Source organism: Saccostrea cucullata, unplaced genomic scaffold (genome assembly GCF_032062105.1).
Source record: "Saccostrea cucullata isolate Sc308-1 unplaced genomic scaffold, CSIRO_AGI_Scuc_v1 ctg7993, whole genome shotgun sequence".
NCBI lineage: Eukaryota > Metazoa > Mollusca > Bivalvia > Ostreida > Ostreidae > Saccostrea > Saccostrea cuccullata.
In genome coordinates this window covers 1-51,619 of record NW_026932163.1, presented here as the reverse complement: position 1 = coordinate 51,619, position 51,619 = coordinate 1, and the positions used below count along the sequence as shown (strand labels likewise).

At 31.4% G+C, this 51,619-nt stretch overlaps 2 protein-coding genes across 2 annotated transcripts; one reads left to right on the top strand and one right to left on the bottom strand.

Moving 5' to 3' along the window:
- Positions 1-5,308: 5,308 nt before the first annotated feature.
- Positions 5,309-9,638, top strand: LOC134234553 (uncharacterized; the record flags this gene model as incomplete). Its single annotated transcript, XM_062716641.1, has 6 exons — positions 5,309-5,387; positions 6,669-6,896; positions 7,243-7,277; positions 8,497-8,551; positions 9,011-9,075; positions 9,447-9,638. Coding segments are annotated over exons 1-6 (630 nt in total), but the record flags the coding sequence as incomplete, so codon positions are not given.
- Positions 9,639-15,321: 5,683 nt separating this feature from the next.
- LOC134234552 (ficolin-1-like) lies at positions 15,322-18,772 on the bottom strand. The gene is made up of 5 exons (XM_062716640.1): positions 18,474-18,772; positions 17,137-17,282; positions 16,880-16,976; positions 16,359-16,496; positions 15,322-15,365 (listed from the first exon to the last, which is right to left on the bottom strand). Exons 1-5 carry the CDS (start codon positions 18,760-18,762, stop codon positions 15,322-15,324), a joined length of 714 nt encoding a protein of 237 aa, XP_062572624.1. The 5' UTR covers positions 18,763-18,772.
- Between the last annotated feature and the right edge of the window lie 32,847 nt (positions 18,773-51,619).

The window sequence follows — 51,619 nt, the reverse complement described above, 5'->3', positions numbered from 1 at the left end:
CGCGCCGTATATACCAAAAGCGAGGGAAAGTAGGTCACGTGACTTTTGTTTTCCTAAAATTTGGGTGGAATTTATCGTAAAATATGAAAATTAATCAACTTTACTGTGACAAATTAATGTTTTGACTATAATTAATCCTTAAAAATGGGGTTATAATAAGTAAAAACTTGTATTTATTCGTTACAAATCAAGTTGTGAAACATCAACATTAGCAAACACGTGGTTCGTGAGATGCTCGGTGACTTCACAAAAAAAATATGTTGTTGCAAGTTGGTAACCAAGAAAAGCGTAATTTCGCAGATTCCACAGCTACCGGCGACGCCAATGTCGTAATGGTCGACGAATTACCTGACAAATCCCTCCAGATTACCCTATTTAGCTTCTCCCTCCACAGTGACGTTACATCGTTTTTCAAAGTGTAGGAGGTGAGTAAAAGGGGGGGGGGGGGCAGATAAAAAAAAAAACAACTTTCCTACCTGACAAATCCCAAAACGTAAACCTGTTTAATAAATACGAAATTCGTGGGAAGGGGCAATTTTTTTTTCATCTTTCAATACTAATTCTTTTTCATTCATTACATTTTCCCCTAATTGACTTTACTGCAACAAAAAGTTGGGTTGGGGCACCAATTATGTGTGGTGGAAGTTAGGGGGTGTCCCCCTCGTGGCTTCTCAAACTCACCGTGTCTCTTAATTCTTTTTTTTTCATTTTCTCTTCTATTCTTCCTTTACCAGTTTACCCACCCCCTTACTAGGAATATATAGGAAAAATCCCTTCCGTCTCTTTCCCCTTTCTTTACCCCTCTCTCTTACCCTCCCCCTTTCCCCTCTCCCCCCTTTTCCCCTCCCTTAATAACTCGCCCCTTTATTCCTCCTCTTTCTCGAACGAATGAAAATGGTAGTAGGATTATTGTTTTTTTTTTTTAGTTAATGCTTTTCCTTTCAATAATGAAATTGTTTTCTTAACGTGACCCAAACCTGCTGACTATTGTCATAATTAGCACCTTTTATCTCATACAACGCCCTCTGTTAATTGTCATCTTGTATGGCCGCTTCGCTTGTTTCATGTATACACGTGTTTTCAGGCACACGTAAAACACATGTAGCGATAAATATTTATTATTTGAACATATCCATTGCTTAATTTATTACAAAAGGATCAGAAACAAGCTCTTAAAACTTAAAAAGTTCTTCTGGTGCTACTAAAGGAACCTCTTGTGCTAAGCAATAAATTTTATCATTAAAAAGAAAAGCACGATCCTTCATTGACTAAAAAAAGCAATGATCTTACAACTCATCTTTTATTCATTCGTCGAATTTATTTATTTTGATTGTTGTATTAAAATGTAAGAGAGAGGAAGGGGAAGGCGAAGTGAGTTACCGTAGGATTGCTCCTACAGCTAATACATAAATATACAGTTAGTTAAATTGTCATAATAATAACATAATAGAGACACTCATATTAGCAAATGCCGCAAGTGCATTTAACTGGTGAGAGATGAGTAATGAAATAAAAGAACGAATATTTTCATTCCCTGATCTTTTAATCAATACTCAGCCGTACGTGTGGGGCAGTGGTTACAGCGTCTGCTCTACAATGGCGAGGTAAGGAGTCGATCCTTACGTCACCGGTTCGAATCCTACTGTGGCAGGGGCGTAGCAACAGCGGGGGGGGGGGCAGGGGGGCTGGGAGTTTTTTCCCAACCTTACTTATACTATAGAGAATCTGTCGTTACTGCACCTCAAGTCCAACTGAGGATGAATTGCATTTTTTGCTAGAATGTCCACTTTATAATGACTTTTTTAGATAAAATCTTTAAAACCTTTCCTAATTTGATACTGCTTAAATGTTACCTGTTTAAAGCCTGAGTTTGTTGTTTTATTATGCCAACTTTTAAATGCAAATTTTAATAAGTGAATGTATTGCAAAAATAGGCCACTATAATGTATTCTATACATCCTAAAAGAAGATAACTAACTCTCTGAAACAATGTTTGTTTTGTTCTGTTTTAATTTGTATATGTATAACTGTGATGATTTTGGACACTGTTCTGTATGCTCCACTGTGGGCCCAAATTGGTTGAATAAATATTCTAATTCTATTCTAAATTCTATAGGAAATGTTAATTGAAAGCCTGGTTGCCCCCCCCCCCCCCTTTGTGATGTACCAAAAATGTAGTATTAGAATTAGTACTGAAAGTAGTTGACACTGAGAAAAAGTTAACCTACACCCCCCCCCCTCACGAAATAGGATTTTCGACTTTGGGCAACATTTTCCTTTCTTTTTTTTTTCTTTTGCTTGTAAACTTCTTCAGGTAAAAAAAAATTTCTCTGGCTGGCGCCCCCCCCCACTTTTAAAAACGATGCTACGGGCCTGTGCGGGACATGGAGACCAGTACTTCGGATGAGACCGTATATATACAAAAGACACCTGCAAAGTTACTTTTTTTTCTCTCTTTTTTCTGATTTTTACATACATATTTGTGTAAAATTATGTAATAACACCTTGTAACACCTTTTAACCAATGTATATATATAAAGTAATGTTATATATGGCAATATATGTAATGTATAAGCCAATACAATACAGATAAACCGTTTTTCCTCAAGACAGTAGCATTAACCCAATCTTAGGGTCCCGTGTCGCAGTAGCTACTGGAAAGAAAAAGATCCCTCCCTGCTCAACCACCGTTAGTGCTGTAAGTGCTGAGCATAGCTAGAACAAAACTTTAAGCTCTCCACCGGCATGTGAAGGCTGAATCGACAATGACTTTTAATTCCTTTAGAATGCTTTTTTACTCGAAATAAAGTATTGAAAAATCCAAACATATTTATATATAGATCTAATCAAAATTGTAATTAAGAAAAAAAAATTACCTGTTTAAAATATATTCTAAACAAAAGATTTAAAGCTAAGTAATGCTAGTAGAATTTATCAAATAAATTGGTGTTTTTATCTTACCTAGGAAACAATGAGATGTACGTTAATGAGGAAAAACATTGTTTAAACAAAATAGAAAGAAGCACTCTTTTGTCATCGGAGATTGTTAAGGTGTTAAGAGGCCGAATTTCCGTGTAAATAAAAAGCGTCATCCTATTATTTTTCAATACGATTTTGTTATTTCGTTGATAATTGTTGTTCAAAATTGAAAGACACAAGAAAAATATCTAGACTTCCTTGTGCATCAATCAGTAATTGCCTTTGAAATGCTTGTAACGAGAAAGGCATATAAATGATCTTGCAAGATTGTTAAAAGGATGATGTAAATCAAACGCTAAACAATGGTCTGATTGTAAATGAAATTTCAAAAAAAACACTTCTTCCTTTTTTATGAATAACTGCAATCAATGACCTCAAATACAGAAATAAAACAAAACCATAGCTTTAGTCAGGCTTAAAGATAAAGCACTTTTTCCAGAATTATTATTCTAAAATACTAAATAGCACGATATGCATTTCATTAAAGGGAAATTTCATTTAAAGCAATATGAGCTGCAACTTTGATGATGGAATTTTTTGTTCCAAAATTATAAATAATTATTTGAATGGCAGAAAAAAGAATGTTTATAAACTTCTGATGTTCATATCTGTGGTATTTATAACCTTTGATTTAATCAAAATTGCATTATTGTCGTCCTGTACAATAATGATTTCTTATATAATACTGTATATTCTATTGTAAAGAAGTCTTTCTTCAGAAACAATTTAACGCTTTATTTTAGTTTAATTGATCAAAAAGGTTCAAATTACCTACACATTTATCATAATAATACATTTTAAAAGCAAAATAAAATTTTCAAAAATGCAGCTCATATTGCTTTTAGATAATTATTCTAGAGTAGCGTGATATACATGTCAATGATTCTATATTGTTCAACAAGCATTGCTTCTCGATAATTTTTAACTCATACGGAGATTACCGGTGGAGAGCTCCAAATTTTGTCTTATACTCAGCACTCAGAGACATTGCGAGTCTCTACATCAGACTCTCTAACCACTGCACCACGCGGACGACACTATAGCAGACGCTCTAACCACTGCACCACACGGACGACTCTATAGCAGACGCTCTAACCACTGCACCACGCGGACGACTCTATAGCAGACGCTCTAACCACTGCACCACGCGGACGACTCTATAGCAGACGCTCTAACCACTGCACCACGCGGACGACACTACAGCAGACGCTTTAACCACTGCACCACGCGGACGTTTAACCACTGACATCTACAGCAGACATTCTAACCACTGCACCACGCGGACACAGCTCTAACCACTGCAGCAGACGCTCTAACCACTGCACCACGCGGACGACATTACAGCAGACACTTTAACCACTGCACCACGCGGGTGACATCACAGCAGACACTTTAACCACTGCACCACGCGGGCGACTTTAACCACTGCACCACGCGGGTGACATCACAGCAGACGCTCTAACCACTGCACCACGCGGACGACTCTATAGCAGACGCTCTAACCACTGCACAACACGGACGACTCTTTAGCAGACGCTCTAACCACTGCACCATGCGGACGACTCTTTATCAGACGCTCTAACCACTGCACAACACGGACGACTCTTTAGCAGACGCTCTAACCACTGCACCATGCGGACGACTCTACAGCAGACACTCTAACCACTGCACCACACGGACGACTCTATAGCAGACGCTCTAACCACTGCACCACGAGGGCGTCTCTACAGCGGACCTTCTAACCACTGCACAACACGGACGACTCTCTTTAGCAGACGCTCTAACCACTGCACCATGCGGACGACTCTACAGCAGACGCTCTAACCACTGCACCACACGGGTGACATTACAGCAGACACTCTAACCACTGCACCACGAGGGCGTCTCTACAGCAGACGCTCTAACCACTGCACCACACGGGTGACATTACAGCAGACACTCTAACCACTGCACCACACGGGTGACATTACAGCAGACACTCTAACCACTGCACCACGAGGGCGTCTCTACAGCAGACACTCTAACCACTGCACCACGCGGGTGACATTACAGCAAACGCTCTAACCACTGCACCACACGGACGACTCTATAGCAGACGCTCTAACCACTGCACCACACGGACGACTCTACAGCAGAGGCTCTAACCACTGCTCTACACGGGAGACTCATTAAACAAAAGACTAGAATAGAATAAACATTAACCCTCCCTATATGACATATTATCAGGATGGTTACACAAAAATAACTCTGTTTTAATTTTTCTTCTTCCAAAGACAGTGAAAGAAATGATCTCCCCGGCATTTAATTATTTATTTACTTTTGTAGAAATACCCAATGCATTTATTTCAACGTAATGTCAAGAGGCCTTCCGATTGTAGCAGTATCCCTATTGAGCTGGATTGTTACAGGTAAATGACATAACGGTTCACCTTCCGAATGGTTAAAATGTAAAAGACGGAAAAGGGGAGCGGTCATTAACTCTTGAATTTGTAGTCTATGAAGATCTTAGAAATTAAAGGTACTTTCTCTTTTTTCTGAAGCAAATATGAAAACATATGATTGCTCCTGCCGGAAAAAGGAAGAAAAATCGTCGTTGAATATGCATCTCCAGAAAACCAAGCATAAATTATTTAATTTAACATGCCATTTGATTGGATAAAAGATCTTTTTGCATCCTATAGGTTGCCTATCTCACGATATGTTAGGTCGAAAACATATTGCTCCCCTTGATGTTACTTTTAAAGTTCAATTTGAAGTCATTGTTTTGGGAGGAAAAATGTTTTATTGTCTACACTGAAATAAAAAATAAAAGGATTGAAGCTTTTTTAAACCTATGTTATACGTATAACGTTAAACTGCCCCAATTTATGTTACAACATTGGTGTCGGAAGGAAATTGAAAGTGTGTTTGTGGGGGGGGGGGGGGGCTATTCGAAAGTGGGGGTATACCAACAAAAAAGGAATATCCCAATTTTCAATGCCTATATAATGTCTATTTTCAGTATTTTTGCAAAAAGAAAGTGGGAGGGGTAGGGCTACACCCCCCTGTCTGACGCCTATGTATAGTGTATACCATACATGTAGATTAAAATAAGCTATATTCCTTAAATATTTACATTTGCAAATGTTTTCCTTTATATAACACTTCTGAAAGCAAGCGTTTTTATAACTGTATAAATACAGGTACGGGGTCAAGAGGTCATAGATGTTCGTATGGATAAACGTTCGACGTAATTTCTCTGTGACGTCATAAAGGGTCGACGCGCGGTCAGTGGATTACATACATGCCGTTGGGTTTGAAAAACAATGCATTTCACACGTTAAAAGTCACAATCAGGCAAGTTTAAAGTATGAATAAATCACAAATGTAAATATAAGTAATAAGGTATCATTTTTTGAGTGTTATTGGGATGTAAAACGGGTTGGCACATGATCAAATCTTCCATAAAGCCCTTCGGGCTTTATGGGATTTGATCACGTGACAAACCCGTTTTACATCCCAATAACATTCAAAAAATGATACCTTATTTCTTAAATGTTATCATTGACATTTCAGATCTGAATTGTTGTACAAGAAAATTTATATAATTTTAAAACGTAAAAATTGTGAGGTTTGAAACACCTTAACGAATAATGTATTATCTGTTAGAAGACATATATACCCCTCATATAATTTATATCATTTGACAGTTTTGATCGCCCTTGATTCTGAATCTTTGAAATGTTCCCCTGGGATTTTCGGATCAGAGGTTTTGAGATGCTCCCCAGGATTTGTCAATGTGAGTGGCTGGTGTTTCTCTTTCCACAAAGAACCAACGTCCATGTTGAATTCCAGTGACTTCTGTCACCAGCAGGGGGCGCACATGGTCGTCCTAGACTCGGAGGAGAAAGAAAAAGTACTCACCAAATATATTGAAAGTAAGAGAACAGGGGTGAATGTAAGTTTAAAAAAATTCCGGAAAACGAAGATTTTTATTTGTTAATTTCTGACTGCCGGAGTCGAGACGTCGTTATACAATAAAGTAAATTAATTAAAAAACTATTTATCTTACAACCTGAACCGTATAATAGTCTCTACGTTTAAAATCTAATTTATGTAAAATTCCTTTTGAATTACTTACTGCTGAGACGATAACATGCATGAAATTGCGCTGTAGATCTAAGGTTACATAACCATTATATACATATGCAAGAGGAAAATTGCTTAGAAATTACTTATAGCCAAGTTTATAATGGAAATAAAATAATTTTTTTTTCGCTTCAGAGATGAATTTTTTCAACATATATCAAGAAAGAAATGTAAGTATGAGAGAGAGAGAGAGAGAGAGAGAGAGAGAGAGAGAGAGAGAGAGAGAGAGAGAGAGAGAGAGAGAGAGAGAGAGAGAGAGAGGGCTGACCTTGAATATATTTTAAGGATAAACGTGTTTTTCTTTAAATCTTCAGAAATGCTTTTGCTCTGAATTCACCAGCTGCAGAAATGTAGCCCTCTTATTAAGAAAATTTGAAAGTACACGAAATGCTGTACACTACAAGGATCTGTGGTTCTCTGGTTTTTCTGTTCAACTTTTGCTTTATCTCTGCCACAATCCTCTAACAGGCTAAACCTGCATCATTCTACCACATTAACAGAAATTTATTATATTAACAGGAACTTTATCATACTTTTTCATAAACAGGAACTCTATTACAATAAATGGAACTCTATTACAATAACAGGAACTATAGTACAATAACAGGAACTCTATCATATTAAAAGGAACTCTATTACAATAACAGGAACACTATTACAATAACAGGAATTCTATTACACGAACAGAAACTCTATTATAATAACAGGACCTCTATTACATCAACGGGAACTCTATTACAATAAAAGGAATTCCATTACACGAACTCTATTACATGAACAGGAAGTCTATTACAATAACAGGAACTATATCACAATTACAGGGACTCTATCACATTAACAGGAACTAAATTACATTAACAGGAACTCTATCACATTAACAGGAACTCTATTACAATAAAAGGAACTCTATTACACGAACAGGAACTCTATTACAATAAAAAGGAACTCTGTTACACGATCAGGAAGTCTATTACATTAACAGGATTTCTATTACATTAAAAAGAACTCATTTACAACTACAGGAACTCTATTGCAATAACAGGGACTCTATTTGATTAACAGAAACTGTAATAATAATACTTTATAACAGGAACTCTATTACATTAAAAGAGACTCTATTACAATAACAAAAACTCCATTACATTAAAAGGAACTCTATTATAATATATGGAACTTTATTACATCAACAGAAACTTTATTACAAAAAAGGAACTCTATTACACGAACAGGAACTCTATTACATTAGCTGGAACTCTATTATAATAAAAGCAACTCTATTATAATAACAGGAACTCTATCACATTAAAAGGGACTCTATTACAGTATCAGGAATTCTATTACATTCATTGGAACTCCATTACATTAATTGGGACTCTATTTCCTTGACAGGAACTCTATAAGATTGCTCAGAGGGAATGGGACATTGAGGCTGAGAAGAAAAACTGTAAGTATTAAGGTAAACTTACCATCTGACAAGAGAAATAACTCTTACTATAATGAGTGTTTGTTTGTTGCTGATTTTCTTTAAGAAAAGGATCAAATAAAATGTCCATATCTGTCAGTTTGTACGTATTTTAATCAAGAATAAGATTTTTTTTCAGAAAATTTTTTTAAAAGGAAAAGGAAATACAGATAAAAATGGATCAGACACTAGTAAAATGCCTTATTTACATGTTATGATACGTTTGATAAAAGACAGTGATAATACACACTTAAATTGTTAGAGTGCTTCTATGGATAGACACTTTGAACGTTTGTTATTTTAATAAGATGTTGTTTTTAACCATATTTTTTTCTTTATATTGTCTAAAAAACTGAAGTTTTAAATACATTCTATATCAGGGAAAAATATGCTTGCAAAGTAAGCACAATATTCTAAGTGTATTTTTTTTTCTCTCCTCAGTTTGTGCAGATTTCATTATGCATGGTGTACAAAGTTCTAAATATAAACACATTCCTAATGCTAAGGTATGTACAGCAAAATAAAGAAAAATGCATCGTTTAGAGTTTGTTTCACGATACATATTAGAATGCCAAAAATGTCGTATCTTAAATATCTATACAGGCAATACTTCAACACAAAAATACACTAAACTGGTTGGTAGACTAAAGGTCTCTGATAAGTGGCATAAGGAACTCTTTAATGTGCGGTGTTTAGAGCTTCCTTAATGCTAGACCTATACCATTAAGTTTCCCTTAAGTAGAGTTTCACTGACTTTGTTGTTGTCTAAATGTTATATTAGTAGTTAAATGAATCATGTAAGAAGTTGATTTTATACTTAAAATCATGTGTCCTTGACCTCTGTTTCGTGTCCTTGACATTATCTTGTACATGTAAGATTCCTCTAGGTTCCCTGCCTCACCAGAGAGCTAATCTGACCACGCCCGCAGGATTCGCCATCAAATCTTCGTCACTTCCGGGAGCGGGGATGGGCGCATGGGCGGAGACCTTTGTTCCGAAGTTCACGATCCTCGGTGTTTATGAAGGACTTATTCACACTGTAGACAAGAAGGAGGATTTTTATTCATGGCAGGTAAAATTATAAAATGAATCAACCAAAATGAAAAACGAAATGAAGTTGCATATTTTAGTTACATATTCCTAGACCCCTGTCATTGAAACCAGATTTGATAAAAAATTTATATGAAAAATTTAAATATTAACATGTCCGCCTGTTTATCCGTTTGACTAGCTTCTGTGTATTTTGCTAACTTTGATGAAAATAAATTTTTATTTTTGATCCACTTCAATGATTTCAATAAAATTTTCAATTTTAAGAGGAAACCAGATTACACGGTAGGGGACTAGTATTGCTAATGTAACTGTCTGTCACGCTTTATTTTTCAGATTTTTTTTCTAAACCCTAAATATTCATTACCTGTTATTTTGATCAACATATCTGATTGTCTTTAATGTATAAAATATATAACATATTTTGAATATATAAGTTTCATTTTTTGCAAACATTTCTGATAGTATTGTTTTCAAAGTGTGTGACATGAACTTGATGACATACAGACATAGATGCAGAAGATCCGGCTTTAGTAACTGGTTACGAATTATTTGAATTTTTTTCAAAATATCAACAGGAAAATGTCGTTCCTATCACGTGCGAGGGCATCATCTTCTATATGACGTCACGTGACTTAGAAATTGGGTGAAGAGCTTCTTTCTGGTATGGATATCGGATATGGGAGGTTTTTTCAGGCGTAAACCGCATACATCCGGGTAATGAAACAATACATTTTATGGTTAATTGTTTCCATCCGGGTATTTAAACAATTTATTTCAGATAATTTGACCATTTAATTTCCTTGTGGTCATTAAAACATTTTTATGCCCGCATGAACAAAGTTTCGGGGGTTTATAGTAACTGGTTACGTGTCCAATCCCGCCAGTCTATCTCTCTCGTCTCTCTCTCTCTCTGTCTGCGAGGGCATCTCTTCTATAAAACGTCAATACTGTAGCTTTTGTTTAGTGGTGAAGAGCTTCATATTCTGTGTATTTTTTGACATAGGGAGGTTTTTAGGCGTAATCACATAATTGACATTTTCTTGAATTTGTTCCAGTTTTACATAAAAATGAAACTTTTACTTTGGCCATATCATTTGAACATTGGATACTCAGGGTTGTTATAATTTACATATAAGTTCACATATATATTTTGTTAAGAGACCTTTCATTGGATACCAACAACTTTGACCCTTTGTCCTTGACCTTGGAGATTGATCTACAAATAAAAACGTTAACCTTGGCCATAACTTTTGCAGTAGGTAAGCTGCCTAGGGCTTTTATATTTCACCTAATTGATCCTTGTGTCCAGCATAGAACTTTCATTTGATATTAAAATTGGTGACCCTTTCGACCTATGAGTTTGAAAAATTCACATTTTTACACAAAAAATCTAACTTTTACTTTGGCTCTATTTTTCAATGGTAGATTCTAGGAATATCATATTTTAAATATCATAGTCTTCGTGACAAGAGCTTTCTATTGAAACCAACAATTTAAACCTTTTGATTCCTTAGAAATTACGCATTTACAAAAAAACTTTACCTGGCCATAACTATTTGAATTGTAAGATTTAGGTCTTTCAAACTTCACTTATATAGTGCATTATATATTAAAGGAGAATACCTTTCATTGGATTTCAACATTTTTAAAGGAACTTTTGGACTTTGACCTTGGTTTTTGACCTACTTTTTACAAACAAATCTTTTTCCTACCTTTAAAACAGCTACCTTGGCCGTAACCTTTAAAGTCAGGTTTTGCAAGGGTTTTTTATGTAAAATTTGTATTTTAATTTATTTTTTAATTTGCGAAATTATTTTGTTAAGACACATTCTAGTTGTACACACAAGTACTCTAAAGTTGGCATCAAAAAGATGCACATTTCTGGTTGATTATGATGTTGTTTTTGGAAACATGACCAGGTTTCCAACAATCTAGTGGAATTCACCTGGTATATAATTGCGCCCCATTATAAGCATGACCTTTTTTTTTGCATTCATATGAAGCAGAATCTGCAAAGTGCACAATCTTATCCGTGAAAAAAAAAACACTTTAATGGAAAAATCAACTCGACATTTAGATAACGGTATATCAACGATATTTTCAATTAACAATGGTAATTTCTAAATTGATACGATATATCCTGCAGGATTGAACATTTCAAAAGATATACCAAAGAATCTCAACATTATTTCATATGGTTTTCAAATAAACGTGGTGACTTTAACAAAATTGAAGATTTGCAGCCATGTTTTTGTTCATTTCATAAGTTCTATGGTTGATACATTTAACTTTTTGTTTCTATATGCTTTTTCTATAACATGACTAAGAAAGGATATTTTCCCTTTGAATGTGGACAAAAATTCAAGTTTAATTAATTTTTAGAATTTCATTTCATATTACATACGAAGAGTGAAAAACATTCTTCAAATTGTAATCCTTTTTACATTAAAGTTATGGATATAAGCAACAAAATGTATATCGGTTTTTGAAATTTGAAGATGTAATTTTTTTCTTGTCCTTTTCTGCAGAAGTTGATCTCAACGGTTCATTTGCATTTCGTGCCAATGTTTTGACATTTGACGACAATGAAAGACTCATTTTTGATAATTGGACACCAGTGACGTATCAGAACTGGAATCCTAACGATGAGGGCGAGACAGCAGTTGACCCAATCTTTGGCCTCCTTTTGACTTATCATAACGACGGCAGGTGGCGCTGGGTGACTGAGAGAAACTACACGTACTATACAGGAGAAGACGGACTAAAACTTCCCTTTATTTGTGAGGATTCTCCATTTTATTTGGAGCATGAAGAGTGTTCTGTTACATAATGATTCATTCTCTTTATATAAAAATAAACATTTGCAACCATTATCTTTTGTTATATAATTTCATTAAGTATGGTGTATAAAGTTCTAAATCATTAAATGGAGTATTCTTAAGTTAACGTTGGATCGTATATTCGTCTCCTCGGAAGTCATCTAGATTTATCCTCGGATCGTACATTCCTCTCCCCGGAAGAGATCTAAATTTATCCTCGGATTGTATATTCGTCTCCTCGGAAGAGATCTAGGTTTATCCTCATGTTTAAATAAACTATTGATAGCATGTACACAAAGACAGACGGAGCATTATATTGTGTCGTAAGGAAACTGACTGGGATCTCCTCTAACCATACAAACAAACATTTTAGCACAAAGTGTTGTTTATAAAATTTTTTTCCAAAAAATTATATTTTCCTGTAAGTGTCTGTTTGTTTGTTAATTTATCTGTGGTAAATCAATTAGCCCTGACTACAGCCTTAAATTGGTTTAAGCTATGGATTTTATACTTCACAGGTTTTTTTTTATTTTGACGGTCAATTTGGATTTGGAATTTGAGCCTTGGTCATATGGCTTTAAAATTTCACTGGTATATTCAACGTGTAAAAACTTTTCCTAGTGTAAAAGTATTTTTGACTTTGACCTTTATGTTTGACTAACTTTTAAAGAACTTGTCAAATGTTTAAGCTTAGCGTAGCTATTACACGGTTAAATCAAGTGATATCATACTCCTCACGCTTATATTTTGATAAGACTTTCTCTTGAGTACAAACAGTAATGACCTTTAACCTTGATCTTATGGATTTGACCTACTTTTCAAAAACGTAAATTTTGGACGTATTTACTGAATTATTAGTGCTAGGGGTTATCTATTTTACCGATTCATTTCTTGTGGTAAGAGCTTCTCTTGAATACCAATATTTTCTTTTTATTCTTTATCCTTTTATTTGGACATCAGACTTTGACTTCTTTTGAAAAAAAACTTTGGTAATAACTTTTGAATGGTTGATTTCGTGACTTTTATATTTCACCTGTGTATTCTTTCTGAAATTCTTTTGGGCATCATTAATATTGACTCCTTGACCTTGTCCAGTTTGACCTACTTTTGAAAATCTCTAACTTTGGTCATAATTACTGAACTGTTGCTGCTTTTATGGTTTTTATTTTAGAAGGTAGACTCATTGTGAGGAACTTTTCTTTTGGTACCAAAACTACTTTTATATTGACCTTGGTGTTTGACCTGCAAACGACAACATTTATCATAAGCCTCTTTGTTTCACAAACGTTTCTTGAATTTTTATCATTAGCTCCTAAAACTTTTCCTATTGATTTAATAACAAATTTCAAGTTGTAGTCCATCAAATTTTTGGATAAATATATAAACCATATATATACACATTGCATAATAGAGAATATACTTGTCACACATATTGAATCATTTTTTTTAAAAGATGTAGTCTCATAATTACAAAAGTTTTTGCAAACATATTGATTAATGTTAACTTGCTTTTTATTTGCAAAGGCAGTTGCAAATATAAGATAACATCTTTCAAACAATAATGAATCGTTGCTCGGTGCTCTAACTCCTTGTGTTGTTTTGCAAATTTGATTTTTTTCTAACTTACTTGAATTATCTCTAACCTAAATAATGAATTTAAATGATCTAAAATTTTGCTTTTAAGATTTGAGACGTCAAAATAAAACGCATATTACACATGTAACATTTCAATCCCCGATCTGTGTTAGAGTGTTTTGAAACAAAAAAAAAAAAAACACACAAAAAAAATATATCTTAAAATCTTTATTACAGTGAAATTTGTCTTATCCGACATGCACGGGGAACAAATTAAAAATATATGTGTTGGAAAAAACAAGGTGTAGTATTGCAGCGTGTAAAGATCATTGAGATAAGTATAAATGACAATGAAATTAAATGGCTGAAATCACAGTAAAGAGTATTGCATGTGTCGGATTAAACAGGTTCTACTGTAATAGGATTAACAATAAAGCAATCTTCATCCTAATTCTCCGTCCAGTTATCTCCATTTATCAGTGTTTGGAAAAAAGAACGAATTTGTTTCTATTTTCAAATTTATTACAACACATATAAAATACATCTTTTACTGAATACATCCAGTATCGCTTTACAGAAGCCTTTCAACCCCCCTTCTTTACTGTTTGTTACTTGATGTTAAATATTAAAAAAAGAACTCTGCGATAAAAATTAATTTAAAATCGTCTCTTGAGGGTTTCCATAATCCATGGATGATCTTTCGTCTGTTAAAAAAAATTAAATTAATACTTCACAGATAAATGTATGATTACATATTTTTTTTTATTAAAAAAACAACTTTTATAACTAAAAGTTTCAGAGTGAAACAAAAAGAAAAAAAATGGATATTAAGATGTAATGATGTTTACCTAGTTCCGTCTGATCATCATTGAAGTCGCCTTCACTGACCACTCGTTACTGTGGGACACCATGGACAGCCCCAGGACTCCGGGGACCATTGACCGTTAAGGTGGGCGTAGTGGCAGGCGTTGAACCACCAGCCTCCTCTCTTGAGAGCAGCACAGTTACCAGCACTCCATCCTGTCGTTATCCCTGTCTGGGGTACTGTAGAATTAACAAAGACAAATATACATGGACACTTGTTTAAAATAGATCAGTAGATTAATATCCACTATATAACATCCGACAGATGTTAAAATAACCTGTATTTAACATACTGTCACCTGTAAAATCAAACAAAAAGAGTCACAAAGTTAATTGATTTATATATTTATATATTTTTAATCTAATTGTCAATAATAATACTGAGGTACTTCTAAGATAGACGGCTTTAGGTGCTGGGTAGAGCAATAATATTCATATAGTTCAGTCCTTGATCATGAATTCAATGTGTCTAATCACACTGGCACCTGCAGAATTAGAGAAAATATATAACAAAAATAAGAATTAATAATTTTTATCACTTTAATTTAAATATTGAAGTACGTATGAGATACACAATTTAACGTATTGGTTCCTGTAAAGAGAGATAAAAATAATACAAGACAACAAAACACTGCACAGTTCACATAGCATTCTTTCTAGTGTAACAATAAACAACAGACGTGTTACACTTTTTAATCATGGTATTATTGGGGTGTGGGTGGGAAAGGACACTGGAAATTTTAGAAAATTTGACAAAATGAAATTTTAATATTTGTCCGAGACCGTGCCTCTAAACATATATAACATGCAATACTAAGTAAATCATTAATAACGAGATAACATATGGTGCATCAATGAATGTTTTGAAATGGTAGATTTCCTAGTTTTTAAATGGAAATGTGAAACGGGTTTATGTCTAATTTAGCTTTAAAACTTTTTTTTATGAATATTTAATCCATCAAATTCTTTTATCATCAATTTTCGTTAATCTGTCGACATTTAAGATTAATGAAGCACTGTAAACCTCCTATTCCGTAGTAGTAAAAAATATAAATCATTGAAAATCAGACTATCATGCTATGTAAACTTTTTTCCGTATTAGTTAAAATTGAATTATGAAAAATTATCAGGCAACCCAAGCTGAAAAACAATGTTGAACAAATGTAATTATTGGATTTGTTTGTTTAAAAGAATTAACATAACTTTCCTTGTACATAAAATGTATAATGAGAAATTTTATCTACTTGACAATGACAGAATCAATATCTGCAGAATATGAGAATTGTACCTGCAAATGTTATTCTGAAATATTAAACATATTTAATTAGCGTGGAATCAAAAACGTACAGAGAATATCAGAAAAAACACATCTTTCTTTTTTTTCAAGAACTTTATAATCTTTCAATACAGAAAAGAATTCTTATAATAATATACGTATTTTGAACCTAATTTTAAGAACTTTACTTAAATACACTTACCTAGAGTCCCATTGGCAGGTCCTGCAAGAAAGAGTTGATATTTTCCTGCTTCGTCGGAGACAGAGAATCCGTTGTACATTTCATACAGAGTTGTACCATTCTGGAGAGTGATGGACGCATACAGGGATGAGGTGTTTTCTTTTGTTAATTTATGGATTACGTCATTTCCTGTATAAAGATATATTTGAAATTATCCGAAAAGTTCATCGAATACAATTAATTCTTTTAAAATCTATATGAATCTTCCGTAATGAAAAATCAAATTATTTTCCATAGCTGTAGACAATATCACTAAATTTGGTCTCATTAGAATATGCCGCTTAATGATATTCTTCATTTCTATTTTTTTTATTTGAAATATCAATTAAACACGATATCTGAATATCATAGAACATACACTACCTGGACTTAACTTTAGATCTTTATTACGCATTATGATTTTTTAATTGCCACAAGAATTTTTTTTATCTTAAAACTTTGAAGGAATAAAAAGTCCTTATTTGAAACCGATTTACACTTACCAATCCAGACGTTCTGTGCTGGTGAACCAAAGCCATTTTTATATTCCGTCCAGGTCCTGTTAAAGGTCATCGATCCGTCTAAGCGTTTCTGAATTGCCTTTGAAAATTAACATGCGTAACAATTCACTATATTGCTTCGAACATTCGTAGGATCCATTTTTTATGATATAAACTACAATACAATCCTACAATCCTTAGAACAACAAAAACAATTTGTGTTATATTAAGTACTTTTAATTCTAAAATAAACAACCTACCGTCCACCCCCCGCCCATTGTCGTCATATCGCAATGCTCACTGACCGGTACTGTTAATGTTCCGTAGGGGTATATATCATACAACCCTGTGATGGTTTGTCCATTTTCTCGAAGATCCTTGCAATCTTTGGGCATACTAGAAAAATCTGAAAAAAAAAATATAATACCAGGATTATACAATGTATATGTACAAGAAGTGAGAGGATATATAATGCCTGCATGATATATAAACGTTAATTGTTGGGGCTAAATTGTTAACTACATACAATGCAGGTGATGTTAAACTGTTCCCGATTATCTTAAATCATATTTGTTTTCCAGTTGGTACAAATCTTCGATTTATGACATGACTAAAAGTATTTAAATTAAACACAATTATTTTCAATACTCTGTTGACTGAAAGAAATGTGAAAGAGAAATTAATTGTAGATAAGATGATAAAGAATTTTGACACTGATATAGTTGTTGAAATATGTAGTAAATCATGAAATCGTTTTGATGTATGATATAATGTCTGAACGATCGACAGGGGATGTTTACTCCTCCACGACACAGGCCAGCTGTTTTCAGGATTCACATCTCAGCTTTCAGAACAGCTGTTTTTAAGATTGCAATTTCAAGATACTAGCTAAAGTGAAATTTTGTCGTTTATTTAGTTATCAACAAGTTTTTTATTTTCTAATGGTTTGGACTAATCATAGTCATAAAGCTTAAATTAATATTACTAAATACTAACGGTGTAGAATGTTCATCTTATGTTTTATATTAATTGCTAAGAGATATCCAGAAAAGAGAAAATAGAAATAGAGAAAATCACAAAGTATAATTTAATCAGTCTCAAATTTAGAACAGATTCTACAAGCAAAAAATGGATGCTTGAATTGGAAAATATTTTTTGGCCTAATTTCAGTGCAAATAATAAATTTATTGAATATAAAGAAATTGAAAACCTTATGTGATGTTCAAAAGTCTGTCCTTCTGAATCTTTATTAATCTATATAAATATTTTTCACTTTAAATTCAATTTTTGTGCAAATTTGAATAAAAAAATTAAAAACTACGCGGTGAAAATTATTCATTGTATTCATTTAAACATGACCAATGTTGTTATTTTTAAATTCTTTGACAAAAGTTTGTCTGTATCATCTCTCCTTAAAAGTCAAAATTAAAAAAGTAATAAAGAAAATCAGCAAAGAGATGAGTATGTCACTAGAATCAATTATGTTGAAAATACAATTGTTTATTTTAGATAAAAAGAATTGTCAAAAAAAATGTGTCTGTTCGAGAGGGATTTAAAACGAATGAAAGAAGCAAGCAGAAAAAAAAAATATACATACCGTTATCCGAGTAGTATCTCCAACCGGCCTCATCAGAGAGCTCAGACTTAAATATTTTCTTATGGGTACGGCATTTCTTCATTTGATTGTTGAATCCAAAGAAGACGCACTCCCTTTTACACATCATGGCACACCTGGATATTGTATGAGAATTATGCTCTCCTAAAAGCCCATAATTTGATTTCTTATCATTAAATTCAAGTTTCGCGGTAAATTCTTTCAAAGTATCGGTAGCCTTTGATAAAGCTATGAAGCCAATGATTAAAGAGATAACCCACTGATTGCTCATTTTCTTTTTTTCCTTTTATAAGAAAATAACTGCGTTCTTGTGAATCTGTGAAATTCTGCTAAATCGTCTTTCAACAGCCAAATATATATATATCGTACCATAATCAATGTCTGAAAAGTGATTGGCTCACTGTTACGCATTCTATATTTCACTGTTGTTTAAGTATCGATTTTATTGAATTGTCATAAACATTTATTTTGAAATTGCAATTTAGAAAATAACAATGAAAAATATGCTGTTTTTAATTTAGTTAAGGACAGATGATACAAACAAATGTTTTCTTTGAAAAAGATTTTAAATCATGTCACAAGTTTAGAAATGTGGATGGTTCTTAGAATTTTTTCTCCTAAGAACTAGAATATGAAAAAGACTTAGAAAATATTAGTAATATTTCAATGAAAAAACGAATATAAAGAAATAACATTCAGTAAAGGTTTACAGGTGATAATAAATTTCAGAATATGTTATCCTGGCGTTAAAAGTGTAATATAAACCTTAGAAAAATATACCAAGCCAGGTGAATTTAAAGAGGAAGATCGAAATTAAAAAAAACTGGCAATATCACATTGGCTGATTTTAACCATTTAGCTTTTCCTAATAAAATTCACCTGGCTCGGTATATTTTTCTTAAGTTTATTTTACACTTTTAGCGCATGAAAACATATTCTATGATTTATTTTCACCTGTAAACCTTTACTGAATGTGATTTGTCTATATTTGTGTTTTCATTGAAATATTACTAATATTTACCAAGTCTTTTTCATATTCCAGTTCTTCGGAGAAAAAAAAATCTAAGAACCATCCACTTTTCTAAACTTGTGACATGATATTTAATCTTTTTCAAAGAAAAAATTTGTTTGTATCATCTGTCCTTAAAGCATGTCTTGTTATGATATACAGAGTTTTTTTTATCAACTTTCTTCAAAATTTGATATTTGACTGCCGTCATGAGAAAAGGGCCCTTATCGTTTGACGTCACAATTCTCAGAAAACGACGTCAAAGTCGCGGTTTTGTAAACACGGAAGTAATTTTTGTTGACCGCGTTTCGTGAACTTAAAATAAAATTGAATTTCAAAGTGTAACAAAAAATTGAAATTTCATGAGGACATTTTTTAATATGTTTTTGATATTATTACTAATTACTACGTCAATTTATTCATGATTTTGTTTAAGTAGTTAACTTGATGTTGGTATACGCGACATTGGACATGCACATTGCTGGGACAGCGATTAAAACGATGTCGATGACGGCAAAATTAAAGATGCTGCATATTTGTTTTCTGAGCAATTTACAAATGCTTTAATTTGAACTCATGTTAAGAGTCTTCATATCAAAAGGTCCATATACATATACATATAATTCTTTCTTCAGAGAGCTAGAGAGAGAGAGAAAGAGCAAGCGAGAGATCTACATGAATGCACATATATATATAGTAGTTACCGTTCTTATAAGCGCTGAAAAAATATATTCCATAATTTAAAATGTATTTAGCCATGTTAAATTTAATCCATACTGATGTTCCCCGATAGTCAGCCTTTGGTGAACTGTCGATTTTAAAATGTGTAAAAAAAGGGGGGGGGGGGAGGACAGAAAGTAGAAAAGGCAAAAAAAAAAAACTCCGAATAAAAAGACCGGTTAAATTCAAGCTAAGAAACATAATCCGTCTTTGATTGAATAAAGACACTGGTCACATGGGAGATCCAAAACTTCTACATCAACAATAAATATTTATTTTAATAAAATAACAGTAAGATAATTTGCTAAAGAAAATAAGGAAAAAATATATACGTAGGATGGGGATGCTATAAATTTTTCTAAAAAATAATATTGTTTCAAAAACTAAATTTAAATGATCAAATATATACATTCAAAGGAACCGTATGGTAAAAATTATTGTATCAAATTTCTTAAATCATTCCTAAGAAACGAAAATTTAAGCGGTATGTTATTACTTAATTAACAGCATCACCTCGTAAAAAAAAACATAAACGTGTGTTGAACATAATATTTCATTATTGGCTAAGACAATAGCATCAGAATGAGAAAAGCTTATAAGATGTAAAGTTAATTAGCCATTGTCTCGGAGGAAAACGAATAGATGACCTTTCATGGAATTAAAAAGTGTTTTGTTTTGCTTGACAAGAAAAATTTGGTGTTTTAAAGTAAAAAAAAATATAGCTGCCCCCCCCCCCCCCACACACACACTGAAATGGTTCCTGCGGGCCTGCCGTTCTAGCGTAAAAATATACAAGTATCCATCCAGTTTCAGTTTCAAATAAATTTTGTCAAGATTTGAATGGAAATGTATTACGCAGAGAAAAGTCAAGCACCGTTTAGTGTGAATATATAAAAAAGAGACCAGGAATATTTGGTGGTTGAAAGTAAAAAAAAAATATAGCTCCACCCCACCCCCCCCCCCCACACACACACACTGAAATGGTTCTTTTTACGCCGTTCTCGCGCAAAAATATACTAGTATTCATCCGGTTTCAGTTTCAAATAGATTTTGTCAAGATTTCAATGGAAATGTAATTCCGCACAGAAAAGTCAAGCACCGTTTATCTTAAATATATAAAAGGAGACTAGAACAGTACAATTCACCATCCCTTTGATTAAATTATACAATATGCATAAAACTCTTCTTTTTTTTAGATCATAGTAGCGGTCCTTGCAGGAAATATGCAAATGTTGTGTTCAAGTGTAACGGTATAGGTGCTTAAGAATTTAAAAAAAAGTTAACGTGATCAATATTTGTTACCGATTTAAATTGTGATTTACTTTTTAAAGAGTAAGATGTTAAAAGACGGTTTCAATTTGAGATATAAATTCAAAGAAAGTTTTAATTTAAGGTACGGCATATAAACCATTCATAAGACAATCCTTTATTTGCCTCTTTACTATGTTTCTACTCCATAACTAAGACAGGCGTAGAAAATGAATTGTATATACATTGAAAGCTTAGAGTTTTAAACATATTTAATAAATTATTCAAAAAAGTAAAAATTTTAAAATCCGCTTGCATGGATCTAGCGAATGTATATATTTTTTTTTTAATTCATGAATTTTTATGAATGGAATAAACGTTTTTAAATACAAGTTTACATATCTTGGCGTAATCTGAATTTATTTCTCAATTGAATTGTTCGGTGATACAGAAAATACATGGTGTTTTTATCCTATCGTAACAGATATAGGGAATAAAGTTACGTGCCTGTGTGTTAGTAAGTGAATGCTGACTCAAGCATTTTTTTTAAAATATCCGGATCGATGTGCTTTTTTGCGTTTTGCGGGGGGATGCCCCGTTCTGCGCGCGTTGTCCTTCAGCATGTGATTCTCTCTCTCTCTCTCTCTCTCTCTCTCTCTCTCTCTCTCTCTCTCTCTCTCTCTCTCTCTCTCCTAATCTTTAAGTGTTATATCTGCTCTATATCTTTTATAAATTGAATTAGATTAGATTATTTCATATAAAAAGAATAGTTTGTATGAATTAAAAAAAATATTATTTCCCTGCTGATTATGATATAAACCGTTTCTAGATTCTGTCTAGACCCACATCCCCCCTTTATGAAATTACTAGATCTTCTATAGAATTGTATGAAAATAGTAATACCATACGAAATCCCCTAGGAATAGTTACATACTAGTTGCTTGGAAGAAAAAAAGTTAAACAGTTTCTCAAGTTTTTAATTCTCAAAGCGATTGAGGTTCTTTAAATAACATGTAATTTTAAGAATTTTTGAAAATTGAATAAGACGCAGGTGACGTCACTGCGTTTTCAGTGAGTAACGTCAAAGTTGTTTTTGGAGCGCCTCACTAAAATGCTCATAAAATACTGAAAAAGTGAGATATTTTGAAAATTTTTGTATATTTGCATTCAGAAAGAGTCCGGCTATCAAAATTTACCAAAAAGTCAATTTGTGAAAATTTGACCTTAAGGGCCCTTTTCTCGTGACGGCAGTCATCTATATATATAATTTCCTTCATCACCTCAAACTAAATGAAATTATAAATCAGCAATTTCTGAAATAAAATTCTAAGTAAGAATTATCTGACTCTAGGACATTATTTAGAATTTATTGATTTATTTCAACTTTGATACATTAGCCTCTAAATGTCAATGTAACACAGTATATTTACACTACATATATTTTTTGCATATAAAATGAATGGAAATCTATTGCATTCAAAACACCATAACACAAACAGGGTACCAAGAGGTTAAAACATGCGTTTTAGTTTGACGTCATAATCGTTGAACGCTGAGAAAATGCAAAGTCACAAGCAAAAATCAAAAAATCACGTTCAGTTTGACCAGAAGCTGTTACGTTTCCTGATCCATTAAATGTAGCTTACACGAAGGATAATACATAGGTTTTTAAATAGAAATCACATTTGCATTTAAGGTAGAAAGTTTAAAAAATGGAAATATAAGCAATGAATACGTGCGTTATTTAATTTGTTTGCACACACCGTTGCAGTTTTGAAACTATATCACTCAAAAAATAATGATTCATTGCTTAAATATCATCATTGGTTTATTTATTTTTGAATCTTAGAGAGACGTACATTTGCAAAATACAGTTATAAGAGAATTCTATGAGAATGCTCTTAAGCCCGTTATAAACTTAAAAAAAAAAAGAAAAGTACTAACGATACAATTCTAATGACAAATTGTATATAAATGTGAGTTTACTTTGGCCTAAAATATGGATAATATTTTATATTACAGGGTCATTGTATCAAACACAATACTTATGAAATTCTCACTTAAAGTGAACTATTGATTCAATTGATGTACCACATTTTTCCACTAGTTAGCCTAGTTTTTGAAACTGCGAAAAACAGGTCTCTTAGGAATGAATCTCAAAGCCTTCACTAATCAAGTCGTGTTTAATATTCTTTCGCAGCTAGGTTAAGGACCACCAAAGGTAGATCAATCTATGCAGAATTTTGGGAAATCGATTATGACGTCTCGGTGAAACTGCACAATTGACTCTTGGCGAATGAATAATAATTTTCTATTTCATACACTTTTACACACAGTGATTTCTTCTAATTATTGTATCTAAATTCATGCGTAACTTACCTTGTCATTTCACTACTATTTGAATGGAAAGTTAAAGCTAACTTGATCTTGCTGTACTGACAAATATGACGTCATAGACTAGTGTGACACGCAGTGTCTCTGCATTTGAGGCGCAGATCAAGCTATTTTACAACTTGTTAATGAGAAATTCAAAACTAAATAAGCGTGATCTGACTAAAATTGAGCCATATTTTGGAATGCATTAATTCATATTTCACAGTCTTATTAAATTGATGACGAATAGACCTCTAATAGAGCTTTACTCATGCACTTTTATACACAAATGTACTACAAACACATACACAACCCTTCGAAAATCTAAAAGTTCAACGATATCCGCTTAACTATAAATTGTGATAGTTTGTACACATGTAGCTATTGTCTCTACTATTTCGAAAAGTGCTTGGAGCAAGTTGAGCGCTGTTGATTTTTTCTGAAATTTTACATTATACATGTATCAATACGTATAGTGTAAATGCTCGAGGAATTGAAAGAGACGGCTACATTTTATATAATTCCAGTGCATGGGGAAGTTGCTCTCAGCACTATTTGGGTTAAGAAATTTGTCTTAAAGAAAGCATAATAAATTTCTTGGTAAAAAATTTTCCTTATATCGTTGAACTTATACGATCTTTGTATCCTAATATATTTTTTTCTAATTTTAACCTTGTCACGTGACAAACAGCTGATGTACGTAAAACCGCTTTGGCCGAACTCGGTTGAGACCCCATACATACACATTTGCAATAGTACAATTCTCATTTCATTTAAACTCATGCTAATAAAAACATATATATCAAAATTATATTGATTTTCTCAGAATTTTTAAAAGCATATTTCCTATGGGCGCCCTTAACCTAGCTGCGTACGTTAAAAAGATTATGAAAATAAAGATTAAACGTTATGAAATTGTCTTAATGATACGAGTAGTTCACTAGGTTAGCAAATAGGTAAAGAAAAAAATCTATATGTGCAATTTTAAAAGCAGATACAGCATTAACCTTTTAATACCGAGATTTTTGTTTATCTCTATATCCTTCTTGCCTAAATGTATAGTTCAAGCGATAGAAACTAAAATATTCTGACTTGGATTTCCATAAATAATATATTGATACACAATAAGTATATCTTGAACACTTCATTTTAATAAAACACCATTGTTTCACAGACTGTGTGGACAAAGTCTCGTACAGTACCCGCTTCGTTATTCTTTACAGGATACACGATACGATAGGATACACGCACGATACGATAGGATACACGCACGATACGATAGGATACACGCACGATAGGACAGGATACACGCACGATAGGATAAACGCAAAACACGATAAACGCAAAACACGATAGACCTGATAAACGATCTTCACGATAGGATAAACGCAAAACCTGATAGGATTGTTTCAAAATGCGGAACGTTTTCTGGAGCAAAAAATTATTTTAAATGAAATTTAAAGATTTAAGACTATTTAAATTAAATTATATCTTAATTTAAATACTTGCAGAGCTTCGAATCTAAACTATAAAGTACATTTAATTATTATAAAAAGAACCTGAGATCTCTGTGGATATTTTACAAAAGTTGTTTATTTATATAAAAAAAATTGACTGTGATTAAATAGATTATTATGAAATGGAGACTGTATTTTTTTTTAATTTCTTCTCAAGGGTGTGAATTTTGAAACTCTATAAACAGATCTATTATTTATGAAAAAAAATAAATTTTAATTTTCTATCTAATAAATTTATCTACAAGTACCAAGTTATTTCACGGAAGAAATTTACACAATAAATTAAATATTTGTATTTAATGTCTAAAGATTAAATATGCGATGTATCCAAAAATCGCAATTAAATATCAATATCTTAGAAAAAAAATAAATGTAGAAGACCGGCCGAAAGAAAGGTTTAAAGAATACGGCTTTAACAAAATTAATAAATTCAACATGATAGATCTATCAAGAACCAAACAGTTCAAGAAAATTAATTTCCTGAATAGAAATCTAAATAATTGTTAAAATAATAGCGCTCTGCATTAATACCTGTAAACTGTGTCATGAGAATATGATTCTGCTACAATTGCACATGTACGTTTGCGCTAAGCTCTGACTTATGTAGATGTAAACATTTATATATCATATACTTAAAACCTCGTATTTATCAACGAACATTGAATGGTAAAATACATTGTTCTTTACAATACAAAGCAGAAAAATTAATTAACAAATATTAAAAGACTGAAATGCGACTTTTCCGACTAAATAATTAATAGAAATCATTGCTATAAACTCTGTGTGTACTGTTTCTAATAAAAACAAAAAAAATAGGTTTAATTCGGCAAATGAATTATTAAACCTTAAAAATCATTTTAGACAGACCAAGTCGACATATTCGAAGGGCGGTATGTTGAAAATCCGCAACCAATTTAAAATTAGATAAACAAGATCTAACCAAATGGCCAAATATAATATTGAATTCTTAAATAAAGTTATAAACGTATGGAATAAAATCGATTAATACTATAAAATGATTCGGTGTAATTATTCTTGCATGGTCACGGCGGATCAGACGACTCTTTATAGTAAGATACCGTAAAAAAAATAATGCGAGCTAATTTTCATACAGTAGTTTAGAATGTTAGAACTATTTCATCCTTTTCTAAGATCAGTGAAATTGTTTCCTAGAATTAATTTTGTCCGTATTACGTAGAAAACCCAATGATCCGAAAGTGCCTGTACCATAAGTGCAGTATTTGTTTTTAAAGTTTATTAAAAGACTTATTCACATAAACATAATGGAAACATTGTACGAAATGAAAACAAATCAGCGGAGTGAGTTTAGGGACTTCAATCATTTCAATAAATTGATTTATTTGATTTTTTATTTAACATTAAAGCAATGAGATGATTTTTTAATCCATAAATTGTACAATTATATAATATATTTTTTGTTAAATCTTTGATAAGTCTGTTTAAACAAGTTAGGAATAAAATCCCGAAGATGCGAACCAGGTAGTATTTGAGGTTACTAATTGAACCAAGGTGTAAAATCAGTACAGGTATGTTGACGGTGATCACACACACACGGGCCGAGGTGTCAGTTAGGGGAGAAGGGGGAAGGGGTGGTTGACAGCACAGGAACGCAGTGTGCTGATGAGAGAGCTACACATACGTGTCAGTTTTCTGGTAAGGAATGGTCTTCGATTTAATTTGATTTTTGGCATCCCGATGGATTATATTTTCAGTTTATTTCCACGTCGAAAAGGTAAGCTGCTTAAAAACTTCATGTTTTTCCCTGTATATATTATTTTTATTTTAATGCAATAAGTATTTTGATACCCCGGTTACCCATCAACTGGCTAATTTCTTTCTATAATCCTTTCAACGCTAAAACACCTTAGCTTATCCTCTCAATAGATTGAAAAACACTAAAAACAGTTTGTCGTGTGTTTGCCAACTTTTTCAAGGAATTTATAATTGCTTTAAAAAATAAATTTAAAATTTGAACGTATACGGCCAAAATCGTTGTTAAAATCATCTGGATAAATGTCTTATGTTTTATTACATGTATATTTGTAACATCAAGACTTTAAATAATTGTGCATACATGCAGATCAGAGGTGTAAACATATTACTAACGTTTTTTTTCAGACGATAAACAAGGAAAAACAGAATATTTCATGAAAAAAGATACATATCAATATCCTGCTTATTATTTATTTATTTGCGTTTTGCGTACGCGAACTTTGTAGGATATAAAAAATCTTTCTCTGGGAACTCCGATTCATTTGAAAGAATCATATTAATAATATTTAATTTTGACAAAATAAATCATACAATTCGATGAATTTTTTTTTTTTAAATTAGACCAGGTGATCGATCTACTTTTAATTTCATTTCCGAAAAAAAGAGTTACTGTTTAAATTTTGACAATCCCTCTCTGCTTTACCATGATATAATTATTTTATTTATTTATTTATTAATAAATAAATTTATTCATTCATGAAATACGCTTTTAATTATTTTTTCCTTCTACGTTTTAATATTTCTTATATTGATGAAAAAGAAAGGGATAAAACTTTATTTTCTCTTTTTTCGGTTGAATTAATCTTATTTTTATTAACAAAACGAAAAAGAAACTCGGAATAGCTCAGTATTTTCTTTCTATAGTAAAGATAAAAAGCGAGGGTTTCCGAATATACACGATAAACGCAAAACACGATACACGATAGAACCTGATAAACGATTTACACGATAAACGCAAAACACGATAAACGGAAAACACGATAGAAAACGCAAAACCTGATAAACGGAAAACACGATACGATAGGATACGATAGGATACACGCACGATACGATAGGATACACGCACGATACGATAGGATACACGCACGATAGAACACGATAGAATTGTAAAGAATAACGATGCGGGTACTGTATGTTCCTAATTATAATTACTTGAAAATGACACCCCGATGTAACAGTTTCCTAAAAACAGTTTATCAAACGTTATTGAACAACATCCAAATTTTCGCCAAGCAATAAATGTGCCATGGAATAGCAAAACGATGAGCTCTATCATACGATGACAACATTTTTGTATGAGGAAGAAATTCTAGTTATATTCTACAACATTTTTAATTAAATCAAGTTTATCTTTTAAAAAAGATAGATGAGCGAGCGCCGTAGCGTTCTTAAACACAGAAAAGAAGGTTCGTCTTTATCTGGTTTATTTGCTGAAGCCGAGCATACGTATTCCAGAAACATACACTAACGTACTTGCTAGTGCTCGAGAGCGCTATCACAAAAAAAGTGTCTTGATTTATATACCTGCTTTATCAATTTATGTACTCTAGAAAATAAGATCTTTGTTCTGAATTTTAGATGTAATATTCCAACTTCGTTAGTGTGTTGAGTTTCAGGTAATTAGGAAACATAGCTTTAGGAGGCGGTCCACAGAAAAACCAGGCAGTATTGTATTGATAGGCGGCACATCGAATGTGACGAATATTTGATATTTTATTGAAAACAATATCAACGTGGTCCAAATGGAATAACGTAATCGAAGATTTCTTTAAAAATTACTTATATGCGTTTTTTCGTGTAATTGAGTTCCCCTATAAGCCATCGAATTTAGGTCAGAAACAAAGAACTGTAACTTCCAATACATTTTTTAACAGGACTTTAATTCACGCTGAACTAAATCAAGAAATATTTCATCTTTCTATTTAAAAAATAAAATCAGTGGAAAAACACTTTTGAATCAGTTTTCTGGCAAAATATATAAACGGTTTTATGAAATTTTGCAGTGCAAGAGTTATCTCCCGTGGCATCAGTAAATCTGCTTCATACCTTACTATCGGAATCCTAGTGAAATATTTAGAATCGACACACTAAAGAAAGTTATTAAACAAAAAATTACTACTTTATTTGTAAAAAAGAACTCATTCACGCCCTCAAACGTAATATTTGATAAAAAAATGGGCAGTATTATTCAGATTGAATCCACGTTTCCATTGATGTATCAGCGACGTCATATACCTGACTAATACTGCGTCACAATCAAATAGTTACAAGACTTCCAGAAAAGTTTGTAAATTGTTTGCGTAAAAGTGCTAAGAAAAATGATTAAAAAATAAGTAATTTCTCCTTTCCTGTTCAATTACTCTACACAGTGAATTATCCAAAATGTTAAATAATGTTTTTTTTTATATCTTATACATGTTTAAATTACTACTATGATATGCGCAAAAATAATTAATTTTTATAGTGTTTATATTGAAAATATCAAGGAATCGTGAATATTTTAAATTTAGCAAAATTTAATTTAACGAAGTTGAGATGTTTACTTCATGATGTTTGTAAAATCTTTAATATTTTTATGTTTGCAGTCAAATAAAAATAAACAAGCAGCGATACGATTAAAAATATAAAACAAAAACCCTGAAAAAGTTACAATAATATTTATTACGGAAGATTACTGCTGAACTCCCAACTTAAAATATGTTGCTATGTTGGCCAATTCTAACATGTTTTTATATTCATGAAACCAGTTTTTGAAAACATTATGCCATGATGCCTACCTGCCCCCCCCCCCCCTCAACCCCCTGCATTTTGCTTGCGATTTTTGGGCTCTTAAACAATGATGTAGATGAAAGAACATAATTTAGTTTTTATCAAATTAAATATTGTAAAAGAAGAATATATAGGATAAAAGGATTAACAGATGACGGGCTGAAAAAAAAACTCGGATAAACCCGAGACTATACACATAAAAATATTTTCTGTATTTACACTGTAGGGATGTGCGCCACTAATAGGGATGTGCGCCACTAATAGATTTTAACTCCTTATTAATTCCTGAGAAAATATTAATGAAAGAATTTGTTTTTTACATTGAAATAAGATAAATAATGAAGCAAAGCTGTCTTCTCTCAGTTACTGCATAATGCATGTACAAAAACTTATTTTTTTTTAATACTGAGTATCAAGAAATCAAAGATGTTTTACATGTACACTGTAATGATGTACGTAAAAGACATGAGGAATTTAAATATGTGGACAAAATCATTTAAAGTATGTCACTGACTGAAAAGAAACAAAGATAGGCATATTATTTTTCTGGTAAATTAAAATGAAAAACCAAGTTTAGGAAAAATTCCTAAAAACCACACCGATTGAAATAAAACCGATCCCATCGAAAATAATTCGAAATTTATTTAGTTATTAAACTAAAGGCAACTGCCACCTATAAGACATGTATAAAAATGAATAAAGTAAATTTTTAACTATATAACAATTAAAGAGCCAAATTTAACAATACAATTATAAGTATTTTCATCTTTATATAATTCCTATCGGGATCGGTTTAATTTGGGAAAAATCGTAGATAATAGGTGAATTTAACTCCTTATATTCCCCTCAATATACCTGTTTCCACCAATTTTATGAAGTGACTCAAAAGTTTTTACTTTGTATTCATAATAACATGAGGAAAAAATTCTGTCATAGTAATGTATTGGATTTTACAAGGTATCAAAAATTGGATACTGAATTCAAAAAGTTACTTGCTAAACTTAATTTTGGACCACATTTTATTTCTAAAAAAATAAAATTTGATGTCTTATTCATTATAAAATAAAAGATAAGAGTCTTTGCTATGAATAATATTGATTGACACATCTAGCTTTTAGTATCTGTGTTGCATATAAACTAAAATAAAAACGTATTATTTTTTATACCCTTATGATGACCTTTTTGCACTTAAAATTAAGCAATTACGAAAAATAGGACTACAGGACCACTAACACATTTTTTGATGTTGTCATGTGTAAATACTTGTTTTAAGAAGTCTGCATGCAAAAATAATGATTGTCCGTGATATGCCATGTGCCACCTATTGTCTGGTTTTTCGGTGGACTGCCTCTTAAAAGTTCACATTTTAAATACAACATTTTAAGTTGTAGAATGATTTCATTTCGTTAAAACATTCTTCATTTTTTTTTACTTGCAATACACTGAGATACACAACCAGAATATTCAAGGTTCGTGTTCCTAATAGTTTATGCCCGTATAAAAAATATAAGTTGTTGTTTTTTAGGAACAAGTTACTTTTTCTGATAAAATTGATATTAGATATTATGATTTATTTTCATTGTGTGTTCATGTCTAAAGATAGTGTCCACCATTTGACACTAAAATTTTGTTCATAATAAACTTGAAATAAAACATTTCAATACATTTTAAGAAAAAAGTTATTTGAAAAAAATCACAAAAAACTATTTATGATATCAATGCCTCAATTTGAACACTGGGACATGAACATGATAAGTGGTGCTGTAACGAAATCTTTAACAAACTGTTTGTGTAATGTACATCTTTAGATTCTATGTGCAGTTGAATAATGCATAGGAAATCAGAGGGAAACATTATTCAAAGTCAATATATATGTAATATATTTAAGCTTCGTTTTCTTTAATTTTAAGAAGCCAAAGTTTTTTCTAGGAAACCCAGCTCCCTCCATAGCTATTCAAAAAATAAACAGGTTCCTGTAATTAATTAATTTTGTTTACTTTACATAACTTTTTATTGGTAATATCACATCAATGTAAATGACTGATTAAAAAATTACAAAGAACCGTAATTTTCATGGACCAATGAATTCTACGCCAAATTATGAACATTTTTATAGACGTTATAAGTATATTCCCTGCTCACAAAGAAGCTCATTTAACAACAAGTCATTTTAAGTTAAATTATTGAAAATTTAATAATAAAATACGTTGTTGAAAAAAATCTTCCCCTCTAATTTCCGAAAATTGGTTAATTTTGATTATCATATGCAGTAAAAATTATATGATAAATATAACATAACGTACAATAACGATAATAAAGAACAATCGATCTCAAAAATCTACAACCTCAATACAAATCGATGAATCAACATGTAAAATTTCTCACGGTAAAGGTACATAGTATCTCATAATTAAAAACTATAAACATAGTGTAAAATCAGTATCTCATTTGTTGTAAATTAATGTTATATATGGTAATTTATTAGTCTAGTAATTTGTATAATGTTACATGTATGATTCTTCCATACCTTTTCACAAATTTAATCCCTAGACCTACTTTTCAGCAGAAATTTTAGACTGACTTATTAAAGATGAGTATTTTTCTTGAGCACTTTGCACATTTGCCACATTCCTTTTCGTCGAAATAGGGCCACGTAAAATTACAATGCTACATACAATTCATGCCAATAGAAGGATAATAAAGAATTCTTTAGCCCTTAGTATAGTAATTACTTACTATTGAATAAAAAACTGTTTTACATTAAGGTCTGAAACTTTCAAACTTTTCAAATTTTGCGATGGGTATATCTTTTATTACAATGTATGCTAGATTTCAAAAAGTACTTTAAAAGAATACTTAGTTTTTAACACAGAAGGCAGTCGAACAGATGATAACTAAAAGTATCATTTTGTACCATTCCTATTAATGTATAGAAGTACAGATGTTACATGTTTGAATTATTTCTGTGTCTAGGTAAGGCAGAGAACTGCTTGCAAAAGGACGGATAGAGAGTCGGCTCCAACTGAATAGAAATTATAAAAATGCAACTGGGGAACTATCACAGTCCATCAGCCAGGGATGGATTGTGTCACAGTCCATCAGCCAGGGATGGATTGTGTCACAGTCCATCAGCCAGGGATGGATTGATTGTGAGTTTTCAGTATTATATCCTTTAGTGAAAAGCCAGGGTTTTTGCAAGGATGTGTTTTACAGAAGAGAATAATATACTATGGAATGTCTTTTTTGTTAAATTATACATTATAAATCTTACACAGTCTTTGAAATAGAGATTATTTCAATATGTAGTATAGGATATAATGAAAACAATACATAACGGGTGTGAAGTTATTGCATAAATGCTATATAAAATAAACAAGAAAACAGTGATGTACCCATCGATTGATAAAAACATAAAGTACACTATTACTGGAAAAAAGTCTTGATAATTAAACCGCTTCGATTTGTTGATAAAGACATGCGTCTGAATGATGGATACTATCGTGGAGATGATTGTCGGAGAGTTTAGTCAAAATAAAACAAAAACGATTCACTCATACACTTCTTCAATTCCTACAGTAAATATTGGCAGTAAAATATAGATTATAATCAGACAAATGGGTAACATATCAGCAAAAATCTATTTTACATCATGAATATAAAACACAATCCGTGTAACGTATGTTTTGATTAGGTAATCTTAATGTTCTAATTATGGTATCTGTCGTTTTTTTATCGTAGGAAATGCTAAGCAACTTTATATACTGAAAAGCAAAACAAACGCAACAAGCAGTAATCTACAAATGTTTGAATTTTCTATCTAATGATTCTCAAAAAAGAATACACTAAGGCTAAACTTACTTCTCAGAACATCAGAGATTTAATTAAAACGTTATAATATTACCTCTTAACTTTACTAAGTAACATATGACTCTTAAAACACCCCCTCCCAGCCATTTTAATTACAACATGCAAGACTGCCCTAAACAACATTTGCAGCTTAATTTTTACAATACAATAGGTTAATCAATATCAAGATCAGAGCGAAGGAATTCTTCTTTGCTTTTTTAAAATGCCTATTTTTCAGATGATTAGGTCGAGTTTTCTCTAACTGAGCGCATTGTAGTAACTCTTGGACTTCTGGTCCAAGAACTATCATTTGAAAACTCCGTTTACTCTCAAGAAGGATGAAATCATGCTATTGACAACTTTATTTGTTTACATTGAGTTTGTTTGTACCTAAAAGTTAAATCACTGATTTTTTCAGCATATCATACATAACTTTTATGGGGGTTTTTGGTCAACATAAAGGCTTTGAAATAGCATTGAATTTCTGGTTTATGAACATATTATTCGTCTTCTAAAAATTCTTCCTATATCAAAAACAAAATTTTACTTATTTTATGTAAAAACCAAATAACAGATAAAATTGTGATATTTTGTACTTAACAATTTAAAATGATCCTTGCTTTTAAACAAGAAATAATTTTGATTGAAAACTTAAACAGAGACAAGAGGTCGCGGAAGTGTAATGATTTCCAAACTCTTTCTTTTTTTTTGGGGGGGGGGGATTCGTAAAATTTGAGAAAGTTTTTACTTCTGGCAAAATAGAGCACACGTTTATCTTTCTGTGATTTTTATATATAAGATGCATCTGATAGAAGGGTTGTTCGGAAAATTCGTGGACTAACGCCATAAAATTAAAATCGCCTAAGATACATGAATATCAATGAATTATCTAGCGTTTAGTTAGCATCATCTTTTTTATTTATATATTAAACAATGCATCATTAATTATATTTTTAGTATAAATTGTTGATGTTTTTATGGCAAAGTTACGTCCTGGCGGGGCAAATACAAAGATTGTGTTTTTTCTAACCTAATTGAACATTTTTTTTTAAAATATGAAAACCTGTAATTTACCGATAATACCGTAAAATTACCGATAATTCCCTCATACGATAATACAAAACGCTAACCCATACCTTAAACATTGCAATTTTAGCACCATTTTGTAAGTCTATGAAGTTGCATAGTAATTTTATTTAAAAAAATCTCCAAACAATTTTTGAGATGTAATGACTTCAGAAAAGAGGATGGGTTTCTTTTTTCTAGCATGCTATAAAGTTTTATCCCCCTGTAAAAAACTGGCATAGACGTAAGAACTATTTAAATAGCACATTGAATAATAAAATGCATTTAAATTTCTTGTTTTAAATACCAAAAAAGATTAGAGAGACGAGAAAAGTGAAAGTTAATGCCGATTTCTTGTGGTGTCTAAAGTGTGTCATGTAGAAAAGTTATGTTGATCATATATGATAGACGTGGAACTCCGACAATCAAATATGCTGTTTTAATTAAGTTAGAATCTTTCACGATGTATAAATCTATTTGAAATAACATATTCATTAAAATCAAGTATTCATGACATCTTTAAATTTATATAAACAAGACGAGTTTAAATCTTTCTTATCCCCAAGGAATCTCATCAAGATGAGTGTATTAGGTAGAGAATGTGCAAATTGAGAAACAATGACGTCATGCAACAAAATGCCGACTGCGCCGGTTGAAAAAAAAATGTCTTTTTAATTTATGATAATTTTCGGGGAAAAAATGAAGATATTAAGCTAAATTTTCAACATTTTTCTAACTTTTGTTGTTTATGTTCATTAAAAATATTTTAAGTATAAACTTCATAGTACATGTATTAATTTTATCGCACCTGCCTTTAAAACTTTTTGAACAATCCTCGTATAAGTGTATGATTAAATGATTAGATGTATTTTTTTTAAACGTCCCACTCGACAATTTCTCACTCAAACAGAGTCGTCACCGTATTCCGGTGAAGAGTTTTGAATTTAGACCTATACTCGGCACTTAGGTCGAATGAGCAATGAGGGTTCTTTATCGTGTCAAAGCATCCCGTGACACAGGACCGGGGTTTCTAATGTCATATTGGAAAGACCCGCGACTTTCACTTCTAGTGCCGAGCGCTTGGCGAAGAAACTACCTATAATTCTGTCTAGGTTTAACGCGGATCTGCCAACGAGGATAGAACCCAGACCTGCCTTCCACTGTATTTGTTGACATGGTTATCGACCATATAACTTTGAGGTATAAAAAACTCCGTATGCAGGTGATGAACGTATCTTGCTGCTTAAGTAAGGGAAGTGGAAGATCGTAGAAATAAAATCATAACGTTTATCATAGAGCTTGGGTGTTAGATTACATTTAACGTCTTTTTTTTAAATAAAAGTAATAATTTCCTAAGTTATATGGTCGATAAATGACTTTTTCAGTATATACAATATACCAATAAGCCAAATGCTGACTGACAGTTTTTGTACTAATTTAAAACTCTATTTATTCCCCGCTTGAAAAGTGGGAGGGTATGTGGTCATGGGTATCTGTCCGTGCGTCCGTCCGTTGTTCGTTCGTCCGCCTGTTACGCTTTGGCGTACTTATCTCTTATCCGCAACTCCTCTCACAACACTGAAGGAAATTTCTCAGAATCTTTATTTCATATTGCCATTGTGCACCTCCTATTTTGCTTTTTGATCTGACATACATTTCGATTTCCAGAGCAAAACATGGATATTGCGAATATATTCATATGGGAGCCAGGGAGTATTGTTTAGTGAGCTCATTGCTCACAGTAACACACCGTATTGTCGATAAGAATTTCGGATTCTCTCGTTAATGTCATATTATGACAAGGAGCACGCATCGAGTGTAAGCGTTCGGCAGAGGATGCTCACTCCTATATGATCCAACTTCTTAGATTTTTAGAGGTCCGTGTTTAGTTGTCTCCAAAATTTGTAATTTTAAGTGTTTTTTACGATTGAGTACTGTTCGTTATCTCCATATTTTTTATTTAACTAGAAACTTCTTTTTGATTTTAAGATGATTTTAAACAGGAAAGATGCAATTATTAAACGAACTTGATTTTTAAAAAAAATTGGCTGGTACCGATACCATAGTTCCACGCCTGCTAAAACTCGCTGCACCAGACAAACACAAATCTATCACTCATTCTATCAATGTCAGTATTTTTAAATGAATGGATTAAAATTTGCAAAGGTAATGTCCATTTACAGAAAAGTAGACTTAATCCTGGTAATTTTAGGACAATATCTTTCCTTCCACATTTGTCGAAATTGATCGAAAAACATGTTGATAATCACATCCCTAAATTCTTATCAGACTTTTACTATAGCCCCCGCTTGAAAACTGTCCGTCCATCCGTCCGTCCGTCCGTCTGTTACGCTTTTCAGTATTACAAGCTCTCATCGGCAATTCTTCTTATACCACTGAGTGAAATTAATGAAAACTTTCACAGAATCTTTATTACATATTGCCATTGTGCACATCCTATTTTATTTTTTGATCCGATACATATTTTGGGTTTCCCGAGCTACAGAAAAACATGGACTTTGAAATTTATTTATATGGGAGGCGGGAGTAACATTTAGTAAGCTAATTGCTCACAGTACCTCTAGTTTACTTTGTAAATCACAATCAGGTTTCAAAGTATCAAACTTATGCCCAAGTGCTCTTACTAAATTGACTGATAAATGATTTCAAGCAACGGATACTGGTGAACTTGTCGGTGTAACCTTTCTTGATTTTAGTAAGGCTTTTGATTTTGTGAATCATAATATTTTGATTGAAATTTTGAAACTAAAGCAGTGAAATTGGTTGCCTCAATTTTGAACAGTAGATATCAAAGTGTTCAACGTGGAAATATAAAAAAAAAGTTAGTCACAGCGAGAGTGCCAAGGGGATCACTTTCAGGTTGAATTCTTTTCCTATTTTACATCAATAGTCTCCATTTCATTGAAAATCATATATTAATTAATTTGAGGATGACACTACTCTTCCCTTTTCTGAGGGTAATGTTTCTCCGATTCAAAATATCTTATCATCGAACATAAAAAATACAGAAACAGTTTTGTTCAGAACCAGATAATTTTGAACACTAGTTAAACAAAATGCATGTTGTTATCCACACATCAGAGACGGTCAAACTGAGAAACCAAAATCTAAATTTACAAATTTCAGTTCAATTCTTGAGAGTGTCACACATGACAAATAACTTTCAAATCATGTTAATAATTCACTCATTTTAATACACGTCTCGATCCTGTTTGTAAAGCCGTATCTCGATAAATATCTGTATTTATAAGGATTATGAAATATCTTCAAATTACTACAGAAAAGTTATTCTATCATGCTTATATAATGCCATTAATTGAATACAGTTTCACAGTTTGATGTAGTGCATCAATATCTAGCCTCAATAGGATTCATAAGTTACAGAAAAGGACAGGGCGCTGTATCTTAGATTATGCCTATGACAAGCCATCAAAAGCCTTATTTGAAAAAAAAACTTGATTGGCTGTCAGAACATGAGCCATTGATTGTAAATAAGTTAGTATTATTGTAAAAAGAACAGCTTTACAGTCAAAGTCCAAAGTACCTGTCCAACATGTTCAATTTCTGATCATCCAATTCGTACCATCGAAGCCCTTACTCTAATTTTGACTTGTGTATTTTAAAGCACAAAACTGAAATGTCAGAAAAAAAATCTTTTCAATATTCGCCTGCAGTATTGTGGAATAACTTATCTTTAAATGTAAAAATGTTTCATCATAGACCAAAGTTCAACTTAAATTTTTGTATTATCATATATCATAGAAAAAAACTTCAACTTAAATTTTTGTATAATCGTATATTTGTTGGCTGTTTTAGTTTAATAAAACAGCCAACAAATATACAATTATCAAAAATTTAAGTTAGAACTTTTCTATGATATATGATAATACAAAAATTTGAGTTGAACTTCATTATGATGGAAACATTTTTACATTTAAAGATAAGTTATTCCACAATACTGCAGGCGAATATTGAAAAGATTTTTTTTAGACATTTCAGTTTTGTGTTGAAAATACACAAGTCAAAATTAGAGTGAGGCCTTCGATGGTACGAATTGGATGATCAGAAATTAGTGCTTTAGACAAGTACTTTGGACTTTGACTGTGAAGCTGTTCTTTTTTACGATGATTGCTGACTTATTTCTAAATCGATGGCTATATTATGACAGCCAATCAAGTTTTTTTTCAAATAAGGCTTTTGATGGCTTGTCATAGGCATAATAAGATACAGCGCTCTGTCCTTTTCTGTAGACTATAAATCCTATTGAGGCTAGATATTGATGCACTACATCAAACTGTGAAACTGTATTCAATTAATGGCATTATATAAGCGTGATGATAACTTTCTGTAGTAATTTGAAGATATTTCATAATCCTTATGAATCCCGATATTTATCGAGATACGCTTGCGAACAAGATGAGACGTGTATTGAAAATAATAAATATTAACATGAATTCCAAGTTGTTCATGTGTGACACTCTACAAAATTGAACTGAAATTTGTAAATTTAGATTTTGGTTTCTCAGTTTTGACCGTCTCTGATGTGTGGATAACAACATGCATTTTGTTTTAACTAGTGTTTCAAAATTATCTGGTTCTGGGTAGGTTCTTCTGTATTTTTTATGTTCGATGATAAGATATTTTGAATCGGAGAAACATTACCTCAGAAAAGGGAAGAGTAGTGTCATCCTCAAATTAATTGATATTGATTTTCCGAATGAAATGGAAAATTGATGTAAAATAGGAAAAGGATGCTTCGCTGTGACTTTTTTTTAGAAATTTTATATTTCCACGTTGAACGCTTTGATATCTACTGTTCAAAATTGAGGCAACCAATTTCACTGCTTTAGTTTCAAAATTTCAATCAAAATATTATGATTCACAAAATCAAAAGCCTTACTAAAATCAAGAACCTGGCATTTCACAGTATCCGTTGCTTTGAAACATTTATCAGTCAATTTAGTAAGAGCACTCTGCAGATAAGTTTGATACTTTGAAACCTGATTGTGATTTTTGCAAAGTAAACTCAAGGTACTGTGAGCAATTAGCTCCTGAAATGTTATTCCGCCTCCCATATAAATAAATTTCAAAGTCCATTGTTTTTCTGTAGCTGGGAAACCCAAAACATGTATCGAATAGAAAAAATAAAATAGGATGTGCACAATGGCAATATGTAATAAAGATTCTGTGAAAGTTTTCATTAATTTCACTCAGTGGTATAAGAAGAATTGGAGTGAGGAGATAAGATCTGCCGAAAGCAACGGTAAGACGATGGACGGACAGTTTTCAAGCGGGGGCTATAATAAAAGTCTGATAAGAATTTTGGGATGTGATATCGACATGTTTTTTCGATGGATTTTCGACAAATGTGGAAGGAAAGATATTGTCCTAAAATTACCAGGATTAAGTCTACTTTTTCTGTAAATGGACGTTGCCTTTTAAAGAGTAATCCATTCATTTAAAAATACTGACATTGATAGATGAGTGATGCCGGTTCCTGTTTTGTCTGGTGCGCGTTTTAGCAGGCGTGGAACTATGGTACGGTACCAGCCAATTTTTTTTTAAAAATATAGAATTCGATTTTAATGATCATCTTTCCTGTTTAAAATCATCTTAAAATCAAAAAGAAGTTTCTAGTTAAATGAAAAAATATGGAGATAACAAACAGTACTCAATCGTAAAAAACACTTAAAATTACAAATTTTGGAGCAGACCAAACACGGAGCCTCTAAAATCTAGAAGTACGATCATATAGGAGTGAGCATCCTCTGCCCCGAACGCTTACACTGGATCGGTGCTCCTTGTCATAATATGACATTAACAAAGAAGTGAAGATTATCGACAATACGGTGTGTTTACTGTGAGCAATGAGCTCACTAAACAATACTCCCTGGCTCCCATATGAATATATTCGCAATATCCATGTTTTGCTCTGGAAAATCCAAAATGTATGTCAGATCAAAAAGCAAAATAGGAGGTACACAATGCGCGATGTGAAATAAAGATTCTGAGAAATTTGCCTTCAGTGTTGTGAGAGGAGTTGCGGATAAGAGATACATACACCAAAACGTAAACAGCGGGACGAACGTGCAAACGTGAGCGGACATTACCCATTACATACCCTCCACTTTTCGAGCGGGGGCGGTATAATAATAGTTTTAAATTTGTCAGTCAGCATTCAGCTTATTGGTATATTGTATATCTGAAAAAGTCATTTATCGACCATATAACTTAGGAAATTGTTGCTTTTTTATTAAAAAAAAGACGTTAGATGATGTTAACACCCAACTCTATGATAAACGTTATGATTTTATTTCTCTTATCTTCCACTTCCCTTGCTTAAGCAGCAAGATACATTTCATCACCTGCATACGGAGTTTTTATCCTTCAAAGTTATATGGTCGATGACCATATAAACAAATACATGGAAGGCGGGTCTGGTTGCTGTCCTCGATTACGCAGTCCGCATAAACCTAAGACGTAATCATAGGTAGTTTCTTCGCCAAGCGCTCGGCACTCAAAAATGAAAGTGGCGGGTCTTCCAATATGACGTTCGAAACCCGGGTCCTGTGTCACGGGATGCTTTGACACGATAAAGATTCCTCATCTCAGAATTCGACCTAAGTGCCGAGTATGAGTCTAAATTCAAACCTTCACCCGGAATACAGTAACGTTCCTCCTTTTGAGTGAGAAGTCAAGTGGGACGTTTAAAAAAAAATACATCTAATCATTTAATCGTACCTTATACGAGGATTGTTCGAAAAAGGCCAGTGCGATAAAATTAATACATGTACTATAAAGTTATACTTAAAATATTTTTAAGGAACATAAAACAACAAAAGTTGAGAAAAATGTTGAATTGCGAAAATTATTATAAATTAAGAATACTTTTTTTTACCCGGCGAATTATCATAAATTAAAAAGACATTTTCACCCGGCGCAGTCGCATTTTGTTGCATGACGTAATTGTTTCTAGATTGCACATTCTCTACCTAATACACTCATCTTGATGAGATTCCTTGGGGATAAGAAAGATTTAAACTCGTCTTGTTTTATATAAATTTAAAGATGTCATGAATACTTGATTTTAATGAATATATTTATTTCAAATAGATTTATACATCGTGAAAGATTCTAACTTAATTAAAACGGCATATTTGATTGTCGGAGTTCACGTCTATCATATATGATCAACATAACTTTTCTACATGACACACTTAAGCGCCCACAAAATCGGCATTAACTTTCACTTTTCTCGTCTCTCTAATCTTTTTTGGTATTTAAAAACAGAATTTAAATGCATTTTATTATTCAATGTGCTATTTAAATGGTTCTTACGTCTATGCCAGTTTTTTACAGGGGGATAAAAGTTTATAGCATGCTCAAAAAAGAAAATACCATCCTCTTTTATTAGAAGTCATTACATCTAGAAAAATTGTTTGGAGATTTTTTAAATAAAATTACTATGCAACTTCATAGACTACAAAATGGTGCTAAAATTGCAATGTGTTTAAGGTATAGGTTTACGGTTTTGTATTATCCACTATAGAGGGAATTATCGGTAATTTTACGGTATTATCGGTAAATTACAGGTTTTCATATTTTAAAAAAAAATGTTCCAAGTAGGTTAAAAAACACAAATATTTTGTATTTGCCCCGCCAGGACGTAACTTTCCATCAAAAACATCAACAATTTATACTAAAAAATCTGATTATAAATACATTGTTTAATATATAAATAAAAAAGATGATGCTAACTAAACGCTAGATAATTCATTGATATTCATGTATCTTAGGCGATTTTAATTTTATGGCGTTAGTCCACGAATTTTCCGAACGACCCTTCTATCAGATGCATCTTATATATAAAAATCACAGAATTGAACGTGCCTGTATTTTCAGAGTAAAAACTTTCTCAAATTTTACGATCCCCCCCCCCAAAAAAAAAGAAAGAGTTGGAAATATACACTTCCACAACCTCTTGTCTCTCCTTTAAGTTTTCAATCAAAATTATTTCTTGTTTAAAAGCAAGGATCATTTTAAATTGTTAAGTACAAAATATCACAATTTTATCTGTTATTTGGTTTTTACATAGAAAAATAAGTAAAATTTTGTTTTTGATATAGGAAGAATTTTAGAAGACAAATAATATGTTTCATAAACCAGAAATTCAATGCTATTTCAAAGCCTTTATTAGACCAAAAACCCAGTAAAAGTTATGTATGATATGCTGAAAAAATCAGTGATTTAACTTTTAGGTACAAACAAACTCAATGGTGAACAAATAAAGTTGTCGATGGCATAATTTCATCCTTCTTGAGAGTAAACGGAGGTTTCAAATGATAGTTTCTTGGACCGAAGTCCAAGAGTTACTACAATGCATCAGTTAGAGAAAACTCGACCTAATCATCTGAAAAACGGGCATTTAAAAAAGCCAAAGAATAATTCATTCACTCGGATCTCGATATTAATGAACTTACTGTATCGTAGAAAATAAACTGCAATTGTTGTTTAGGGCATTCTTGCACGTTTTACTTGAATGGCTGGGAGGGGGTGTGTGCTTTAACAGTCATATTTTACTTAGAATAGTAGACAGATAACATTTAACATTTTTATCAAATTTCTGATATTCTGAAAAGTGAGTATAGCCTTACTTTATTCGCTTTTGAAAATCATAGAATAAAAAAATCAAACATTTGTAGATTACTGCTTGTTGCGTTTCTTTTGCGTGTCAGTATACAAGATTTCTCTGTGATAAATTCTTTTTTATTCCATTGACATAAAGATTAGTCCACATTTTAAGAAAAGATAGGCAAGAGATTTCTTTCATTTTTAGTGAATTTTCCACCTTAATTTGTAAATAGTTTTCAGAAGTCTTTGTCAGAATGTTTTCAATCTTCAATATGATGAACAACGTACCCAATTGATTACAAAAAGTGATTAAAATATATACCTTTCCCCTCAAACCAATGACAGATTAGTTATTTACCAATGCTACTTTTCTTGACCTTTTTGCACTTACAAAGGATTTAATTATTGTATGACTGTTTGGGGTTGATTTCAGAATTACAATGCGAAGATTTATCAAACATTTAATAATCCTATTTTAAAACGGTCATATTTGGTAGAAAAAAATGTAATCAAAAACCAACCATTTAAAATATACATGAATAATTAACGAATAATTATGATAAGGAATGCACATAATTTCATGATAGACAACACAACATTTCCACACAATCTTCAATACATCTCTGACTCAAACACATCAAGATATTATACTGTTTAGTTGGCAACTAATGATTTTTTAGAAGGATTTTTGTTTTCCTCAAAATAATTGTATACCATTCATAAGTTATCACAACTAATAATATGACGTCATAATTTGTACAATCCTTTAACATGCTATTGGTACTAAATATGCATAAGAAAATGTCTGTGATTTAAAGATATACCCAGGTACAAGTTTTGCATTTTTATAATTTCTCTCAGTTGGAGCCGACTCTCTATCCGTCCTTTTTTTTGCAAGCAGTTCTCTGCCTTACCTAGACACAGAAATCATTCAAACTATAACATCTGTACTTTGTACATTAATAGGAATGGTACAATCAATACTTTAGTTATCATCTGTTCGACTCCTTCTGTGTTAAAAACTTTAAATTATTGTTTTGAAAGTACTTTTTGAAATCTAGCATACATTGTAATAAAAGATATACCCATCGCAAAATTTGAAAAGTTTGAAAGTTTCAGACCTTTAATGTAAAACAGTTTTTTATTCGATGAGTAAGTAATTACTATACTAAGGGCTAAAAAATCTTGTTATAACTTCTTGTATTGGCATGAATTGTATGTAGCATTGTAATTTTCGTCGCTGTATTTTGAACAAAAAAGGAATGTGGCAAATGCCCTGCTGAAAAATACTCATCTTTAATAAGTCAGTCTAAAATTTCTGCTGAAAAAGTAGGTCTAGGGATTTAATTCTGGAAAAGGTATGGAAGAATCATACATGTAACATTATCAAATTACTAGACTAATAAATTACCATATATAACATTAATTTACAACAAATGAGATACTGATTTTACGGCTCTGTTATAGTTTTTTTAATTATGAGATATGTACCTTTACCGTGAGAAATTTTACATGTTAATTCATCAATTTGTATTGAGGTTGTAGATTTTTGAGATCGATTGTTCTTATTATCGTTATGTTATATTTATCATATAATTTTTACTGCATATGATAATCAAAATTAACCAATTTTGCCGGAAATTAGAGGGGAAGATTTTTTTTCAACAACGTATTTTATTATTAAATTTTAATAATTTAACTTAAAATGACTTGTTGTTAAATGAGCTTCTTGTGGCGGGACCACTTATAACGTCTATGATTTGGCATTAAGTCATTAGGTTGTGAAAATTACGGTTCTTTGTAACTTTTTTAATCAGTCATTTACATTGATGTGATATTACCAATAAAAGTTATGTAAAAATTAATTACAGGAACCTGTTTTTATTTTTTCAAATAGCTATGGAGGGAGCTGGGTTTCCTACAAAAAACTTTCGGCTTCTTAAAGAAACAAAGCTTAAATATATTACATATATCTGAGACTTCGAGATAATATTTTCCCCTCAATTTCCTATGCATTATTCAACTGCACATAGAATCTAAAGATATTTACATTACACAAACAGTTTGTTAAAGATTTCGTTACAGCACCACTTATAGTGTTTCATGTCCACATGTTCAAATTGAGGGCATTGATATCATAAATAGTTTTTTGTGATTTTTTCAAATAACTTTTTTCTTAAAATGTATTGAAATGTTTTATTTTCAAGTTTATTATGAACAAAATTTTAGTGTCAATGGTAAAACATTATATTTAACATGAACACACAATGAAAATAAATCATAATATCTAATATCAATTTTATGCGAAAAAGTAACTTGTTCCTAAAAACAACAACTTATATTTTTTATACGGGCGTGACACGGCCCGGAACACGAACCTTGAATATTCTGGTTGTGTATCTCGGTATTGCAAGTAAAAAAAAAATGAAGAATGTTTTAACGAAATGAAATGATTCTACAACTAAAATGTTGTCCTATTTAAAATGTGAACTTTTTAAGAGGCAGTGCACCGAAAAACCAAAACAATAGGTGGCACATGGCATATAGCGGACAATCATTATTTTTGCATGCAGACTTACTTAAGAACAAATTATTTACACATCAACAACATAAAAAATGTGTTAGTGGTGCCCTGTAGTCCTATTTTTCGTAATTGCTTGATTTTTAAGTAAAAAGGTCATCATAAGGGTATAAAAATAATACGTTTTTATTTTCCATTTATATGCAACACAGATACTAAAAAGCTACAATGTGTCAAATAGATATTATTCATAGCAAAGACTCTTATCTTTTATTTTATAATGAATAAGACGTCGAAATTTTATTTTTTTAGAAATAAAAATGTAGTAGAAAATTAAGTTCACGTAACTTTTTGAATTCAGTATCCAAATTTTTTGATATATAAAATAAATACATTTACTTTATGACAGAATTTTTTCCTCATGTTATTATGAATACAAAGTAAAAACTTTTAAGTCAGCTCATAAAATTGGTGGAAACAGTATATAGAGGGAATATAAGGAGTTAAATTCACCTATTATACAATTTTTCCCAAATTAAACCAATACCAATAGGAATTATATAAAGATGAAAATGCTATTAATTGTATTGTTAAATTTGACTAATTGTTATATAGTTAAAAATTTACTTTATTCATTTTTATACATGTCTTATAGGTGGCAGTTGTTCATTTAATAACTAAATAAATTTCAATTATTTTCGATCGGGATGGGTTTTATTTTGAATCGGTGTGGTTTTTTACAGAATTTTTCCTAAACTTGGTTTTTCATTTTTAATTTACCAGAAAAATGATATCCCTATCTTTGTTTCTTTGCATCAGTGACATACTTAAATGATTTTGTCTCCACATATTTAAATTCCTCATGTTTCGTACATAATTACAGTACCTACATGTAAAACATCTTTGATTTCTTGATACTCAGTATTAAAAAAAAATAAGTTTTTGTACATGCATTATGCGGTGACTAAAGAAGCAGCTTTGCTTCATTATTTATCTTATTTCAATGTCAAAAACAAATTCTTTCATTAATATTTTCTCAGATAATAGGAGTTAAAATCTATTAGTGGCGCACATGTGGCGCACATCCCTACAGTGTAAATACAGAAAATATTTTTATGTGTATAGTCTCGGGTTTATCCGAGTTTTTTTTTCAGCCCGTCATATCTTAATCCTTTTATCCTATATATTCTTCTTTTACAATATTTAATTTGATAAAAACTAAATTATGTTCTTTCATCTACATCATTGTTTAAGAGCCCAAAAATCGCAAGCAAAATGCAGATGAGGGGGGGGCAGGGAGAGGCATCATGGCATAATGTTTTCGAAAACTCATTTTCATGAATATAAAAACATGTTAAAGCATGACAACATATTTAAAGTAGAAGTAGCAGTAATCTTCGTAATAATCTTCCTCTAACTTTTTCAGGGTTTTTGTTTTATATTTTTAATCGTATCGCTGCTTGTTTATTTTTATTCAACTGCAAACATAAAAATATTTAAAGATTTTACAAAGTAAACATCTAGAAGCTTCGTTAAATTAAATTTTGCTAAATTTAAAATATCACGATTCCTTGATATTTTCAATATAAACACTATAAAAATTAATTATTTTTGCGCATATCATAGTATAAAAAACATGTATAATATAGAAAAAAAAACATTATTTAACATTTTGGATAATTCACTGTGTAGAGTAATTGAACAGGAAAGGAGAAATTACTTATTTTTTAATCGTTTCTAGCACTTTTACGCAAAACAATTTACAAACTTTTCTGGAAGTCTTGTAACTATTTCATTGTGACGCAGTATTAGTTGAGGTATATGACGTCACTGATACATCAATGAAACGTGGATTTCAATCTGAATAATACTGCCCATTTTTATCAAATATTACATTTAAGGGCGTGAATGAGTTCTTACAAATAAAGTAGATTATCTTTTGTTTTTAATAATTTTTCTTTAGTGTGTCGAATTCTAAAATATTTCACTCAGGATTGCGATAGTAAGGTGTGTCGCAGAATTTACGATCCACGGGAGATAACTCTTGCACTCTAAAAATTTCATTTAAAACGTCTATATATTTTGCAGAAAAATTCAAAAAGTGTTTTCCCACTGATTTTATTTTTTAAATCAAAAGATGAAATATTTCTTGATTTAGTTCAGCGTGAATTAAAGTCCTGTTTAAAAAATGTATTTGGAAGTTACAGTTCTTTGTTTCTGACCTAAATTCGATGGCTTATAGGGGAACTCAATTACACGAAAAAACAGTATAAGTAATTTTTAAAGAAATCTTCGATTACGTTATTCCATTTGGACCACGTTTTCATATTGTTTTCAATAAAATATCAAAATATTCGTCACATTCAATGTGCGCGCCTATCAATACAATACTGCCTGGTTTCGGTCAAGCTCCTCCCTAAAGCTATGTTTGTCCTAATTACCTGAAACTCAAAACACTAACGAAGTTGAGATATTACATCTAAAATTCAAAACAAAGATCTTATTTTCTAGAGTACATAAATTGATAAAGCAGGTCTATAAATCAAGACACTTTTTTTGTAAATGTAGCGCTCTCGAGCACTAGCAAGTACGTAGGTGTATTGTTCTGGAATACGTATGCTCGGCTTTAGCAAATAAACCAGATAAAGACGAACCTTCTTTTCTGTGTTTAAGAACGCTACGGCGCTCGCTCATCTTATTCTTTTTTAAAAGATAAACTTGATTTAATTAAAAATGTTGTAGAATATGACTAGAGAATTTCTTCCTCATACGAAAAATGTTGTCATCGTATGATAGAGTTCATCGTTTTGCTATTCCATGGCACATTTATTGCTTGGCGAAAATTAGATGTGCTCAATAACGTTTGATGAACTCCTTTAGGAAAAATGTTACATCGGGGTTGTGATTTTCGAGTAATTATAATTAGGAACAGTCGTTTACCCGCATCGCTATTCTTTACAATTACTATGCATGTTCTATAGTACGTGTGTATCATTATGGTGCGTGTATATATTATGGGTATATCCTGCGTGTATCCTATGGTATCCCTATCAGTATCGTGTTTTCCCGTTTATAGTCGGTTTTTCTTATCAGTGTTTTCATTTTTGTGGGGTACTCGTATCAGTGTAAATCGTTTATCAGGTACTATGGTGTATTGCGTGTTTTGCATTTTATGGTGTATATTCGGAAACCCTCGCTTTATCTTTACTATAGAAAAAGAAATACTGAGCTATTCGGAGTTTCTTTTTCGTTTTGTTAATAAAAATAAGTTTAAATTCAACCAAAAAGAGAAAATAAAGTTTTATCCCTTTCTTTTTCATAAATATAAGAAATATTAAAGCGAAAAGGAAAAAATAAATAAATAGCGTATTTCATGAATGAATAAATTGATTATTAAAAAATAATTAAATTAAATAAATAAAATAATTATATCATGGTAAAGCAGAGAGTATTCAAAATTTAAACAGAAACTCTATTTTTGGGAAAATAAAATTTTAAAGTAGATCGATCACCTGGTCTATTTTTAAAAAAAATAATTTATCGAATTGTATGATTTTTTTGTCAAAATTAAATATTATTAATATGATTTTCTAAATGAATCGGATTGGAGAAAGATTTTTATAACTACAGATGTTGCGTACCAAAAAGCAAATAAATAAATAATAAGCAGGATATTGATATGTATCTTTTTTCATGCAATATTCTGTTTTTCCTTGTTTATCGTCTGATAACTTAGTAATATGTTTACCCCTGATCTGCATGTATGCACAATTATTTAAAGTCTTGATGTTACAAATATAATAAAAACATAAGACATTTATCCAGATGATTTTAACAAGATTTTGGCCGTATACGTTCAAATTTTAAATTTATTTTTTAAAGCTTAATTATAAATTCCTTGAATATGTCTAAATTAATAAAAAAATCAAAATTATAAAATATAATCATTTAAAAATATCTAAAATTTTTACATTTTTTATAAAATAGAAGTTTTTTAATTTTTCTGGCATTAAAATAACAAATAAAAATAATATATACAGGGAAAAACATGATTTTTAAAGCTTACTTTTCGGGGTGAAATAACTGAAAATATAATCCATCGGATGCAAAATCAAACTTTTCAGAAAACTGACACGTATGTGTACTTCTAAAAGACACTGCTTCCTGTGCTGGGACCCCCCCCTTCTCCCCTAACTGACACCTGGCCGTGTGTGTGATCACCGCAACATCCCTTACTGATTTTCCCCGGGGGGTAAATTTTCCCCAAACTCCTTTTTTGCGCATTTTTTTTTGGGGATTTTTTCCTAATTGTTTAAAAAATTTTATAAAGATTTAACAAAATATTTTAAAATAATTGTAAAATTTTATGTTTTAAAAAATCATCTCTTTGCTTAAATTTTAAAAAAAAAATTCAAATAAATAAATTTAAATGAAATGAAGTCCCTAAACTAAATCCGCTGATTTTTTCATTTGTACAATTTTTCCCTTTATGTTTATGTAATAAGTTTTTTAATAAATTTTTTAAAAAAAAATCTGCCTTATGGTCCCAATTTCGGATCATGGGTTTTCTCGTAATCGGAAAAAATTAATTCTAGGAAACAATTTCATATCTAGAGTAAATTCAACATTTAAACAAGTTAGTTTAACATATTATAAAAATAAAAAAAATCTTAAGCATCAAGACAAATAAATATTAATTATTAACTTTGTTTCATACGTATATAACTTTATTAAGAATTAAATTTATTATTATTTGTTATTTGGGTTAGATCTTGTTTTTCTAATTTTAAATTGGTTAGGACTTTCAACATCCGCCCTTAAAATATGCCTAATAATTACCGGGTAGTAAAATGATTTTAAGGTTTATAATTCATTTCCGAATTAAACCTATTTTTTTGTTTTTTAGAAACAGTACACAAGAGTTTAATAGAAATAATTTTTTAATTATTTAGTCGGAAAAGTCCATTTCATCTTTAATATTTGTATTAATTTTTTGTTTTTATTTAAAGAAAAGTTTTTAAACCCATTCAATGTTTTAAATTAATACGAGGTTTTAAGTATTTGAATATAAATTTTAATGTACATAAGAAGCTTAGCGAAACAAATGTACATGTGCAGTTGTAGCCATTATATTCTCATTGACACAGTTTACAGTATATGAGACGCTTATTTAACAATTATTTAGATTTCTATCAGGAAATTAATTTTCTTGAACTGTTTAGTTCTTGATAGATCTATCATGTTAATTTATTTAATTTTTAAACTTTTTTTAATTTTCTTTCGGCCGGTCTTTATTTTATTTTTTTTAAGAATATTATATTTAATTGCGATTTTTGGATAAATCGCAATTTTTAAGCTTTAGACATTAATACAAATATTTAATTTTTTCGTAAATTTCTTCGTAAATAACTTGGTACTTGTAGTAATTATTGATAAAAATTAAAATTTATTTTTTTCATAAATAATAATCTATTTATAGAGTTTCAAAAATTTTCACACCCTTGAGAAGGAAAAATTTTAAAAAAAATTTACAGTTCCCAAATTTCATAAACAATCCTTTAAAATTAATTTTTTTTTAAATAAAAAAAATTTTGTAAATTACTCTTCAGAAATT

Coding starts and splice junctions, on each gene's coding strand:
- LOC134234552 (XM_062716640.1), bottom strand. CDS start 18,762: ATGAGCAATCAGTGGGTTATCTCTTTAATCATTGGCTTCATAGCTTTA. Junction 16,497..16,879: donor AGCACAGAACGTCTGGATTG/GTAAGTGTAAAT, acceptor AATTAACAAAAG/AAAACACCTCATCCCTGTAT. Junction 15,366..16,358: donor ACCTGCCAATGGGACTCTAG/GTAAGTGTATTT, acceptor CTAATTCTGCAG/GTGCCAGTGTGATTAGACAC.